The 72089-nt window shown below is 39.5% G+C and overlaps 1 long non-coding RNA gene and 1 other non-coding gene across 2 annotated transcripts; both read left to right on the forward strand.

Annotated features, from left to right (window-relative positions):
- Nucleotides 1–24430: 24430 nt before the first annotated feature.
- On the forward strand, nt 24431–24537 carry LOC133833400 (small nucleolar RNA R71). The gene has a single exon (XR_009892781.1). It is a non-coding gene; the product is annotated as a small nucleolar RNA R71 (small nucleolar RNA).
- An 11742-nt stretch (nt 24538–36279) lies between these two features.
- LOC133828852 (uncharacterized) lies at nt 36280–37210 on the forward strand. Its single transcript, XR_009891346.1, has 2 exons — nt 36280–36854; nt 36957–37210. It is a non-coding gene; the product is annotated as an uncharacterized LOC133828852 (long non-coding RNA).
- Nucleotides 37211–72089: the final 34879 nt, after the last annotated feature.

The following is a 72089-nucleotide window of genomic DNA, read 5'->3' on the forward strand; positions in this document are numbered from 1 at the left end:
TTAATCTAATATTATATTATATGAAATAATATAACAACTATTACAACTGTCACTCTTCTATTTGGGCTAAAACCCTTGGATGATTATTATGATCATTGGTTGATGTGTTATACTCAACAGTGCGTGAACTCATTTTCCTGCTTGATTAGGGCTATATCTGCTAGGCGTGTACCTTATGATTCGATGACATGTTATTACTGTTCATGAGCATATGAAGTGTTCTTGCTGGGCTTCAGCTCACGGGTGCTATGTGGTGCAGGTAAAGGCAAAAGAAAGCTGGACCATCCTTGAGTTGGAGAGCTTAGGTGATGATGTGTACATATGCAGCTGCTCGACCACCACGGCCGAGGTTTGAAGAGGAACTAGGGTTAAACCCTGTTTTGCTGCCTAGATTGGTTGGTTGTAAATATTTTCATGTAATAGACCTCTAAATTATATTTTTGGGATACCAATATATATAATAAACGTTCTAATGAAACGTTATATCTTAACCAAAAATTTTAATCCATAAATCGCTAATCATACTTAGTTACACGATTTTGGCCAAATGACTCGATTAGTGAGTTTAGCACTGTTTACAAGGCACACCGTAATGGTCCCTGGAGTTTAGGGCGTTACATACACAATATTCAAAATCAGAAGATAAGGATTCTCTTTGATTATATCATAATCTCATTGGATAGATTACACCTTCATCTCAACCATCAGATTTACTTTTTCAAATCTTATCACACTTACACAGTATTCAAAATCAGAAGGTAAGGATTCTCTTTGATTATATCATAATCTCATTGGATAGATTACACCATCATCTCAACCATCAGATTTACTTTTTCAAATCTTATCACACTTACATTGTATTTAAAATCAGAAGATAAGGATTTTCTCTGATTATATCATAACCATTGGATGGATTACACCCTCATCTCAACCATCAGATTTACTTTTTCAAATCTTATCACACTTACACAATATTCAAAATCAGAAGATAAGAATTCTCTCTGATTATATCATAACCATTGGATGGATTACACCCTCATCTCAACCATCAAATTTACTTTTTCAAATCTTATCACACTTACACAATATTCAAAATCAAAAGATAATGATTCTCTCTGATTATATCATAACCATTGGATGGATTACACCCTAATCTCAGCCATCGAATTCACCTTTTCAAATCTTATCACACTTACACAATATTCAAAATTAGAAGATAAGGATTCTCTCTGATTATATCATAACCATTGGATGGATTACACCATCATCTCACCCATCAAATTTACTTTTTCAAATCTTATCACACTTACACAATATCATAACCATTGGATGGATTTTATCTCTATCTTAACCATTGAATAAGGTTTTTTCCTTCTATAAATACCATAGAAAACTCACTCAAATCTCATCAACCATTTGTGTTAGACAAATGGCTGGAAACATAGAAGTACTTCATACACACATGCAGAAGATTTGCACCTATGTCATGTATATCTCGATATTTCCCAAAACCCTATTGTAGGCATAAATCAATCTTGAGAAATTTTTTGGTTGCAAGTTGAACATGATTACAATAACTCTAAACCCGAGTTTGTCACTCAAGATCGACCCAAAAAATCTTTGCAATGTCGAATGCAACTTATTCTAGCTGCAGTTGGCAAACTGAGGGGATGTGTTCGACAAATTGAATATCAAAACCCAAGCGGTGCTTCCCAACAAGATATTGTAAGTATATATTAGATGTTTCTTGTTTTTATCTTATATTTATTAAATGTATAGCATTAATTTTCCTTCTATATTGTAGCTAGCTTGAGCTAAGGTGTTATTAGTATTATATAAGAATTACAAAAAATGGTTTAATTCGATCATGTTTGGCCTGTCCTTAAAGATATTGAAAATTTTGGAGATGATCACAACAATGCGACACTATATGTTCAAAGACAAAGTAGTCACTTCGTGTCATCACAATCAGAATCTCCCACTACAGAGTCTCCAACATCAGCATCTCCTGGACTATCATTATTTTCTCTTAATATAAATGATGAGAATGTTGGTGGTTGTTCTACTCAACGATCGATTGGAGTAAAGAAAGAAAAAGGAAAAAGGATAAATGAAGAGCAAACTTCAATTATTGTTGACACTATAAAGGAAGAACAACGAAAAGTTATTGAAATTCTCAAAAAAGGCAATGCAGATAGGCAACAAAATTATCAAATTCAAATGCTACGAGCCCAAAATGAGAAAAGAAAATTAGATATGGCTCCATATCTAGCAAAAAATAAAATTTTAGGTAAAGTTTTAAATTTGATTAGCGATACAATCCTACGTGAATAGATCAAGATTTTGCAGAGAAGATCTCAACAAGGCCAAGCATCTCAACATACTTCTAATAGTATGGGTCATTATTTTAATGATATTGGAGGATCTAATAGTGATCTTCCATATTATTAAGTGATGATCCTAGTTTATATTGGTAGTAGAACTATTTTGTTGTTATTGTTTTTTTTTTATAAAAAAAAAAACTGTTGTCATTGTTGTTTAATTATGTTTAATTTCATTTCGTATTTTAAATTTTGTAAGTTATTGGTTTTTAATTCTTGTTATTTATTCATGTTCATTTATTTAATTTATTAGTATAATATAAATCTTAAACTAAAATATAATTATAAAATAAATAATTAAACATATAATATATATAAAATGATATAAATGTAATTAAATAGAATTGTTAGAGGCATGTATATGTTGGAGTGGGAATTTTGTAGTTTTTTTATCTTTAAAATAAAGAAAGGGTGTTTTGAAGGCATAGGTTGGAGATGGCCTAAGCCCATACCTTTTCGATTCCTCTAAGCCATAAAGAAAGAGCAAAGAAGTTCAAAAAAATGAATTTCAAATGGTGGCAATAAAATATGTTTTTTTATCCGATAACATTGAATCTTGGAAAATGAGAGTCCAATTTAGCATTTTAGAGAATTCAAGGAGATGGTAGCCACTTTTTATAATCAAGTTGAAATATTAGATTTTGTGCGATTAAAGTTTAATTTCTTTCTCCTTGAAGGTTATATGCTTTAAGACCGAAGTTTATTTGAATATAGAATGAGATGATAAAATCATTCTTCCAAAAAAAATTCCCTAGCCATTAGATCAATGGTATAAAATTACAAATTTTCACATTTTTTTTAAGGAGACAATGAAATGCTCTATCAAGTTTAGGAAATGAATAGATATTTGTTAAATAAGTGCCCCCATCATGGCTATGAAAGTTGGCGTCTTCTCAATTATTTCTAGGAAGGCATAACAATACATGAACACCAATTTGTAGAAATGTATACAATTGTGAATTTCTCCAAAAGGAACTAGAGGAAGCCCTTTAGTATATCAATACACACTTATTGATATACTCAAGACTTCTTCTAGTTCATTTTGGAGACATTCATCATTGTATAACATCTCTACAAATTGGTGTTCACGTATTGTTAAGCCTTCCAAGAAATAATTGACCAGACAGTAGCTTATATAGTCATGATGGGGACACTGATTTAACATATATCTAAACATTTTCTAGACTTAATAAAATGTTTCATTGTCTTCTTGGAAAATGTGGAAATCTGTAATTTTAGACTATTAGTTTTATGGCTAGGGAAATTTTTTTGAAAAAATGATTTTGTTATCTCATTCCATATTTGAACAAACCTTGGTCTTAAAGCATATAACCTATGAAAAGTAAGAAATAAAACTATAATAGCACGAAATCTTAGATTTCAGTTTAGTTATAAAAAATGGTTACCACCTCTAAAAGTAACATGGTACTTTTTTAACCATAAAGTAACATAAAACAATTACAAGTATAATAAAGATAATAATAAAAAGTAACCTGGTACTAAATAACCTAGTATTTTTTTAACACAATAAAAGTAACATGTTAGTTACAAGTATTATAAGGACAATAATAAAATGTAATTTGGTACTTTGTAATCTCTAAAAGTAACTTGACATTTTTTTAACACTGAATAAGTAACTTGGAACACAACAACAAAAAGTATTATAATACTCGCAAATTGATGGAGTGATCCCTAAATTATGTGTTTTAGAAAATAAGCTTTTAGATTTAATTTAATTAGCAATTAATTATGACTTTTTTTTTTTAATTTAAGTATACTTAAGGTTGATGAATTTTGAGATTGTGAATTTTGATGGTGACCTGTATAATTGTTAACAAAATCAATAAATTTGACACCTCATTTTGGGTTCATATGTATTATATCTCATATCAATAAATCATAATGCTTTCAATGAGATGCTAATATATGATACGTCAGACAACTAAATTAAATGTCGTGTGATAATACATTTGGCATAATTATACTTGTACTCAAACTAATTTTGAGTTTCTAATGTCATTTTTTAATATTTAATATTGATTATTATCTCATTATTTAAAAGCAAATGATCATGATTTTGTTAAATAAACTCTCTTAACTTTATTAGGAAGTAATGCAACAAAAATAAATAAATAATACTAATTAAAGAAAAATCCATATTATCCTGCAAGTTAGTTAATGAACTCCAACTATATAAATTAAAAAAAAATTATTCTTCCAAATTTTAATTTTACACATGTTATATATATATAAAAGGACATGTTATGTTATATATCTATATATACACATATTGAGTAGACAAAAAAATAATAATGAAATGATTTCTTTTTGTAAAAAATGATAAAAGAAAAAGAAATGATATTTAAAAAAAGTAGATACATAATTAAAAAAAATCCTTTTAATGAATGAGATGTAATGACAAAAAAAATATTCAAAATAATAACACAGTTCTCTAAGGCACTAAACTAATAAATAAAATATAGTTTTATTTTTAAAAAACTTTAAAATATAGAAATATTTTCTCACACAATTAACTTAAGTTAGCAAAGAGTCATAGATTAAGGAAAATCTTAAAATGTTCTATATTTATGAAAAGAAAGTAAAAAAAGTCATACCTCACATAATTTCTACTTTTAAAAATAGAAAGTCTAGTATTATATTACATCAATTCTTTATAAAATTGTACAAAAAAATAACAAATTATGTGTACGACAATATGTGGTAAGATATAGGTCCAGTTTAGCTGAGAAAAAGAAAATGATAGAATAGAAAGGAATTCATTTTATTTGTTGTTAAAAATGTTATCCCCAAAATTTCAGTTTGATGATGTGGCAATCAGAAGTGACAAGTGACAATGCATGGTTAATAAATGGCACATTAATAGTCAATAAATGTGTTGGCTCTTCGGAGTTGTGATAAAGTGATCTGACCGACCTGATAGAATTTATGTCTGATCGGTAAAGATTTTTGACTGACCAGTTAGAAGTTTGCCCGACCAGTCAGTCGTTTTGACCGACCAGTCATCTGTTTTGGCTGACCAGTCAGTCGTTTTGACCGACTAGTCATCTGTTTTGGCCGACCAGTCATCCGTTTTGGCCGACCAATCATTTATTTTGGCCAGCCAGTCATTTGTTTTGCCCGACCAGTAAAGTGTCATGCTAGACCAGAGATGTGCTAGAGGAGTGCTTTGCCTATACCAACTAGAGGTGTGCTTTGCCGACGAGAGGTGCTTGCCTATGTCCTCAGTAACAGCTTCAACCCGAATCATTCTCAACTGCCGCGCGAATCTCTCAGATATCTCGGAATAATAGCTATATTATTGTAATTTAAATTCATTTATATTTTATTAATTAAAGTCTGTTGGAAGAACCAAGGACCTGGTCAAAGGAATAGATCTGATGTACGATCCATGAGCCTATAAATAAATGGCTCATGGCATCATTTAAGGGGATCTGATATTTTTAGACTGAGAAAAACTCTCTAGCTTTGAAACTTTGTGATTGTTACTTGGGGCATTCTTGGGACATTTTCTGAGAGCTTAGTGTATTTTCTAGAGAGAGAAATCTTGTATTTTCTTGCATTTACATTTAAGAAACTCAGTTGACACCACTTCATCTGATCTTGAGTGTGGATCTATATATCACAACTCCAAGTGGATTATGCTATTACCAATAAATTAGGGCTGAACCACTATAAAATTATCAATGTCGTATTTTTCTCTTAAAGGTTTATTGTAGTTTTGACATCTACTCGTCGTTGGCCAAAATCGTGGTCAACATTTTGGTGCTTTCATTGAGAGCCTGAATAGAAGAAACACACAACTATCATATCAAGATGGCGCCCAAGAATACCAATATGGCATCCAAAAAGTCAAGCACGTCAAAAGAGCCTGCTAGATCAGAAGGTCCTAGACCGCAGAACCCAGAGACTGAGCCAGGGTAAATTTCGAGGACGGAATTTCTGTAAGGAGGGGATAGTTGTAATGCCCCAAATTTCCTAATAGGGTTTAGGACCTTGATTAGGAGGCCGGGAGGGCCATAATTGATTTATTATGATATTCAATGATTATATGCATGTTTATGTGAATTATATTATTATATGATGGTAAATGCATGCATATGGGTTCAATTTTAATTATAAGGGCATTTTGGTAATTTGGCCCATTGAGGGCGTGATTGTGTATTTTCATGCATGTGGGTGAATTATAAATAATACCACGTTATATGTGGATTGATTCGAGCCATTCGGCATGAGACGATCATGGAATGCAAGTTTTCGGTCTAGTCATAACGAGTTTAAGTTCGGGGCTCGGAGTGAGTCTCGGGGTAATTTGGTGATTAGAACGTTGCCGGGAATTAAAGGGTAACGGGATATGAATTATTGGTATTTGAGAATATTGAGAGTAGTGGGAATTAGAGGGTGTTAATTATAATTAACGAGATAGACGGGAAAGGACGATTATACCCTTGGGAGTCTTTAGAAGCCTTTATTTAACCTAGGGGAAAAATGGTCTTTTCACCCCTAAGATTTACGTCAACTCAAGGCTGTAGAAACCTTCAGACCAAAACAGAGCATCATCATCCTCATCTCTTTCTCTCCCGTACATTTCCTTCTCTTCTTTTCCTTTTCTGATTTTTGACCTCAAACTGAAGAACCAAGCTAGGAAATCAAAGGTGGGAGCTTAGGAACTTAGTTCGTCCATTGGAGAGGACCCAAAACCAGCTTGAGGTAAGATTTCATCCTTGAATATAAGCAATACTCTGTTTTTCCTTAGGGTTTTCAGTTGAGAATTTGAGGTGTTAGTGGTGGGAATTTATGGAAGTTTTTGTGTAAGTTTGAGTGTGTTTTGATGAGGGTGTGATATAGATGATGATTTAAGGGTTGAATTGGATGTGTTGGGTGATGTTTGGGATTGATTTGGAGGGTTGGTTTTAAGAGAAATCGCAAGGAAAAAGAACTAGAAAGTTTCTGGTCTGTAATTGGCGCAGCAGCGCCATTCAGGGCGCAGCAGCACTAGGCAGGGTAGAGAGCAGGGCTCTCTAACTTGGAAATAGCGCAGCAGCGCCATTTAATAGGGCTGCAGCGCTGGTCCATTTTTCAGCAAGCCTATTTTAGGGCTCGGAATGACTTTTAAGGATTGGGGTTTGGTTCCTTTGCCCCGTTTGATTATATTAAGATTCCCGAGAGTGCGGGATGGATCCCGGGAGTGTGGTTTTAGATTATAAACCTTTTTATGATTTATTTTATTGATGAGATTCCATATTTGGTTATGACTAGGTGACCGCTAAAGGATCAAAGGGTTGATCGTTCTCAAGGGTCGTTCTTTTACTAATTCTTGCTCAAACCCAAGGTAAGAAAACTGCACCATATGTATATGTGACATGCATGGCTATTATTGGTGCATGTTGGATTTTTAAATATAATGCATATGATTCACGAGAAACATATGATTAGGACATGCTTTACATATTGAGTATGATATTGTTTAGAGCTTGAGCCTCTGTGTTCGTGCATAGTCCTAATTGTACTAGTACATGTTAAGTAAGCATGTTGAATACCTTGTTTATGGATATTGGATATGTGATATATGTTTGGTGGCATGGCTTACTTGTGTGTGGCACTGACTTATTAGCCAAAATCGGCAATGGTGTTAGATCCATGTGTGAAGCTGTGATTTACTAGTCAAGTTCACAATGGGTTGAACACTGGTTGTGTTTTACTGACCTAAGAGTCAAAAATGGCATAGCGTCATGAACGCCGAGCCAAATGAAGATTAGATCTAATCGATATCAACAATGAATGACTCATATGGGGTATTAATGCTGGACCGACCCTAAGGTCAATGAACTTATAAGCGCTTGGCTAGTCTGAGACTAGTTATTTAGAGCCAGGGCATATGGCCCGGTGACTGTTTGTCACATGGCTAGGGAACGCTGTTCCAAGGTTATGACTGTAAGTCATGGGGAAGGTTATGTTGGTGACTATTCATCATGCACCTATCCTATTCAAACTTATGAAGGTTCTCTTATCAGTTAAGCCCGAGTGACCCTAACGTCACATGGCTAGAGAGGGATGTACCCACTTTTGTGACTGTTGCGACTGTCACCTATTTGTTTGGACTGAGATTCCTAGATGATTATTACGATCATTGCTGATATTATACCGTGCTTTATTGTGTTTTCTTGCTGGGCTTCGGCTCATGGGTGCTATGTGGTGCAGGTAAAGGCAAAAGAAAGCTGGACCATCCTTGAGTTGGAGAGCTTAGGTGATGAGGTGTACATATGCAGCTGCTCGTCCACCACGGCCGAGGTTGAGAAGGAACTAGGGTTAAACCCTGTTTTGTCGCATAGAACGACCTGCTGTAAATATTTTCTTGTAGTAGACTCTGAAATTATAATTTTGGCATCCCAACATATATATATATATATATATATATTAAACGTTCTAATGAAACATTACATCTTAACCAAGATTTTTAATCCCTAAACCACTAATCATACTTAGTACACAATTTTGGCCAAATGACTCGATTAGCGAGTTTAGCACTGTTTATAAGGCACACTGTAACGGTCCCTGGAGTTTAGGGCGTTACATGACCAATCCTTTCTAGGATCTCAAATGGACTTACAAATCTAGGGCTCAGCTTGGCTTTCTTCCTAAACCTTCTCACCCATTTCCATGTATGTATGTATGTATGTATGTATGTATGTATGTATGTATGTATGTATGTATGTATGTATGTATGTATGTATGTATGTATGTATGTATGTATGTATGTATGTATGTATGTGTATGTTTTATGTTGTATTCGCTTGGGAAATATGGTTGCTTAGATAGCAAATAAGCAAATCCCACGATTTTTATCATTATCGTAGACTATAGTTATGTTTAAACCTACCTCTAATTAGTAGCAAGATGACCTAGATGGTTTATCATATATTATATTTGTGTTTAAACCTACCTCTAAATAGTAGCAAGAAGACCTAGATGGTTTATCATATATTATATTTGTGTTTAAACCTACCTCTAAATAGTAGCAAGAAGACCTAGATGGTTTCTATCACATACTACGGTAATGAGTTAATGGTCATTAATTTGTAGTCTTATGTTTTATGAATTACGTTTTTACGTCAAACATTTTATGATTTATGTTTTTACATTTTATGATTTATGATATGCTTTAGAAGTTTTTCCTTACTAGGCATTAGGCTAATTCTTTTTTATTTAGATGGTGCAAGAAAATGAACATGGAAGGCGGGACAGATTCTAGGTGGCTTTGGCATGTGTATTGGGAGAGGACCGAAGGAATAGACTGATGGAACGATCGAGGATGACGTTTATGTTTTGAGTCTTTTTAATTATGTATTTATGACTTTTATGCATTTAGTATTTGAACGATTAAAGTAAAGATTTAAGTTTTCTTGATGTTTTTATGTAATAACAATGGGATCCCGTATTTTGGATTTTCTAATAAAGTTTTATAATTTTATGTATGTATTAAAAAATGATAGTTATGTTTTAGTAGTTTTAATGGTTCGAGGTCTTTGAGTAAGTTAGGTCATTACAGCATCGTTAAAATACTCATTTATCAAGCGGTCACTGGTCAGATGCTCTTCCAACTTTGCCTGTGATGGTCCATAATTGAAATTCAACCCTGTCACCATAGCATACTCTCCCATGCTAAATCTACAGGCCTTTGAGCTAAAAAAGAAATGCACCTCCTCTTATCTTTTACTTGCTATTGTCCTCAATAATAGTTTATGCACCAAAACTCTAGAGAAATTCAATTTCAGAGCCAGGAAGAACTGTTTGAAAGGGGATTCATTCACCCTTTCTATCAGCTCGAGCCTCACAAACCTTTTCTTACTTGTATCCAAATGAGTATTGAGATTGGTTAAATACATGGTTAAATTGTTTAGGCACGAAGATGTGCTAAAATAATAATGATTTCACAAAAGTCAACATATGAAAGTTGACTTTTGGTATAGGCATTTATAAATCAACTTTTTGGGTCCAAAATGTTTATTTGGAGTATATAAGAGTACCCAATAAGGTTGGGAACATTTGGAGGTGTTTTTAGACAAGTCTTTGAGTGCCAAAATAGAGGCGTCGACGATGTGTCACCCCTAGGAGGTGACGCGTCGCCTATGCTTTGAAACCCTAGACAAATCAAACCAGGCAATACATTGCCTGGGCCGTTACAGAGTGTCCGTACAGTTACGTAATTTATCTCCAAAACTTAAATTTAAATGCTCTAATCTCATTGGTTGAGTCTAATACTATTTAAGGGGTTCATATGAGTTAATTGGTGAGTTGATCACTCACCTCTCTCTCTCTCTCTCTCTAAAAGAAGAACTCTATCTCTCTCTCTAGCTCCAAGATTACTAGTTTTCTCCAAGATCTTCATCAATAGAGCTTGGCTTGTACGTGTTGGGATTAGTGTCATTTAAAGTATATGTATTAAACAATGTTTTATGAAATTAATTTTTGCATATATTGATTGTTAATTATTATTGTTAGAATACTATTACATGAATATTAGAAAATTCTCAAGTTCGTTATTGTGACTACAATCTTGTATTGGTACGAGAGGATTAAGATTGTAGAGAACGAATTTAAATAGTTTGCAGTAAAAGAAAGTTATATGGAATCTTTGGAGTAAATACTGTAAGTACGATTCACTAGTATTATGAATACATGTAATCTAGATCCAGATTACTGATGTAGTAGGACATCTTAGTGGATGTACTTTGTATAAAATGGCTATACATGAACGGGACCCGATATGTTATTAATACTTAACAATATTGTTTACTTTGTAAGTTTTAATTAAATATATCAATTAGATGATCATATACAATTTGCTCTTAATCATGAAGTTATTATGAACTCATGTTTATGTCATATGAGTTATTTGATTCACTCGTTATGGTTTGTCAAAATGATCAAGTTGAAAACTTTTGTCTTGGGAACTCATTGATTGTTTAACGCCCAAATCATGGCAACCACTAAGCGGTGGTTGTAGTATAATCGGGTGGTCGATCCATAAGGAGGTAACCTAAAATCAAAAGATTAGTAGAAAATAACACAAAAAAGTTAGTAACAAGAAATAAATAAAAAATGGAAATGAAAAGAGATTTGAGATTTTGGTGTTGTCTTTTTGATGAAATGATAAAATGAGATAAGTGAAATAAAAGTAAAGTATAATCAAGAGTTTGAGAAATAGAAAGGTTTTAAGAATCATTCATATGCTTGTTTGGTTACTTAGTTACTTGATTTACAAAAATACACAAGTAAATAGTTCACATCCCAACATTTACTTGGAAAATCTAACATTAAAGTCCATATTCTTTTAAAAAAAAAGTTCATTTGAGCTATAAAGTTCTTTACTTTAGGAGCACAATGTTAATCTTATGAAAAATCTAAAAATGACAAAATACCCAAGGCCAATAATGCAATAGAAGATTGGACATAAAATTATGTATCAATATTAATTTTACTAATTAGAAGCACATAGAAAGAGCATGACTAATCCTATATACTATTAGTGCAAGCAAATAAAGATAACAAAATAGAGATGAGGATGAAAGAACATAAATAACTCAAATACATTCTATTAATAACATAGTAAATCAAAGTAGCAAAATAACATCACTAGTATATGGAATCATCCCTAACCTTCCTAGGAAGATTAGGCCATTATGCTCATGATTCTCACAAAATTCTAAGAAGAAAATATGAGAAGAAAGTGAGTAGAAATTTTGCTATAGTTTCTTTACTCTAAAAATTACATACCAAATGTGAAAGAAGAGTCCTTATTTATAAAAGGAGAAAATGACTAAAAAGAAATTAAATTACAAATGGGGTCTACAAAATAAATTTTAAATATTAATAATAAAATATGATTTTGAAAAATCAAATCTTATTATTAATATTAACCTAGCTATTTTAGTGAATGGTCATTTTGCCTTTTTTCTAAAACACCACAAAATACGAGCTTAAGAGCTCAAAATGGAAAGGTGCAAGACCTAAAACCCACAAAAATTGGGTTGAAAGGTAGCTGAAAGTGTTGACCAAGTGCAGCCAATAGAGACGCGCCACAAGTCTAGGTGGTGGCAGAAGTGGGTTTTGACTCATTCCCGACCAATGGGGAGGCGCCACGTGGCGCTGGCTGGGAGAGGAGAAGGGTCGGATGGGTGTTGGGTTTCGTTGGGCCGCTGGGTCTCTTTGGGGTTGCTGAGGAAGCTGGGCTCGCGGGTCAACTGCTGGAGGAAGCTTTGGATGGGCTGTTGGGCCTGCGTTGGGCCTTGGGAGTTCTGGGCCTGCTGGGATTGTTGAAGGGTGTGGACAAGTGGCTGGCTTCGCTCAACTCGGCTGGGGCGTGACAAATGGTAGGCATCAGGCGTCAGGCTTGGCTTGGCTCGGCATGGTAGATGGCTGGCTTTGGTGGGCTTGGGGGGGAGACAGGCCTGTGCTTCTCCTTCCAATTGGGCCACTTTCTATTCAAGAAAAATGCCACTATCTATTCTCTTTTTTCAGATTTAATTATTTTCTTTTCTCTTCATTTCAAAGTGCCAAAATACAACTTTAATTCCTACAAAATAACAATAAATTAAGTCATAATCAAATATTTTCATTTATAAAATAAATCATATTAATTCAATGAAAATATTAATGAAAACTTAATTTATTTTAACTATTAAAATCAATAAATGTGTATTTTTTTGCCACTAATCATTGATGCAAATGGCTGGGACATAATATACAAATATGGAATCTATATCTTTCCGAGAAGAAATGAATAATGGTTCTCTTAAGGGTTAGCTTTTGGAATTGAAATATTATTGAGCTCAAATTCATAAATCAGTTTATTAATTAACCTTCACTAGTAAAGTTAATGGTACTTAAGGAAACAAGATATAATAAAAGAGGTTAAACGATAATTAATTCTTGCTTTAATTATGAACCATTAATAGAGGATTGGGTTGTATGTAGTGATTAAATCGATGTATACTTTTTATATTTAAAAGTACTCAATAAATAAATGTCTATAATTACAAAAGTATAGTCTCATATTTTTAGTGTAATAATATTGAGATTAATAAATCAAGGTTATTATATTAAAGAGTTTTAATTAATAATCTAAATTTATTGGAGCTTGAAATTATAGGTGCATAGGTCTCTGAGATGGCTCTATCAACACTATTCAAGATAAGAGTTAAAATTGGTAAAAATTAGGGAAATGACATATTTGGAAGAAACTTGTTCTTCTGGGTCAAATAAGTAAATGAGACAAATTATCTAATTAATATATTAGTTTTCAAAATTAGTATTTTAATTAAAGGAATATTTTTAAGTTATTTTTTCAATAAAATGGCATTTTTCAAAAATGAGTATTTAAATAATTAAGATAATTAATTTTGAAATAATTAGTTTTATTTATTTAAATAATATGAAAAATATATATTTCTGATAATTCAAATTGGATTTGAGTTTGAAATGATATTTATTCTTTAATTAATCTGATAAGATAAGTTAAGAGGTTTAGATATTTTTGAATAAATAATTATTAAATAATAATTAAAAGAAAGTGGTTGAAACTCATCCCTGAAATCAGGGATGTGCTACACGCCAACTACAGTACTGGTACTGTAACGACCCAAAATCACTAATAAGGCTTAAGGGTCTTGATTAGTGTGTTGAAAGGGCATAATTGGATTATGTGTGATTTAAATGAGTAAAGACATGATTATGTGATAAGCATGCTTATATGATTATTTGGATATATGAGATGCATGACTATGAGTATTAGAATCCATGTAGGCCCTGATTAGGTTATAAGGGCATATTTGTAATTTTGGCCTGTTGAGGGCATAAATGTAAATATTTGTGATTAATTGTTGAGACCACATTATTATGTGGATATATTCGCAACTTGTGACTCGAGGCGATCCTAGTGAGCAGTTTAGCGGAAAAGTCACGGTGGGGATTTATACCTGGCTTGAGGGAGCTTGGGGGTATTTCTGGGAATCTGGGAAATATATTGGAGACTATTTGACATTGAGGAAAATAATTGGTGAGTAGGTAGGTGTCAGGGTTTAAGCGGTAATTATTAGGGATATTCGAGGAATTAGCAGGAATTGGGAGCAAATGACCAAAATGCCCTTGGTATGTTTATAGGCTTAGGTTTTATGTAGCGACCCAAATTTGCTAATAAGGATTAAGGCCTTGATTAGCGTGCATGGAGGACAATAAGTGATTTATTATTATAATATGTGAATTTGTATGAATATGTGATTAGAGATGCATGTTTAAGTGAATTAGATATGCATGTGGGCCCCGTTTGGTTTTAGGGGCATGTTTGTAATTTTGGCCTGTTGAGGGCATAAATGTGATAATTGTAATAATTGTGATATACCTGTGATATATCTGTGTTGCACGATCCGAGACAGTCCTAGGGAGCGGTTAGCTAGAAAGTCACAACGGGGTCGAAATCCCAACTCGGGGCGAGTCGAGGGGTATTTTGGGCGTTAGACGTTTTATGGGGTTATCGGGTTATGGAAATAAATAGTTGGAGATATATTTGAAGTTAGAATGTTTAGGAGGGAATAGTGGGAAAATTTACCATTTTGCCTTCGGGGACGTTTTTGGCACCTCGAGCTTTTGAGATAACCTTAGAACTTAAGTTAAATAAAACAAAAGGGAGGAAGTGTTCAGAACTTAAGGAAACCGGCCCTTTCTTTCTCTATCTCTCGGTTCCCTTTTCTTTCTTGGAAGCTTGGTGCATGTTGGTGGAATCTAACCAGAAACTAAGGATTTTGAGCTGGGATTTTGGGAGCTAGAAGCTTGGAGCTTAGGGAGCTAATCCAGGGATTCAACTCAGCTCAAGGTAAGCTCTTAACTTAGTGAATTATATTGGTTTCCTGCTGGTATTTCAGAAGTTTGCATGTGGGATAGGTGAAAGATCATTTTAGAAGTTTTAGATGGGATTTGGGGTTAACTCTTGTTAGGTTTTGTTGCGGAGATTGTGGTAGAACTTCTGTGATGATTAGTTTGAGATGTTGGATGGATTTTGGGTTAAATTGGATTGGTTTTTAAGGTAAAAATGGAGGATTTTCCTGGGTTCGAAGGGTCGGGCCGCGACATTGTTCTTCCTGAGCTGCGGCCCTCTAGAACAGGTTAGAGGCCAGGAAGAGGGGCGGACCGCGGCATGCCCTAGCTTGGGCCGCGACGCGCCTGCCCTATTTTGGGGTTGGAGGTCGGTTGAGGCAGGCCGTGGCATGGGCTCATGGGGCCTCGACACTTAGTGTGCTTTTGGGCTTTAAGGGGGGTTTAGGCCCGGGAATCCAATAGTTAAGACTCGAGATGGATTTTATCACCCGGATTGATAGAATTCAATGTCCCAGAGACTAGAATTATGACCCAAAGTTATTTAATGGATTAGAACTTGATGGATGGATATTGTTAATACGTTGTGACTAGGGTTCAGTGAGGCTCGGATTAGGGGACTGTGCTCGGGGCATCGGTGCTTGGGAAGCTCGGGCCACAAGTAAGAAAACCGATGTACATGTAAAGTAGGGCGAGGCCCTATATCTTGTGTTACAAGGCACAGCCCTATATGATTGTGTTGCAGGGCGTAGCCCCATTGATTGAGTTTATATGTGTTAAGTATTTGCTTAATTATGCTATGTGTGCATATATGTGAATGAACGGCAAGAGCCGGGAACGATGAAGGCCGAGAACGGAGAGGGTCGGGATCGGCGAAGGTCGAAAACGGCAAGGCCGAGTACGACAAGGGGCCGAGAGCAGCGTTTAGCACGCGGAGTGTGAGTTGCCAGGGCGAGACCCTAAAGGATACCTGGGATATCTTCACAGTGTGGACCGTGAACCCAGGGCCTAGTAAAGCGCCTAGGACGGCATGGCCGTATGTGTTTAGCCTGTAAGGGCAAAGGGAAAATTAACCAACCATGAGTACGGAGAGCGTGAAGCGGCGCGTACATGTTTGGCCTGCCTGGCTGCCATGGCCGGGGTTATTTTTGGGAGATGGTTGTACTAAACCTAGATTTTGTCGTTTAGCCGACTTTAGTTATATTTTTGAGTTGTAAATATTTCTAAACAGTGTTTTGGGATCCCAAATGTTAAATGCTTTATGATTTTTAATGAATGGAATTATTTTCAAAGTATAAGACTCTGTTTATGGTTTAATTACACTTTTGTCTTAAAACCTCAATTAGCGAGTTAATTGCACATTTTAAACTCACTTAGTAACTTCTCTAAGGAAGTAGGGTGTTACAACTTGGTATCAGAGCGAGCCAAGGTTTATGGTTTCTGGAGAATGATCGAACATGTACGCTCGCTGTCAGTGACAAGCTCGACTCAGGGTTGGTTGGTAATAATTGACTTATATGCTTGAATATGTGCTCAAATGCCCTGTTTGCCTGCTTACTTTATACAAAGCATGATGAATGATTTAACATATGCATGATGCCAGTGCATGGCTGATAGACCCAAAACGGGTATGTTTTAAATATTTATACTCGCAAGCGCACGAATCATATTTATAGAATAGTTTTCGTGTAAGCACGAGGTCGAACCCAAAGGAGTTGTCTAAAATCAAAAAGAAAACTATTGTAAATCAAAAGTAATAAATTATAACCTAGTTCCAAAGATTGATGAGTTTTAATATTATGAACATAAACTAAAAGATTGTAAAATAAAGCTATTTAAGGGAATAAAAATAAAGCAATAATGAGTTGACAATAAGTGTTAAAAGAAAAGATTATTAAGATACTAGAATCCACAAAATGTAAGTTTAATAATATTTATTAGTATATTGATTCCCAAGTTTTAGTGATAGTTAAAATAATTTAAACTATCCTTTTCCAAAAAGATTTATAATTTTAAACACAATTTTCTTATAAAAAGATAGGATTTTTCTTCACTTTTCAAAATTATAATTTCAAAGCATTTAGTGTAAATCATTCTAATGAAATAACAAATAAATCAATGAACATTATTTATAAGGCAAAACATAATATTTTTGTTCTAAGCATGGATGTGTACAATTTAATGACACATCTTACACAAAGAATATTATGTTTATGCACTAATGAAGAACAAAGTGTAAATATGTTCTAACAATCTAAAATACAAGATATTTAAGATGAAAGAAATATATGTAGAAGAAAAATCCATAAACTTTGTTGCATTACAAGGGAAATCAACATACAACATAAATATTACCTAGTTACAAGTTGCTTCATCATGATCTTAATAATCTTATGAAAAAGATTAGAAGCACATAACTAGAGTAGAAATTACAAAATAAATGACATACATACTTGCAAAATGCTCTTGAAAAACCCAAATGGAAGAGAGAATGGTAGAGAGAAAATGAGAGAAAAAGATGGTAACCAAAACATTAAGCACCCCCAAATGGTCTTCAAAAACCCCTATTTATAGCCAAAATGAGATTATTAAAATAATCAATTTAAATTAAGTAAATTGATTAAATTAATAATAATATGGTAAATAGGGGTAAATTTTAGGAGTGATGATGATTTTGGGGTAAAAAGTGTGTAGAAAAATGGGTAAAAATGTGGCATTTTAGACAAGGGGACAATGAGCAAATTTAAGGGCTCAAGGGGTGCTATATGGCAGCAAGAGGCGGCTGGGGCGAGCTGGGTATCTGGGCCGTACGGAGGGGCTGGCTGAAGGAGATGGCAGGCGTGGGCTTGTGAGATGGCTTGGGCCATGTGCTATGTTGTGGAGAGCTGGCCCAAATGGATTTGTTGCTGGGAGGAGATGCGGCAGGTGATTGATGAAGCAAGGAGGTAATGGAGGTAAAATGGGAGACAGGTGGCGTGGCTGGGCATTAGTGTATATATGCTGAAATGGTTGATGGCTGAAGCAAAGGGGAAGTGGGCCAGGCGTGGCCTTGGGCAGGTGCTGAAGGTAGAGGGAGTTGGGCCAGGCGTGGGCCTTAGAGGATATGGCTGCCACAATTTGTTATTTTCTCTTCATAAATGCCACTTTTGTTTTCTTTTCTCTTCTTTCTTTCAAGCATGCAATATAATTCCTACAAGATAAAAATAAATTAAATAATAATCAAATATTTTCAATTATAAATAAATCATATTAATTATTTGAAAATATTGATTATAATTTAATTTAATAAAGCATTTAAGTTCAAAAGAATTACATTTTTAACTTCTAACTTAACAATACAAATTTCATATAATTAAATTACAACATATTATAATAAAATATCTATAAAAACATATAAAAATCTATAAAACTACACTAAGACTAATAAATTAAAAATTACATAAAAACTTAATAAGTTAATTAAAAACTCAAGAACTAAGCAACAATTAGCATATAAAATATGGTAAAATAACTCTATTTTGTAGAGTTATCACACCCCCAAACTTAAAGTTTTGCTAGTCCTCAAGCAAAAGAAAAATTAAAATACACAAATATATATATATTTTTTTATTGGTGATATAAAAATGATTTTCTCAAAAATTGCACAATGAAAATAAATCTCAGAAATTATTATGAATAAAAGTTAAGCTTATGTAATTAATTAAATTGTCAATTTTGCTTTTAGAAAATAGGTTTTCAATAAAATTATTTTTCACTTAAACTTATAGGAAATAAGAGTGTTTATGAGAAATGTAATTTTTGTTACAAGCAAAATTGACCCTATAATTAAAAACAAAGCTTAACAATTATTCATATTTTTAAGAGAATTAATTTCAAACTCAATCAGAATTTTTATCATTGAAAATGAAAAATATCACCAAAATTTTTATTTATTTTTATTTATTTATTTATTTTTATTTTATTTTATTTATTTATTTTTTTTTATGAAAATGAACAAATAAAAAAGAAAAATTAACAAAACAACAACATATAGATAAATAATATTTTTTTTTTTCAAACATAAATAACATAAATAAAACACAAAGCATACACAATAAAACATAAATAACATAAATAAAACACAAACAAACACAATAAAACAAATAACATAAATAAAACACAAACATACACAATAAAACAAATAACATAAATAAAACACAAACATACACAATAAAACTCAATACCCCCAAACTTAATTTAAGCATTGTCCTCAATGTGTCAAAATATAAATATAAATTAAAATTGACAAGAGTGTAAGGTTTAGAATGGTCGTACCTCAATATTGTGCAATGCGAAGAGAGAACAAGATACAACTAACAAAAATTAAATCACACATAAAACAACAATACAAATAAAACACAAGTTATCAAGATCACATAGGAATTTAAAGAGCATGGTAAACAGGGTCCTCAAGGAGTATCTCATCCACTTCATCAGATTTTAATTCTAAAAATGGTTTTAATTTTTGTCCATTAACTTTAAATATATCACCATTTTTAGGATTTTCAATTTCAATAGCTCCATGTGGAAAAACAATACGAACAATGTAAGGACTGGACCACCTAGAGCGTAACTTTCCCGGGAATAAATGCAAACGAGAGTTGTATAAAAGGACTTTCTGACCTGGATAAAAATCTTTTCGCAAAATATTTTTATCATGGTAAAATTTCATGCGATCCTTATACTTTTTTGAATAGTCATATGCATCATTCCTAATTTCGTCTAGTTCATTTAGTTGAAGTTTTCGTTTCTCACCTGCCTTGTCTAAAGAAAAGTTTAACTGCTTAATTGCCCAAAAGGCTCTATGTTCTAACTCAACAGGTAAGTGGCACGCCTTCCCATACACAAGTCTGTAGGGTGACATGCCAATGGGTGTTTTGTACGCGGTACGATACGCCCATAATGCATCAGTGAGTCTTAAGGACCAATCTTTCCTAGTTGGATTCACAGTTTTTTCTAAGATGTGCTTAACTTCCCTATTAGACACTTCAACTTGATCACTAGTTTGTGGGTGATATGGTGTTGAGACTTTATGTGTAATGTCATATTGTTTCATCAAATGTTCAAATGGCCTGTTACAAAAGTGTGTACCATTATCACTAATTATAGCACGTGGTGAACCAAAACGGGAAAATATATTTTCTTTCAAAAAACGAAGCACAACTTTGTGGTCATTAGTGTGGCATGCAATAGCTTCAACCCATTTAGATACATAATCGACTCCAACAAGAATATAAAGATTACCAAAAGAGTTAGGAAATGGTCCCATAAAATCAATGCCCCAAACATCAAATATGTCAATAATAAGAATAGGATTTAAAGGCATCATGTTTCTTTTAGTTAAACTTCCTAACTTTTGGCAACGTTCACAAGCTTTACAATAAACATATGTATCATGAAAGATAGTAGGCCAATAAAAACCACATTGTAAAACTTTAGCAGCTGTTTTCTTACCACTAAAATGTCCTCCACATGCATGATCATGACAAAAAGATATGATTTTAGACTGATCACAGTTTGGAATGCATCTTCTAATTATTTGATCAGGGCAGTATTTAAACAAGTAAGGATCATCCCAAATAAAGTTTTTCACCTCAGAATAAAATTTAGATTTATCATGCTTAGACCAATGAGATGGTATTTCTTTAGTGACCAAATAATTAACAATATCAGCATACCAAGGTAATGAAGAAATATGCATTAATTGTTCATCAGGAAAAGTTTCAGTGATAGGAGTGGAATCATGTATAGTTTCAACAACTAGTCTAGATAAATGATCAGCAACAACATTTTCAGATCCTTTTTTATCACGTATTTCTAAGTCGAATTCTTGTAAAAGCAGGATCCAACGGATCAAACGAGACTTAGCATCTTTTTTCGATAAGAGATATTTTAATGCAGCATGATCAGAATAGACAATAATTTTAGATCCTAACAAATAAGATCTAAATTTCTCCAATGCAAAAACAACAGCAAGCAATTCTTTTTCGGTTGTGGAATAATTTAATTGAGCATCATTTAAAGTTTTGCTAGCATAGTAAATTACATGAGGTATTTTTTCAAGTCTTTGTCCTAAGACAGCACCTATAGCATAATCAGAAGCATCACACATTATTTCAAAAGGTATTTTCCAATCAGGAGGTCGAATAATGGGTGCAGTAGTCAACAAATTTTTCAATTTTTCAAAGGCAACATGGCAATTATTATCAAAGACAAAAGCATTTTCTTTTCCAAGTAAATGGCATAAAGGCCGAGAAATTTTGCTAAAGTCTTTTATAAATCTTCTATAAAAACCGGCATGGCCTAAGAATGATCTAATTTCTTTCACAGTTTTAGGTGGGGGAAGTTTTGAAATAAGATCAACTTTAGCTTTATCAACTTCTATGCCGTCAGATGAGATTACATGACCTAAAACAATTCCTTTTTTAACCATAAAATGACATTTTTCCCAGTTAAGCACAAGGTTTTTCTCTTTGCAACGAATTAAAACAAGTGAAAGATGATGCAGACATTCATCAAAGGAAGAACCAAACACAGAAAAATCATCCATAAATACTTCAAGAAATCTTTCAACCATGTCAGAAAAAATCGAAATCATACACCTTTGAAAAGTCGCAGGTGCATTACATAATCCAAAAGGCATGCGACGATAGGCAAAAGTTCCAAAAGGGCATGTAAAAGTAGTCTTTTCTTGATCTTCTGGGGCGATGGGGATTTGGTTATACCCCGAATACCCATCAAGAAAACAATAATATGCATGGCCAGCTAATCGTTCAAGCATTTGATCAATAAAAGGTAATGGAAAATGATCTTTTCTAGTAACATTATTCAATTTTCTATAATCTATGCACACTCTCCACCCCGTTTGTACTCTAGTAGGGATTAATTCATTTTTCTCATTTTCAACAACTGTGATCCCAGACTTCTTAGGCACAACTTGAACTGGACTAACCCATTGACTATCAGAAATAGGGTAAATGATACCTACGTCTAACAATTTTATGACCTCTTCTCTAACTACTTCTTTCATATTTGGATTTAGCCTTCTTTGACATTCCCGAGAGGTTTTAGCATTCTCTTCTAGATGGATTCTATGCATACATATGGATGGGCTAATTCCTTTAATGTCTCCAATGGTCCAACCTATGGCTTCTTTATGTTTTCTAAGGACATCTAACAATTTACCTTCTTGTTCTTTATCTAGAGCGGATGCTATGATAACAGGTAAGGTTTCAGACTCTCCTAGAAAAGCATATTTTAAATTTTCTGGCAAAGGTTTAAGGTCTAACTTTGGAGACTCAGAAATTGATTGAACATGACCTAAGGGTGAAAAATGTTCAACTTTGGTTTCATTTAAGGGTATAGGCTCTACCAAAGAATTCACATCATCATTAGAGTCATCAACATGCAAGTTCATACCAAAGTATTTTTCACAAAAATCAAATAAGTCATTTCCATCATTTTCACAAATACTATCTATCATGTTAACTTCATGCACTTCTTCACACTCAACAGATTTAACCACATTAAAAACATTCAATTCAACAGTCATATTTCCAAAAGATAATTTCAAAACACCATTACGACAATTTATGATTGCATTAGATGTAGCTAAGAATGGTCTACCTAAAATGATAGGAATTTGAGCATGCATATTTTCCACAGGTTGAGTATCAAGAACAATGAAGTCAACAGGAAAATAAAATTTATCAACTTTTATCAAAACATCCTCTATAATGCCTCTAGGAATTTTCACAGAACGATCGGCTAATTGAAGAGTTATAGAGGTAGGTTTTAGCTCACCAAGACCAAGTTGCTTATAAACAGAATAAGGCAATAAATTCACACTAGCACCCAAATCAAGTAAAGCTTTGTTAATAAAATGATCACCAATAATGCATGAAATTGTGGGACACCCAGGATCTTTATATTTAACAAGACTCTTATATTGAATAATGGAACTAGCTTGTTCAGTTAAAAATGCCTTTTTAGGAACATTAGTGTTTCTTTTAACAGTACAAAGATCCTTCAAAAATTTAGAGTAGGCAGGAATTTGTTTAATGGCATCTAAGAAAGGGATATTGATACTAACTTGTTTAAAAACTTCTAAGATGTCATTATATTGGCTGCCTTTTTTAATTGGAAGTAATCTTTTTGGGAATGGGGCTTTTGGAATGAAAGGATGGATTGGAGTTTCTTTGTTTGATGAGTCATTGAGATTAGAACTAGAAGGCTGACTCTTTTCTTTTTCTTTTTCGTTTTCAACCTCGGGTATGTAATCGGGTTTGACAATTTTCTTTCCAGACCTAAGAGTTGAAATTGATTTGACTTCTCCATTATGACTAGACTTTCCTATCTCATATTGACCTTTTGGATTAAGGATAGGTTGACTAGGGAATGTTCCTTTCTCTCTATCAGCTAAAGCAGTGGCGAGTTGTCCTACTTGTGTCTCGAGTTTGGTAATAGATTGAGATTGATTTTGTAGGATTTGTTGGGTGGATTGCATAAATTGTTGTAAAGTATCTTCTAAGGAATGTTTTCTTTGTTGCGGATATGGTTGATTTTGTGGGGCATGAGCTTGTTTTTGTGTGTTGTATTGGTGCCCTTGATTCATTTGGGGTTGGTTTTGTCTCCATGAAAAGTTCGGATGGTTTCTCCAATTTGGATTGTAGGTGGACGAAAATGGGCTATCATTTGGTTTCCCATAAGAATGAAGAGCATTGGCCTCCTCAGAAAAGGCTTCTTGGTAGGAAGGGCATGATTGGGCATTATGGCAAGGACTAGAACATATAGAACAAACATCTTTTCTAGGTTGAATTGGAGAGTTTATAGTTTGGCTTATGGCTAAAGCTTCTACTTTTCTCGCTAATTTGTCTAAGGATGTTCTTAAGTCTAATTCTTCTTTTACTTCATACCTTCCTCCTCTTTTTGGTGAATTAGTTGACCTAGACCTAGGATCAAAATAATTCCATTGTTGTGAATTGACAGATAAATCTTCAAGGGCGTCCCACGCCTCTTGTCCTTGAAATTTTAAAAATTTTCCAATATGCATAGATTGAATCATTTGACGATTAGAGGGAGTCAAACCATCATAAAAATATTTTACAAGTCTCCATTTTTCAAAACCATGATGAGGACATTTTAATAATAAATCTTTAAATCTTTCCCAACATTCATAAAACTCTTCATTATCTTTTTGAAAAAACTCGGAGATTTCTCTCCTTAGACTATCAGTTTTAGACATAGGAAAAAATTTCAGTAAGAATTTATTATAAAGTTGATCCCATGTAGTTATAGACCCCGTGGGAAGGGAATTTAACTAGGCTTTTGATTTGTCTTTTAATGAAAAAGGGAACAATCTTAGTTTGACCGACTCATCAGAAATTTTTTGAAATTTAAATGTTGAGCAAATTTCTAAGAAATCTTTGACATGCATGTAAGGATCCTCTCTATCTAACCCATAAAAAGATGGCAATAATTGAATGATTGCGGGTTTAAGCTCAAAATGAGTAGCAGAAGTAGTAGGTAAAACAATGCATGAAGGAGCATTAGATGAAATAGGTGCAAAATATTCAAGCAAAGTTTTTTCAGGCACAACAGTTTCATCAACAATATTAGCAATAGGTTCCATGATGCTCAAATTTTTACTAACACTTTCAATTTCAAATAGAGATAAACGTCTTTTTACTAATCCTTTTTTCGAGTTACGCTCCCAATGATGCATACAATTTTCACAAACAAGGCAACAATGATAATCTCAAACAAGCAATTTTCTGATGTGGAAGATCAGTTAAAACCGCAACCACAGAGCATACTTAGAGTTTTTAGAGATTTCACAACAATAATTCTTATGGTTTACTTGTCCCCAGGCCTATTTGATTCCACTTACTCGCGTACTACTAACAACTCCCCGAGGTTAATTAGTAGAGGCGGATTGGGAATTTTGTTCAAATTTCCTTTAAGCAAAAATTGCTTATGGTGAAAGGACAAGATTTAGGTTTCTCTTTTTTTTTTTCTTTTTCAAGTATTTTTCACAATGTTACACTAAAATATTAAAGAAGACAAAGAAAAATAAGGCAAAAATTAAATAAGACTAAAATTTAGGCAAGAGTAGGGAGGCATAGCATGCCATCAACCATAACAAAATTAAGGTAAAAATTAGGAGGCACAAGTGCCATCAACTAAAACATAAGATAGAAGACTAGGAGGCAAAAATTGCCATCAACTAGCTAGGAGGCAAAATTGCCATCAACTAGTAATTTGCGGAAATTAAATAAAATAAAAATTACAACAATATAAATAAAGAAAATTACAACAAATGTTAAGAGGCACAAGTGCCGTCAATTAACAAAGATATACAAGAAATAAAATTACAACAAAATTATAACAAAACTAGGAGGCACAAGTGCCATCGACTATATAAAAAAACAATAAATATAGAAATATAAGTATATTTTTTTTTATGGGTGGTTGAATCGTCCCAAATTTCTTTTTATCTCTTTTTTTTTATAGATATATATTTTTTAGTTTTTTTTTTTTTTTTGTTTAAGTGCAAAAAATTAAAATAACTAGTAGAAGAATTTACTAACCTTGAGATAATTTTCGTTTCTTTTCTTTTGCAACTCCCCGGCAACGGCGCCAAAAACTTGATAGACCCAAAACGGGTATGTTTTAAATATTTATACTCGCAAGCGCACGAATCATATTTATAGAATAGTTTTCGTGTAAGCACGAGGTCGAACCCAAAGGAGTTGTCTAAAATCAAAAAGAAAACTATTGTAAATCAAAAGTAATAAATTATAACCTAGTTCCAAAGATTGATGAGTTTTAATATTATGAACATAAACTAAAAGATTGTAAAATAAAGCTATTTAAGGGAATAAAAATAAAGCAATAATGAGTTGACAATAAGTGTTAAAAGAAAAGATTATTAAGATACTAGAATCCACAAAATGTAAGTTTAATAATATTTATTAGTATATTGATTCCCAAGTTTTAGTGATAGTTAAAATAATTTAAACTATCCTTTTCCAAAAAGATTTATAATTTTAAACACAATTTTCTTATAAAAAGATAGGATTTTTCTTCACTTTTCAAAATTATAATTTCAAAGCATTTAGTGTAAATCAATCTAATGAAATAACAAATAAATCAATGAACATTATTTATAAGGCAAAACATAATATTTTTGTTCTAAGCATGGATGTGTACAATTTAATGACACATCTTACACAAAGAATATTATGTTTATGCACTAATGAAGAACAAAGTGTAAATATGTTCTAACAATCTAAAATACAAGATATTTAAGATGAAAGAAATATATGTAGAAGAAAAATCCATAAACTTTGTTGCATTACAAGGGAAATCAACATACAACATAAATATTACCTAGTTACAAGTTTCTTCATCATGATCTTAATAATCTTATGAAAAAGATTAGAAGCACATAACTAGAGTAGAAATTACAAAATAAATGACATACATACTTGCAAAATGCTCTTGAAAAACCCAAATGGAAGAGAGAATGGTAGAGAGAAAATGAGAGAAAAAGATGGTAACCAAAACATTAAGCACCCCCAAATGGTCTTCAAAAACCCCTATTTATAGCCAAAATGAGATTATTAAAATAATCAATTTAAATTAAGTAAATTGATTAAATTAATAATAATATGGTAAATAGGGGTAAATTTTAGGAGTGATGATGATTTTGGGGTAAAAAGTGTGTAGAAAAATGGGTAAAAATGTGGCATTTTAGACAAGGGGACAATGAGCAAATTTAAGGGCTCAAGGGGTGCTATATGGCAGCAAGAGGCGGCTGGGGCGAGCTGGGTATCTGGGCCGTACGGAGGGGCTGGCTGAAGGAGATGGCAGGCGTGGGCTTGTGAGATGGCTCGGGCCATGTGCTATGTTGTGGAGAGCTGGCCCAAATGGATTTGTTGCTGGGAGGAGATGCGGCAGGTGATTGATGAAGCAAGGAGGTAATGGAGGTAAAATGGGAGACAGGTGGCGTGGCTGGGCATTAGTGTATATATGCTGAAATGGTTGATGGCTGAAGCAAAGGGGAAGTGGGCCAAGCGTGGCCTTGGGCAGGTGCTGAAGGTAGAGGGAGTTGGGCCAGGCGTGGGCCTTGGAGGATATGGCTGCCACAATTTGTTATTTTCTCTTCATAAATGCCACTTTTGTTTTCTTTTCTCTTCTTTCTTTCAAGCATGCAATATAATTCCTACAAGATAAAAATAAATTAAATAATAATCAAATATTTTCAATTATAAATAAATCATATTAATTATTTGAAAATATTGATTATAATTTAATTTAATAAAGCATTTAAGTTCAAAAGAATTACATTTTTAACTTCTAACTTAACAATACAAATTTCATATAATTAAATTACAACATATTATAATAAAATATCTATAAAAACATATAAAAATCTATAAAACTACACTAAGACTAATAAATTAAAAATTACATAAAAACTTAATAAGTTAATTAAAAACTCAAGAACTAAGCAACAATTAGCATATAAAATATGGTAAAATAACTCTATTTTGTAGAGTTATCAATGGCCCGTTGAGTGTTATATGCTATCTGTATGTTATGTGGATTGTTGTTTATGGTTGACTGATATGATTTGGGAGGTGGTTTTGGATGTTGTTATCTTGCCTGATGAGCGGCGTCGTTGATTGCATGCATATTGTTGTGATGCCTCAACAATCATCTAGACTCCGCGACAGTAAGGCCGAGGATGACAACTAGGGCCAGGACCCTCCACCTTCCCCACAAATTGGCAACAGATGTTTGCCGAAATGGAAGCAAGACTGCAGCGAACAGAGGAAGAACTTCGACAGCTGAGGCAGCAGGCCCCTCCTCAGGTCACTGGATTACCAGTTCAGCAGGCTGTGGCGCTAGTGCCGGTTCATCCTGTTATGGAGAACAGGTGGGAACCTTTGTATGAGAGGTTCAGGAAGCAGCATCCTCCCACCTTTGAGGGTGGACCAGACCCACTACGGGCAGAGCAGTGGATGAATATGATTTCCTCCATCTTGGATTTTATGAGGGTGGAAGGGAACGAGAGGGTAGCTTGTGCCAGCTACATGTTCAGAGAGGATGCCCGCATCTGGTGGGATGTAGTAGCTCAATGGAGGAATGTGGCAGTTATGACTTGGGAAGAATTCAGGAACATCTTTAACGAGAAATACTATAGTGTAGTAGTTCGAGCTGCAAAAGTTGATTAGTTCATCAACCTGACTCAGAACCGATTGACCGTTACAGAGTACGCCTTGAAATTTGACCGGTTGGCGAAGTTCGCGCCGGATTTTGTGCTGACTAATGCGGCAAGAAGAGATAGATTTGTACGGGGGTTGAATGTTATGATCGCCCGTGATGTGAAAATTACTTTAGATCCAGAGACTACTACTTATGCTCAGGTCGTGGACAAGGCCCTTACAGCTGAGGGGGCCGAGGATCAGATTTGGAGAGAGAGCGCTGTTAGGTGCGATGCCAGGAGGACGGTGCCTCCTTTTATTGGATCCAGTCGGGGTAGTGGCTCCAGTGAGTAGAAGAGAAAGGCCCCAGATTCTTTTGTTTCTCCTAGCTCGGATAGGAGGGCATGGGGTGCTTTTAGTGGCCGTCAGTGCGGAGGTGAAAACTGGAGGAGTTTTCCAGTATGTCCTCGGTGCAGACGATGACATCAGGGGGAGTGCAGGATCAGGGCTTGCTTTATCTATGGGAGTGCCAATCATCTGAAGAAGGATTGCCCAGAAGCCAAGAAAGAGGAGACGAAGCAGGGTGACAGTCTCGCTCCTGCCAGAGTGTTCACCTTGACTCAGACTGAGGCGGAGGCTAGCCCCTCGGCTGTGACAAGTCAGATTTTTAGTGTCGGGTTTTCTTATTCTGCATTGTTTGATTCGGGAGATACTCATTCTATTGTGTCTGCTAGAGGGATAGATCAACTGTGTAGACCTAGTGTTTTGTATGCTAGGGGTTTTCAGACTTTGTTGCCAATTGGGGAACTGGTAGTCTCTAGGAGATGGATTAGAGCTTTACTAGTAAAGGTAGATGGTAGGGAGTTGTCTGTTGATCTGATTGGGCTTGCGATGGATGACTTTGATATGATCCTAGGGATCGGTTATCGAAGTATGGGGCAACGATTGACTGCAAGCGCAGTATGGTGACTTTTGAACCAGAAGGGGAGGTACCCTTTGTATTTGTGGGGACAGTTTGTGGACCGCGGATACCTATGATTTCATAGAGACCTGATGCAGGAAGGTTGCATAGGATTCTTAACGAATGTTGTGGATACCTCTAGGATTGTGCTGGTTGGACTGGGTGAGACCAGATTGGTATGTGAGTTTCCAGATTTATTTCCAGCAGATCTTCCAGGGTTGCCGCCGCAACGGGAGATTGAGTTTATTATAGAGTTGGCATCAGGGGCGGAGCCAGTATCTAGGACACCTTACAGAATGGCTCCGGCGAAGCTGAAGGAGTTAAAGATTCAGTTGCAGGAGTTATTGGATTTAGGGTTCATCAGACCGAGTTTCTCGCCATGGGGTGCTCCAGTGTTGTGTTGCCAAGAAGAAGGATGGATCTCTTAGGATGTGTATTGATTACAGGGAGCTGAACAAGTTAACCATTAAGAATAAGTATCCACTGCCTAGGATCGACGATTTATTTGACCAGTTATGTAACATCCCCAATTTGCTAATAAGGTTTAGGACCTTGATTAGCGTGCCTGGAGGGCAATAAATGAATTAACATGTTAATATATGAGTTTTAATAAATATGTGATTAGAATGCATGTTTAGGTGAAATAAATATGCATGTGGGCCCCATTTGTTTGTTAGGGGTAAATTGGTAATTTTATCCCGTTGAGGGCATAAATGTAATAATTGTGTAATATGATTAGTACCACGTGTGAGTGGTGATATTATTGTGATGCACGTGTCGAGACGGTTCTAGGGAGCCAATTAGTTTAAAAGTCACAACGGGATTAAATACCCGGCTCGGGAGCAGCCTAGGGGTATTTTGGGAATTTTATAACTTGAGTTTGTGAGTTAATGGTTAATGGTAATTGAGTAACTTGTGTGATCACTGGTAACCATTAAGAGTAACAAATTTGGATGAGAAAAGTGGTAGATTTGTAAGGAAGGTGAAATGTCAAAAATGCCCTTGAGGTTTAGTTAGGAAAGGAATTGCATTGAGGGGTGAAATAGTCTTTTGGAAGGGATATAGATACCTTCAGCTGAGGGAAAAGATGATTCACGTTCTAACACTTAGTCATATTTTGCTCCTGCTGAAATTGGAAGAGAAACTAGAAGGAAAGGAAAAGAAGAAGAGAGCTGAAATTGGGAGACCCAGGAGGAGAATCAAGGTGGTTTAAGGCAATTTAGTTGATCATAAACCAAGATTGTTCAAAGGTAAGGAGTTGTCTCTGTTTTGTTTAAGTTTTAAGCTTGGTTTCTGGAAAGTAAGTATGAAAATTGAAAGATAGTTGTGGCTGGTTTGCATGGGATTTCAGCTTGGTAGTCAAGAGGGATTGATTTGAAGCTGGAATTGGAGAGGGTTCAAAGTCGAATTCTTGATTGAGGTAAGGGTTCTAAGCATCTTTGAATTTTTGTTTCTGGTGGGGTTTAAGAATATTGAGGCATGGTTTACATTTTTCAAGCCTTGGTTTAAGTTTTAAGAGCTAAGGTTTAAGTTTCTGAAGTCTAAAACCAAAGTGTGGATTTTGGGTGTGATTGTGTGTTTGACCTTGTTGTTGGTGTTTATAGGTTGTTAAATGGTTCATTTGGGGTTTTAAATTGGTTTTGGGGTTTAGGTATGTGTTTGGGTTGAATTGGAGGTGTTTTGGCTCAAGGAAAATGCTGGAGAAAACCTAGAATTCTGGGTTCGCGTAGGGGCGCCACGGCCCTGTTCTTTGGTGCCGCGGCGCAAGGCTGCATCAGGAGCAGAGGACATTCTGGGCGCCGCGGCCCTCAAAGGGTAGTGCCACGGCGCTAGGCTATTTTCAAGACAGTGAAATTTTGCAATTTTGGGCATTTGCCCCGGGGGCTCGGGGAACGTTTCCGTTGCATCGTTTTGGGAAATTGGAGGTCCCGAGAGTACGGGATTGGTCCCGGGAAGTGGTTTTGGATTGGTTAGTATTAAATAGTGTTTTATATGTGTTGTGACTAGGTTTTCGGAGAGGCTCGGGTTAGAGGACCGTGCTCGTGACCTTGGTGCATTGAGAAGCTCGGGATACAGGTAAGAAAATTGTAGTACCCGTAGAGCAGGGCTTGGGCCCATAGTGTTGTTGCAGGGCACAGCCCTAGATTGAATTACATGTTAGGGCGTAGCCTTGATTGAACTATTATATGCTTGAATATTGTTTGAGTTATGCTATATGTGATTATGGTTGAATGAACAGCAAAGAGTCGGAAACGGCAAGGAGCCAATTACGGCGAAGGCCGAGAACGGCAGTGGGGCCAAGAGTAACCTTTGGCATGCGGAGTGCATGAAATTAGGGTGAGACCCCAATGGATACATGTGATATCCTTACGGTGAGGACCGAGATCCCAGACTTTGGTAATGCTTCTGGGACGGCATGGCCGTGTATGTTTAGTCTGATGAACTATCTGTTTATCTGTGGATTGTCTGATATAATGGTTGTATAATATGCATATGTTATGTGCTGTATGGGTTTTCTTGCTGGGCTTCGGCTCACGGGTGCTCTGTGTTGCAGGTAAGGGCAAAGAAAAAGCCAACCAGCCATGAGTACGGAGAGCGTGAGGCGGTGCGTACATGTTTGGCCAGCCCGACTGCTTTGGTTGGGAGCATTTTGAGGAATGGTTGTATTAAACTGTGATTTTGATAGTTAATTATCTGTAAACCCATTTTGAGCTGTAGATGTTTTATAAACCTTATTTTGGGATCCCAAATGAAAGACACTTGAAATTTTCAATGAAATAGAGTATTTTCCAAGATTACAGCCTTGACTTTTGTTTAATCACATTTTTGTTCTAAAAACCTCATTTAGCGAGTTAATTGCACATTTCAAACTCACTTAGTAACGACTCTAAGGTAGTAGGGCGTTACAAGCTACAGGGAAGGACAGTGTTTTCCAAGATTGATCTTCGATCAGGTTACCACCAGTTGAGGATCAAAGAAGAGGATATACCAAAGACTGTTTTCCGCACGAGGTATGGACACTATGAATTCCTGGTTATGTCCTTTGGATTAACCTATGCCCCAGTAGCTTTTATGGACATGATGAATATGGTTTTCAAGGACTATTTGCATATGTTTGTGATCATGTTTATCGATGAAATTTTGGTGTACTCTCAGTCAGAGACAGAGCATGAGCAACACCTACATCTGGTATTGCAGCGGTTGAGAGAGCATAGGTTATATGCTAAGTTCAGCAAGTGCGAGTTTTGGTTACCGCAAGTCACATTTCTGGGCCATATCGTCAGTAAGGAGGGGATTCTGGTTGACCCAAGTAAGATTGAGGCAGTGAGAGATTGGCCTAGACCGAGCAGTGCTCCTGAAGTGAGGAGTTTTCTAGGAATGGTAGGGTATTATCAGCGGTTTGTTGAGGGGTTCTCCAGGATAGCTACGTCGTTGACAGAATTGACAAAGAAGAAGACAAAGTATGTTTGGGCAGACAGATGTGAGAACAGTTTTAAAGAGTTGAAGTGGCGACTGATCACCACGCCAGTGTTGAGTCTGCCGACAGATAATGAGAAGTTTGTGGTTTATTGTGATGCTTCCAGACAGGGTTTAGGGTGTGTGCTGATGCAAGCCAGAAAAGTGATAGCCTACGCATCGAGACAGCTAAAGTAGTATGAGAAGAGATATCCCACGCATGATCTGGAGTTGGCAGCGATAGTATTCGCACTTATGGTCATTTGATTTAAAAAGGGATAAGGTTATTCTGCCTTTATGGACTTAGTGGGATTTGTAGAAAGTAATAGAAGCTGAAAGAAAAGAGAAAAAGAGGGAAAAGAAGAGAAAACAGAACACTTGAGCTTATCACCTTCCCCTCCACTCGGTTTTCCATTTTTCACCATTTCCTAAGGATTTCTAAAGCTGTAACTCAGAGGAAGTTTAGGCTGGAGCTTGGGGCTAGGATCCTTGGTAAAGCTAGAGGAATTAGCAGGAGTTAGTCACCCAATTAAGGTAAAGTTTAAAGATTGTTCTTAAGTTTCTGAATTTTGTTGGAATAGATTTCTAAACTTGAACTTTGGATGGAATTAAGAGAATTGAGCTTTTGGGAGTTGAGGAGCTAAAGGCTGGAAGGGCACTAAGGGCAACCTAGAGTAGAATTCTACATTAGAGGTAACAATTATGGACTTCATCATCTGAGTTGCTGGGTTATCTCTGGTTTTTCTGATGATTTTTGAGTTCTAAGTTCAATTCTTGTTTTGCTATGTTTGATGGTGCATGTGGCCAACTTTGATGTTGATGGGCCATGTGGGGTGAGATGTAGTGGATGGTAGGCTTATTTTGAAGTGTGGTTAAAGTTTGGAGGAGTTTTCAGGAGGTTTGGCTCGAGGAAATTCGAAGGAGAAACTCAGAGTGCTGAAGGTGTTGTATGTAGCGTTGTAGCGCTAGCTTTAGGGCGCTACAGCGCTAGGCTTGGGTTTTCTGGGGGATTTTTCTTCTGTTTGTAGTGCTGTAGCGCCCACCTTGTGGCGTTGTAGCGCTACCCTGCCTTCAGAAATGGATTTTTGGGTATTTTCTTAGCGTTTTTGCCTGGGGACTCAGGGTTTTAGTCCACCACCCCGTTTGGTGGAATTAGGGCTTCCCAAGGGCTCAGGATTGGTCTCGAGCTTAGGTTACGGGATTGAATGTTAATGAGGGTTTCATGTTGTATTTGTGACTAGGTGAACGCTAGGGCTCGGTCGGGATCGTGCTCGAGGATCGTTTCAATTAATTAAAGCGTTCGGAATCAAAGGTAAGAAACTGCACCCGGTTATGTGTTTATGTTGGGACTAAGAATTCCCTATATTTATATGTGATGTCATAAGATGGTATTATGCCATGGGACATGTGATAAATGACCTAAGAGTGCCGGAATAAATATTTGTGCACAGGGCGCGGCTCGACCACTGGTAGCTGAGGTTAAATACACAATCACTGAACTCGGCCTAAACAAGCTGTAGTCAATGGGATAATTAGAGGGTGCGGCCTAAGGGCGCTGACCTTGGATTTTGGCGTGATATGTTTAATGTTGGTCAAATTGATGATTGTGACGAGTTTGTTATCTAAATAACTGATTATTGGCTTGTAGTTTGATATCACTGTTTATGTGAGCTGTATGACTTGTTGTATATCTAATTGGTGATTTATGAGATATCTAACTATCGTTTATTGTTTATACTCTGTATTATGGATTTCTTGTTGGGCCTTAGCTCACGTGTGCTACGTGGTGCAGGTAAAGGCAAGAGCAAGGTAGATCAGTCCTGAGTTGGAGAGCTTTGAGGCTGAATGTGCATAGTCAGCTGATCGGCTGCCACGGTCGAGGAGTGGTACAAGACAGGAGAAGCCTAAATGTCTGTTTTGCCTTAGAGTGGCCAGTACTTGTTTACAACCTGGAATTTTTTGTAAATAGTCTTTTAAACTCTATTTCTTTTGGGATCCCATGTACAAAATGTTTAATTAAATGAAATGTATCTTTTGTGACCCAAAACCTTTTAACCCTAATTCAATTATAGTTGCAGTAACACGTTTCTAACTAAATGACTTGATTAGCAAGTCTTGCACCTTTATAAACACACAATGTAACAGTCTTGGCTACCCAGGGCATTACAGGTTGTAACGACCCAAATTCACTAATAAGGCTTAAGGGCCTTGATCAGTGTGCCAGGAGGGCATTACTGGAATAATTGTGATTTAATGAGTAATTATATGTTTAATGACGCTTATATGATAATTGATTATATTATGTGGTAATATGATATGTGATATATGCGAGAACCACATTATGATGTGGATAAAGCTGCAGCCGGCGACTCGAGGCGATCCTAGGGCTAGATAGCGGGAAAAGTCACAACGGGGTATTATAATTGACTTTGGGAAAGTCAGGGGTATCTTAGGTATCAGGTAGTGATTTAGACTATCGGGTGATGAAAATAAATAATTTGAGATATATTTGAGGTTAGGGTGTCTAGGCGGGAATATTGGAGGATTTTACCATTTTGGCCTCGGGGACGGTTCCGGTACCCCGAGCCTCGGGATTAACTTAATGGATAAGTTAGACTTAAGGAAGCCTTTAGAAGAAAAACACAAACCGACTAAGCATTTTCTCTCAGCTCACTTACACGCTCAAAGGAAACCAAGGAGAGAAAAACACAGAAAACTTAAGGGAGAAGCAAGTTGGAATTCTGAGATTTGTAGAGTGGATTTGGGAGTCTAGCTCAGGGGTTTAATCAAGGAACTGGAGCAAGATTTAAGTGCTGAAGCAAGTTTAGTTGTGATGTTCTAAGGCAGAATTAAGAAGGGAACTTGGGGACCTAGCTTGGCCACAGCTTGGTGAAGTGATTCTACAGCAAAGGTGAGTTCTAACTCCAAGTTTAAAGGTTCTAGATTGTGTTTGAGTGGCTGGTTTGGGTGTTTGTAGCACTTGGGTTTCAGAAATGGAAAGGAGAGGATTAGAGTGTGATAGACTGTGTTTTCTTGGAAATTATGTTTCTTAGATCATGTTAAAGAAGTTGGGAGTTAATTGGTTTTGAGTTGGGGGCTTTGGGATATCTTAAGGTGAGGTTTAGAGATTGAAAATGGTGGTTTTTTCTGGGTTCGAAGGGTCGGGCCGCAGCATGGTTCTTGGTGAGTCGCGGCCCTTCAAGGTTGTTGCATGCTGAGGAAGGAGGGCGGGTCGCGGCATGGTCCAAGAAATATCGCGGCCCTTACCTGTTTTTGTGCCTTGGATGGCTCTGTTTGGGGGCCATGTCGCGGCATGGGTGGCCTATGCCGCGGCGCTTAAGGGATTTTGGGATTTTAAGATTTTAGACTTGGGAATTTAACCTAGGGTGCTCGGGGTTGAGTCTTTTACCATATTTGGTGAAGTTCAATGTTCCGAGTACTAGAACTTGGCTTGGAAGCTCATTTAAGGTTGTTAATGGTGTCTTTCTTCATGGTTGTGACTAGGTGTTAAGCTAGGGCTCGAGGATCGGATCGCGCTCAAGGAGTATCGCCCGTAACTAACTCATCTGAAAGCTAAAGGTAAGAAAACTGCACCTGGTTGATTATATGAGACGGGACTAAGGGCTCCCTATTGTAAAAGCTTGAAAGGATGGTATTATGCCATGCAAGCCATTTAGTGAACCAACGGCCTAAGGGTGCCAAGGGTCTCACTAGCGCACAGGGCACGGCTTGGCCACTGGTAGCCGAGGACAGCTTATTATGCACTGAGCTTGGTTTAAGCGGGCCAGAGTCAGTGGGTTAAACAGAGGGCGCGGCCTAAGTCGTCGGCCCTGATTATTATGTGATATGAGCAGAATATGTGGTAGAATGTATCTTGTATTGGATTGTATATGCTGATTATCTGTTGTGGACTATCTAGTGAGTATACATGCATACTGAGCTATTTGTCTGTTATTATTGTTTGAGTTATCTGTGATGTTTTCTTGTTGGGCCTTGGCTCACGGGTGCTACGTGGTGCAGGTAAAGGCAAGGGCAAGTTAGATCAGCCCTGACTGGAGAGCTCGGCGAGCGGAATGTACATTGCCAGGTGCTCGGCCGCCACGGTTGAGGTCTAGGCAAGGACATGGAACCTAAAGACTGTCTGTTTTGCCTTAGTATGGCTAGTGGATCCTTATGTACTTTTGGAAGTCTGTAAACTTATTTTAACTTTGTGTTTATGGGATCCCTTGTTTATTACAGTTTAAATATATGAAATGAGTCTTTTGAGACCGAAACCTTTTTAACCATAGATCTTACTTGTCTAGTGACACGTTTTCAAATTAATGACTTGACTAGCGAGTCCTGCACCTTTATAAGTACACAGTGTAGCGGTCTTGGCTATCCAGGGCGTTACACAGGTACTGTAGTTGGCATGTATCAGATCTTGATATTTCTTTTATTTATTTATTTATTTAATAATTTATTTATAATTTGAATTTTGAATTTAATTAATTATTTTGTAAATCTATTTGATAGAAATTAATTCACACACAATAGAAGTCAAGAATATTCTAAAGAGAAAATTCTAAGCTTTACACACACAGAGAAAAATACATCGTAATATTTTCCTAACCCTAAAACTGTCTCAGACCTGATATTCCAAGATCTCATTAGTTGAATACATCTTGTGAATTAGAAATTGTCTCACCAATAGTCTACATGCTCACACACGTCTTGAGGTGTAGAGATACATCTTAGAAGATCTTGGTCTGAGTATTCAAAAGGCTGCTTTGAATTGGATGTTCGTTGGAGGTACTAAAAGATAGTGATTATTATTGATTGTTCTACAACTGGTAAATCATTATCTTTTTATTTCTCTTTGATTAATGTTTGCATATTAATGTATATGTTAGTTAAAGATTATTTAAATAAAAAAAATTGAAATCTCTGGGCCCACCACCCTCTGTTTTTTGCTGCGCATATGGTGAACCGGTTATTAGCAATATGAAGGATCAAGGCTTGTGTATCTCAATCTCATTCCATTGTTGTACCTTCAAGTATTTCCATAGAGAAGGCTAGGAATAAATATTTTTGGACAACAAATCTTCATTTGTGTCAAGCCTTGCAACTTTTGTGTTTCACATAAAATCATAGCTTGTGATTTTATGTTCCTAGGGTTTGTTCTTCAAGGAAGGTCCACTCTAACTCTTATCTCATTTTTTTTATGTAATTTGTGTTTAACTATTGTCAAAGGTTGATTTACTTGTATATTTTGTCTTGAGTTGTATCACAAACCAAAGGTTACCTATAGCCTAATCCACAACAATAAAAAATATCTATCTCTAAACCTTTGTTTTGTGTCAAAGTTTGTATATTTCTAAAGGTTTTTGAGCTAGTTAAAGTCATGGAAGAAAGTTCTTCAATCTCAGCCCTCAAGTTCTTGTCTCAAGATCTAGTTAAACTAGATAAGTTTAATGGCTCAAACTTTGTAAGATGGCAAGACAAGATCAAGTTTCTCCTCACAACATTGAAAGTCCACTATACTACATTCTTGACAAAGATTTAAAGACTTTGGAGTCTCCAAAGGATGGTGATTCTCAAGAAGTGATCAACAAAATTAAGAAAAGGGAAGAAGATGAACTCATTTGTATGGGCCACATACTTAATGCTTTGTCGGATTGCCTCTATGATCTCTATACAAACACTACATCGACAAAGGGGATATAGGAAGCTCTTGAGAAGAAATACAAAACCGAAGAAGAAGGTACCAAGAAATTCCTTATCACTCAATACATGGAATTTTAATTCTTTGATGCTAAACCCTTACTTCCCCAAGTACATGAGCTTCAAGTTATTGTGAATAATTTGTCTACTCTTAAGATAACATTGCCAAAATCCTTTGTTGTGGGAGGGATTATAGCGAAACTACCTCCATCTGGTAGAGGCTATAGGAAGAAGATTCTCCATAAGAATAAAGAGATATCTTTGGAAGAAATAATAGAACACCTAAGGATTGAAGAGGAGTCTCGGTCTAGAGACAAGAGTATATAATAGTCCAATGTTGGGATATCCAAGACTAATGCCATAGAGAAACTCGCTCAATCCAAAGGGAAGACTCACAAGAAACCCCAATCAAAGAAAGATACTCATCTAGCCCCAAGGAAGAATGAAGGGAAATTCAAGGGAGTGAGAGGTCCTTGTTTTATTTCTAGCAAGAGTGATCACATGGCTAGAGAATGCAAGTATCGAAATCCCCATAACAATGGATCCAAAGTCAACACAACTCAAGAGGAGTTGGTTGTAACTTTTAGTGAGGTGAATGTCATCCAAGGAAAGGTGCAAGGGTGGTGGTATGACACTTGTGACACCATTCATGTAGCCTATGATAGAGAGGTCTTCAAGACCTTTGAGGAATTAAAGGATCGGCATGAGATTCAAATGGGGATGAGCAAAGGTCCAAGATGTTGGGCAATGGGAATGTTGATCTTTACTTCACATTGGTTTTTCTTGACCAATGTGTAGTATTTTCCGGATATGAGTAGGAACCGTGAGTGGGCATTTGTTGAGCAAATTGGGCATCAAAGCGGTGTTTGAGACCGATAAGCTATTTTTATCCAAAGAGAATTACTTTGTGGGAAATGGGTATATTTGTGATAGGATGATTAAATTGTGTACCAAAGATAATGGTTTTGATTCTATTACTTTGTGGCATAATAGGCTTGCTCGTATAGGATTTAGTACAATTAAAAGGGTTATCAAATGTGGTTTAATTGCATGCAATGATGTTGAGCATGATAAATGTGAATTATGTGTTAAATACAAGATGGTTGTAACATCCCAAAATTACCTAATAAGACTTAAGGCCTTGATAAGGGGGTCAAGATGACAATATATGGAATTATATGTTTATTTGATATATTTGATTGTGATTATGTGAGTTCATATAACTAGTTATGCATGTTTAGGGATATTAAATATGCATGTGGGCCCGTTCTTATTAGAAGGGCCACTTTTGTAATTTGGCTCGTTCTCGTTATGGGCATAATTGTATATATGTGCATATATGTGATATATGTGAGAGACCACATTATTATGTGGGTTAGCAAGATTAGGAGGGAATACTGGGGATTTTGACAAAGCCACAACGGGATCCAATACCCGACTCGGGGTGAGTCAAGGGGTATTTTAGGTATTTGGAATTAAATCAGGTTATCGAGTAATGAGAATGAATAACCGAGGACATATTTGGAGTTAGCAAGATTAGGAGGGAATACTGGGAATTTTGACCATTTTTCCCTAGGGGACGTTTTTGGTACCCCAGGCCTTGGGATTAGCTTAAGTCGTTTAAGCCTCAAGGAAACAAAAGCATAAACACTTAAACACCTCACTGAACTGACTCTCTATCTATCTCTCTCTCTCTCTCTCTCTCTCTCTCTCTCTCTCTCTCTTTCTCTCTCAGCTTCCCTAAGTAACTTCTTGAAGAACTAAGTAGATTTTGGCTGGAAACTAAGGAATTGAAGGCTGGGGATTAGAATTTGGATAGCTTGTGGCTAGGGGATCACCATTGATAGCTAAGGTAATACCTTAATCCTTGTTTCAGATTGATTTCTGCCCTGTTTTGCTTAAAGTTTGAGGTGTTCTTGAGCTTGTGGCTCAAGTATGAGAGTTTGATTTTTGGTGGGTTTTTAATCTAGATTTTAGTTGGGTTTTGTTACTGGAAAGATATTAAAACTGTTATGATGATTGAATTATTGTTTTAGGGTGGAATTGGGATGGTTTTGGTTAAATTTGGTTGATGAAAAATGGAGGAAATCTGGGTTCGCAAGGCCAAGTAGCGGCCCTGTCTTAAGCGGTCGCGACCCAACCGAACCCAGGGCCCTTGGGGGCTTCTGTCTGGGAGGCGCGCCGCGACCCTCAAGGGCAGGTCACAGACCACCTGGGCTGTTTTGGCCATGGTGAGTTTTTAGTGACAGGAATATTTTCCTTAGGGCTCGGGATCGATACTACTACCCGGTTTAGTAGAATTCGAGGTCCCGGAGGCTAGGACTCGGTCTGGAAGCCTTTATGTGCTCGTTATTGATGGAATCATACATTATGGTTATGACTAGGCTATCACTAGGGGCTCAGAACCGGGATCGTACTCGAGTGTCGTTCTTATTTTACGCTATACTCGGACCTGAGGTAAGAAAACTACACCCAATACGTTATATGCCATTAGGGCTTGGGCCCCTGAGAATGATTATGATTAAGTTATCGTTCCGTTTATTGATTAAACATACTTGAATATTCTATACCTGCTTAAGTGGTTCATGACTGTTCGTATGGTTTGCGTGGCTAGGGCTTGGCCTCGTTAAATAAGCATGATTATTACTATGATTATGGTTACTTGATGATGTTATGTGATTAATATGTATGCATTTTTGTCTTGTTGAGGTATGCCTATCCATATCTGTTTCTATATCGATATTCGAATACCTGGTTCAAGGCTTGACTTATTAGTCAAGGACGGCAATAGCGCATTGCGTGCTGGTCGAAAGGCTTAGGCCAAAATCAGCAACATACTATTACATTAGTCGACCCAATGGTCATTGGAAAACCAAAAGTGTTTGGCTAGCTCTATGGCTAGTTACCCAGAGCTAAGGGCGAGGGCCCCAGGTGACTCTATGGTCTCATAGCTAGGGCATAGAGCCCAGGGGTTGACTCTATGGTCAACTACTCAGGGCAGCAGCCCTAGAATGGTCCAATGACCATTTATTTGTAATTGTATTTCTGTATGAGTAGGATACTACTACTGGACATGCCAGATAAGTATCTACAGATTTATACTTTATGTTCATGCACATGTTTAAGTTTTCTTGTTGAGCCTTGGCTCACGGGTGCTTTGTGGTGCAGGTAAGGGAAAAGGAAAGCTTGACCAACCATGAGTTGGAGAGCTTTAGTGGCGGCGTGTACATATGCGGCTGCTCGTCCACCACGACCGAGGATTTCTCAGAGGAACTAGGGTTGTAGCCCTGATTTTGCCACTTAGGTCGGTCGGCTGTAACTTTTGATGGATATACAACTTTTAAACGTTTGTTTGTAATATTTTGGGATTCCATGTATGTATAAACTTTTTAAATAAAAGTCAACAGTTCCTTTGACCAAAAATTTTAACCCTAACCATTGACGTTAACCTTAGTTACACGTTTATAACCAAATGACTTGATTAGCAAGTCTGACACAATTTAAAGTACACGGTGTCGGTCCTTGATTAGGAGGGCCTTACAATGGTAAAGAAACATTTTCGTAGTGTTGAAAGGAAAACTAACTTGTTAGATTTGATATATAGTGATTTGTGTGAATTGAATGGAATAATTACTAGAGGTGGATATAGGTATTTTGTTACCTTTATTGATAATTGTTCTAGATTCACATATGTATACTTGCTTAAGAATTAGGATGTTGTCTTAAGCATGTTTAAAATCTATAAATTCGAAGTTGAAAATCATTTGGAAAAGAAAATAAAAGTGATTAAAAGTGATAGGGGCGGTGAATATTTTTCCAAAGAGTTTAATGTGTTTTGTGAGATGCATGGTATAATACATGAATGCACAACCCATTATTGATTAAGGGTCAAAAATCCACATTTATTGATTTTAATTGTCAAAATAAATTAAGTTTTAATTAATATTTTTATGGAATTAATGTGATATATTTATAAATGAAAATATTTAATTTGTTTTCTTTTGTAGGAAAATGATACATTTTTGGTTGAATAAAATAAAGCAAAAAGAAAAGGAAGTAAAAGTGGAAGAAAATGAAGAAGTCATTTTGAAGAAGTCAACCCCAATCCAATTCATGAAGATGTCATGTCACCAATCCATGCAATTTCTTATCCACCAATAAGAGATGTCAATTACAACTCATTCCAACAAAAAATGGTAATCCATGTGCTTCATTTTCAACCAATAGAAGTGTCTTCTTTTCAACAAAAATTAACAATCCATGTGCTTCCCTCTCAACCAATGGTAGCTTGCCACATGTAATTTCCACCATAGTTTATTTGTATTCTACACCTATAAATAGGATGAAGTTTTTATTTGTAAAACACACCTTTTATACACACTTCTCTCCCTACCATCTTTTCTCTCTATTTCCTCTTCTCCATTTTATCTCTAAGCCTAGTCTTCTCACATTTTCAATGGAAAATGTGAGAATGACTTTTAACTTAGGCTAGAGTTTTCTTTTGGTGAGGATAGGGGTGAAGCTTTGTATTTTGTAATATTTTTATTTTGAATTCATTAAAGTGTTTTAATGTTTGTTGATGTCATTTTTCGTCAACTTAGATATGAAGAACACTAAACAATATTGCAGAAAAAACAGAAGAAATCACCAGCCTTTTATGGGGTTCAGCAGTTAAAATCTGCCTAGTCCACTAGTCAATTTTATTTATCTTAATACTCTCTCAAAGCTTTTTCAAAAAGAAATTTGGCAGAGTATTCTCGGTACAATTTGTGCGTGAGTACAAATGAAATTCTCCAGGCTATTTATAGACCTGATTGATAGAATATCTTCTCCTTTCGGGAAATTACAATCATTCATTCAAATTTGAAATAAATACAAATAAATGCATTAATTATATAATATCCCATGATAATAGGGATTTAATTATCTGATAACAACAAATCCCTTAGGAATAGGGATTTCCTGACAGTTTTTGCATGCAAAACGCATCGCTGAGCTCGATTGTAAGGCTGGTGCGATTTTCAAGACCGGTCCAAACTTTGAGCCTGTCATTCTAGTCAACCTCCTCCTCATCTAGCGACTTTTCTGACCTCATTCTTCGGATAAGACCAGTGCCTTCGGGCCTACAACAAGGTCACCCATGCTCGAGTGTTAATAACTAGCCAGACTTGGAATCATGTTAATTTATACAAGTGTACAACCAACACTTGTTATTTTCGAGCTTACTCTTTTTTAGCCTACATTTCGATGTTATTTATTCATTCTTGAAATTTGGGTGTAACATTTTGCCCCCTCAAAAGAGTTGGTTCAAATCCACTGAGAAGGAAACTTTTGAACTTCACTTTCGAAAAACGTGGCCACCTACCACACTCGAGTGTGGACACATGTCATTAGGGGATTGCATACCGAGAGTACTCGAGTACCTCCCTATTTTGCACACATCCTTTCCTATAACCTTTTTTCCACCAGTTTCTATAATTAAACGTGATCCTTTGGATCCTCTTTTAACTCAAACCAAGGGCTCAGATTCATTTGACCCTTGTCATTCTCTCTGGCGTATATATATATATATGTCCCTGTCTTCCACCTTCTTTTTCACTTTAGCATTTTTATCCTTCAGAAAACACGAACCAGAGAAAAAAAAAACCATAGTTTTTTTTTTCTTTTTCTTTGCATGTTATCTAAACCCAAAAAAAAAAGTAATCTCTCAATCTTCGGCTCAGTGGGATCATTTCTACTTCCTCTTCTACAATTGACGATATTCTCTTTTCCAAGATCATCTTCGTGTAAGTTTCTGATCCTTATACGTATATATATATATATTTACGAGTTTCCTTTGTGCGTAAGAAAAAGCTTTTCTGGTTCCTACCAGATTTTTAAAACCTCTCTTGCACTAGATAAGTTTTGGTTGTGTAGGGCTATAATGAAAAAAAACATGATTTAGGCCAACTTTTTTTGGTAGAAACAGATAAAAATGGAACCTTTTTAGGTTATGGGGTATATAGGTCACGATTTTCTTGTAGCTTAAGAAATAGGGTTTTGGATTAGGGTTTTAATGCACATATCCCGATAACAAAGCCTTTCCGAGTAACTGCCCAGTTTTTCCCTAGAAATTCAAGATACTTTTAAACTGATAATAACCGTCCCACTCCCGCGTGGGAACATTCTCGATGCCTCGAACTTAATAACAGCTCGGTGTTGGCATTTGAGTTAATCTCACAATTCGAGCCTTCAGGCTTGATTAATGCAATCTCGTTATCTCAAGCTTACGAGCTCAAGTTATCAAGATCTTAACCCTTTCCTCTTCTCTTTTTATTTTTTATAACGGACCCTCACCTTTTTCTTCCTTGTTAGATGTCGCAGTCTTCTGAGAATCGGTGGGGGCCTAAGCTTTCCATCCCTTACCATTCGTCATCTTCTGGACCTGAATCACCTTTTACGCTCCCATTTTCAACACAATCTTATGGGGCGAGCACGAGGAGCAGTGCAAGCAAGAAGATATACAAGCCTATTTTCGACGCCAGATCGACAAGGTCGAAGAGAGGAAAAAAAAGAAGCTCTGAGTTGCGGTGTATCCCGATCCAAACCCCAAGATCTGGCCAATTCTGCTAGACCCCAAACTCAAAGTCACCATAACCTATTCTCCTGGTGAACTCATATTCAGCCTCATGGAGGGTTCATTTAACCAGCCATCCACAACCCCCAAATCTCTTTCCATCCCGGTCTCGGAGAGTTCTTTTTTTAAGGCCGAACACTACCAAAGCTCCACAACTTTGACTCGAAAGATTTTTGAGCTTCTTTCCTGCCATGGGTTGAAGCTTTCCGACCAGTTAGAGTGTCGTCACACCAACTCCGACGAGAGGAGTTGCTTTGCCCCTGGCAATGGCGACCCCGAGAGGAAGGTTAAGCTCGCGGCCTGAAGTCACGAGCACTTGCGAGCATGGGCTTTACTGTCTCTAAAGGACTACTTTAAGAGCTTTCTGGATTACGTTGGCATCACCCCATTCCAACTCCAGACTAACTTTTATAGGGTCCTGACCGCTTTGAGATCGCTGTACCAGGAGATGAAGTGGGAGGAACCCACGACACATGAGATCCTTTATCTCTTTTGCCTCAAAAGCACCCTTCCCAAGCTCATGGCGGAGACAGGTTCTACTACCTTTCGAGCTATCCCAAGGAGAAACGGCTATTCGAGGATATCCGCAATCATCATCCTAATTTCAAGACCGCCTTTTTTTGGACGGACGGTCTCGCTCCCTCTCGCTTCTACTCCTTCCAACGAATTCGTAAGTATTTTTCTATGGTCCTTTTTTATTTGATTTTCCCTTTCTTTTTGGAGCTTGATTGACTCACTCAAATCTTGCATACAGCCAATTATCACCGTCCCCAGCCTATAGACACCATGAAGTAACATAGGGAAGCTATCCTCAAGCTCTTCTACGATCGGCGATCCCTCACCTACCTTCTTCACGAAGAAAAGCTCCAGCTTTGCAAGCTTCTTGGAGAGGGTGAGTCCACTGACGACTTGGGCAATCGTAAATATGCAAGGTGGGAAGTCGTCCCAGTGCCCACTACCAAGCTACCCGTGAGAGGCAAACACGTGGGCTCGAGCTCACGTATCCCTATACCTCGCCCAATCGAACCCTCAGGCTCGGGCAATGAGTCACAGGAGGAAGCCTCGGCGAGCTCGTAGGAGGAGGTAAAGTTGTGCTCGATCCATCTATGTGGTCTCCAACTAGTCTTAAATATGAACTTGATGTAATGGGTCTTTTTAAGAACCCCAGGAATAACTTCCTGGCCTGGTCGAGGGTAGACCTTAGATTCCAAAGGTTCAATAGTTGGGTAGGAAAATACCAAACAATGTATAGTTTAAACGAGGTTTGGGATGGGGTATGTAACTCCCTGGTTACTCCAAGACCGTTACTGTGAGCTTTGAACCGTGCTTAACTTGCTAATCGAGTTCTTTGGTTATAAACGTGCATCTAGGTGTTATTAATAGGTTAAGGTGAAAAACTAATAAAAAAGGAAAGGATATATTTTATTTAAAACATAAAACTGTTCATGGGCCCATAAAAGCATTTACAAGTTATTTACAATCCAAAATGTTCATTACAGTGTAAAAATTATAACCCCCCGACCTAAGCAGCAAAAATAGGATTAACCCCCTAGTTCCTCCGAGAAACTCCTTGGCCGTGGTGGTCAAGCAGCCGCATATGTACACATCGCCACCTAAGCACTCCACTCATGGTTGGGTGAGCTTTTCTTTCCCTTTACCTGCACCACATAGCACCCGTGAGACAAGGCTCAGAAAGAAAACTCATTACTGCATGTATATATTATCAAACGATAATCATGATAATCATCCAGGACTTATAGCCCTAAACAGATGAGTGACAGATGTGTAAGTCACTAATGAGGGTTCCGTACCCTTAGTAAATGAGTGACCAGAGAGTCACTAACTTCAACCAGATGAGTGACTGATGAGCAAATCACTAATGTAAATCAGATGAGTGACCATGGAGTCACTAGTGTGGGTACTGTACCCTTAGCCATGTGACGGTGCAGTCACCTGGGCCTTCTAGCCCTAGTTCTAAGTGACTAGTCATGGAACTAGACAAGCGCTTTTAGTTTTCATCAAACCTGGGGTCGGTCCGGCATTAATGCCCATGATGAGTCATTCAATGCTGATGTCGATTAGATCTAATCTTTATCGACTTGCGTTAAACACGCTAAAACCATTCTTGACTCTTAAGCCAATACCATATGACCAGTGCTCAGTACTACTGCCGAACTTGACTAGTAAGTCACAGCTTCACAGTTACTACTGACACCATTGCCGATTCTGACTAATAATTCAGTTCCATTCACAAGTAAGCAAGATTTGTTAAGCATTTGATATGCAATCAATGTCCACATTTAAACACTCAACATGCCTCATGAATAACCACGCATGTCACATATGGGGTGCAGTTTTCTTACCTATGATTCGAGCATGAATAATAAAAGAACGATTAGTCCTTTGATCCCTTAGCGATTACCTAGTCATAACCAAGCATGGAATTCCATCAATAAATTGAGTAATAAAAGGTTCCCGGACCAAGATCTAGCCTCCGGGACATCGAATCCTACTAAACCGGGTAGTAGGAACGATCCCGATGCCTAAGGTTTGAGTTCCCCTGATCAAAACACTACTTTGGCCACAAATGCCCTCAAGCGCCGCGACCCCACCTCACTAAGTCGCGGCCCCCAGCCATGACAGAGGCGCCAGCCTCAAGCACCTTCCTCAAGCACCGTGACCAACCTCCCCAAGCGTCGCGGCCCCAGGCCCTTCAGCATCACTACTCACCTGTACCAAGCTCGAGCCGTGGTGCCCAAGAACAGGGCCGCGACCCCACCTGGAAACTTAGCCATAACCTCGTTTTTCCACTTATAAATCCTTCCAAAAACCTACTCAAACATCTACAAATCCAAAAATCAAAGTTCCCAAACATCCCAATGATCCAAAATCATCAAATCCCGAGGCTTAAACAAATCAAAAACTCATCAACACATAAAATCCAAATCAGAGCTTAGAAACTCAAAAACTCAAAACTTAAAGCTTGGATTACCTTTGATTATGTTGTTTCTTGCTAAATCCTTCGGTTGAAAAGCTTCTAATCTTTCCTAGAATTGCTATGCCTCGATCCTTGCTTGATTCTGAATCCTAAAACTCAAGTTTCCTTCGAAAATGCGACGAACAGTCAAAAGATATAACAGGAGAAAGAGATCAGGTGTTTGAACGTAGTTTTCCTTCTGACAGGTTACTTCAAGCTTAAGTAATCTCAAGTAAATCCTAATGCTCGGGGTCCCAAAAACGTCCCTGGGGGAAAAATAGTCAAAACTCCCAGAATTTTCTCTTGATCTCACTAACTCCCAATATATTATCAAATAAGCATTCTCATTATCCAATATCTCAATAATCGAATCGTTATGACAAAACCGCTAACTTGCATCCTAAGATCGTCTCATGCCGAATAGCTCGAACATATCCACATAATAATGGGATCTCATCCATAAATCACAAACATGCACCAACATATACAAATATGCCCTCAACGGGCCATGTTACCAAAATGCCCTTATGATTAAATGTGGACCCACATGCATGCATTTAACATCATATAATAATATAACTCACATAATCATGCACATAATCATTTAATGTCATAGTAAATCAATTATGGCCATCCCGGCCTACTAACCCAACCATTAAATCTCATTAGGGATTTTGGGGCATTACAGGGTAGCTGCACAATATGGTACAAATGACTGTAGGGACCTTTCGAGGAAGTCCCCTACTTTCAGGGAGGGGACTCCAGTAGCCTCGTCAAAAGATAGGAGAATTTCTTGGTCCCCGAGTTCGAGCTCAAATAAGTCATTTTTAATATTGAAATGTGTATAATTTTTCTTTTCTTGGTTTAACTGATCTTCTTTATTCTTTTCAAGCAAGATGGATTTCGACCTGGAAAACATTTTGGGGCAGCCTCCTAAGGCTCGAGGCAGTAAGCGGGGACGTGCCACCTCGAAGAAGGGCGGTCCTCCTTCAAAAGTCGCGAAGGTGGCCGAGGATCCTTTCCTGGTGACCTCGAAGGCCGCCTCCAATGAGCTCAAGGTCCAAACTCCCGACGCTACGGGTATGATCGAGGACACCACTCTCGCGACCTCGAAAGCCATCACAAATGAGCCTCCGACCACTATGTCATCTCCTCAGAGAAAGAAGACTCATCCTCCTACTCCTTGCATAGTCCCCACTGGGGATAAAGGCAAAAAGGTTGCGAACCCTTCGGCTCCCAAGCCAGTGGGCGCCTTGACCGTGGTCCGACAGTTTGTGGCCGCACCCCACATGCGAGAATATCCCCTGGAAAACATGGCTGGGAGCTTAGGGGCTGATCTATGCTTAGACCTTCTGTCCCGGGCAGGTCAATCGTGCAGGAACCTTGACGCCAACGTGTCGCGATTCCTGGGAGGGATAACCCCACACGCCTCATCTATCAGACTATGGAGCTTGGAGTTTCAGTAAGCTTGTTTCATTTGATTTTTACTTTCTTGGTTACTCGTTATGCCTTTTCTAACTATTGTAACCTTATGTTTCAGACCCTTATTGGTATCTTACGCCAAAGCTCGCTGTTTTCCTTGAAAATGTTTGTCGCCGAGATCTTGGTCTATGACACAAACCAAGCTCGAATCTATGTCGAGGAAAACCTAAATGAGGCCAAGGGAGCTCAGGCCAAAGTCGAGAACCTGTTACTGTGATGCAACCTAGACTGCTAAGATGAATGAGTTTATGAATCTCATTCCGGGCAATGCAACAGTAATCGAGTATGTTAACAAATTTGATTGGTTGTCCAAGTTTTCTTTTGACATGGTACCCACAGATGTAGCTCAGAAAGAAAGGTTTATCCATGGATTGAATTCCAAGATAGCTCAAGGCATTAGAGCTGCCCTAGTGCGTGAAATCTCTACCTACGCTAAGGTGGTAGGGAAGGCTCTTGCTGTTGAGAGCACAGGAAATTAGATTGAGAAGGAGAGTGCTGGAGAGCACGGAGCTCAAGCAGGGATGCCTCCATTTATTGGAGCAAGCAAGAATGAAAACTAGAAGACTTATCCAATATGTGCTCGGTGTAAGAGGTGTCATTTGGGAGAATGTCGAGCAAGGGCATGTTTCTTATGTAAAATGGTTGGGCATTTCAAGAAGGATTGCCCAAGGCTAACGAAGGATGAGCAAAAAGGGATGGAGAGCTCGACTCCAGCTCGAGTGTTCGTTCCGATGCAGTCAGAGTTTGAGACTGAGACTGAGACTAGTTCCTTAGGGTGGCAGGTCAACTTTCTAGTTCTAATTTTTGTATTATGCTAACTGGTTTTAGTGCCATGTTGTTTCTTTGTTTGTTGCATATAGAGAAGCATAGAGATGATATGTTGATCACATGGTTATGTTGTGATGGGAATGTAATATTGTATTGGTGATTTAAGAGATGAGTTAGGTTATGATGAAAATGGCTCATCAGTGGTTTTGATAAGGTTGGTTATGATTGATTTCGAGATGATCCTGGATTTGGATTGATTAGTCAAGTGTGAGGCAATGCTAAATTGCAAGGAAAGGATAGTAACTCTTGAGCTTGATAGTGGGAAGCCTTGTGGTAGTTGGCACTGTGCATGGATTTTGTATGCTTATGACATTTGCATCTAGAGCTAGAGATCTATTGCAGGAGGGTGCATATAACTCTTAGCTAGTGTGGTGGATACCAATTAGGTTGTGCCAGTGGATTAGGACATACTGGATTAGTCTGTGAAGTTCTGGATGGATTTCCAGGGGTTTTTCAGGATTACTTTCATAAAAAGGATAGAATGATGTGTGGATTGGAACCAAGGATGGAATCAAGTCTAGGGCACTGTTTTAAACGGCTCAGCAGAGTTGTAATAACTAAAGGACTCAGTTATTGGATAAGGTGATATTCTCCAAGGTGGAACTTTGATCTGGTTAGTACCAGTTAGAGATCAGGGAGAAGGATATGTAGGAGATTGCTTTTGTATTAGATAAGGGCACTGGGAGTGCTGAGTATATTTTGAGGATTTGGTTAACACTAAGTTATGTCTGGATGGATTAGATGATTAGAGTGTTCAAAGGATTATCTAAATTGGATTTGTGATCATCTTGAGCGACGATATTGTGATATATTTTCAGTTGGAGATTTGTCAAGGTCAAGGAACGCCATAAGGGCAGAAGCTTCCTTGGATGGGCGGGATGTTATATACGTGCTCTGGGAAAGAGTTATGAGTCTTCTTGTAGATCAGAATCAGTTTGCAGATTTTTGTGACACCTCAGTGGCATGGAAAAAAAAATATTGCCCATGCATCATGTTAGTTAGAGGATCTGACCAGAACTAGAGTAGAGTTTCTCGTGGGCCAGGTGGCCAGTTTTATGCTTGAGATTACTATTTCAGAGAGGAACAAAATGAAAACAATTAAGTGAACCACAGATAGGAAAATTGAGGAGAATGTCTTAGCAAGATTAGCTAAGGGTTTTGCAGTGTCAGGTATGCGCTTATTGTGGTATAAGGATCAGACTTGGGATCCGATGGACACTAGGATTAATTGGGAGATTTTGGATGAATCTCATACTACTATCTTATTCTCTTCATTCGGGCATCATGACAGTGTACCAGAGTTTGAAAGCTTTATATTAATGGAATGGGGATAGAGAGGGACATAATGGTATATGTGGCAAAGTTCTTAACCTATTAGCAGGTCAAGACAGAGTATCAGAAACCAGTAAGGCTATTGTAGCCTTTGAGTATTTTATAATGGAAATAATAAAGCATCGTGATGGGTTTCGCGGTGGGATTGCCTAGGTTAGTGGAACAGCGTGAATTGATTTGGGTCATTATGGACCAGTATTTAAAGTGAGCCATTTCTGTAACGCCCCAACTCGAGGGACCATTACGATGTGCCTTGTAAACAGTGCTAAACTCGCTAATCGAGTCATTTGGCCAAAATCGTGAACTAAGTATGATTAGCGGTTTAGGGATTAAAAATTTTGGTTAAGATGTAACGTTTCACTAGAACGTCTAATATATATACATTGGGATCCCGAAAATATAATTTTAGAGTCTATTACAAAAAAGATATTTACAACAGGCCGTTCTATGCGGAAAAACAAGGTTTAACCCTAGTTCCACTTTAAACCTCGGCCGTGGTGGACGAGTAGCTGCATATGTACACGTCATAACCTAAGCTCTCCAACTCAAGGATGGTCCAGCTTTCTCTTGCCTTTACCTGCACCACATAGCACCCGTGAGCCGAAGCCCAGCAAGAAAACACAATAAAGCATGATATAATATCAACAATGATCATAATAATCATTCACGACTATCAGTCCAAAACAGGTAGGTGACAGTAGCCAAAGTCACAAAAGTGGGTACACCTCCCTTTAGCCATGTGACGATAGGGTCACCAGGGCTTAACTTATAAGTTATCCTCTCATAAGTTCAATCGGGATAGGTGTATGGTGAATGGTCACCAACATAACCTTCCTCATGACCATAGAGTCATAACCTAGGGACAACACCCTTTAGCCATGTGACGATAGGATCACCAGGGCTTAATAAGTAAGTGAGCATCTCACTAGCTTTAGCAGGACAGGTGCATGGTGATTGGTCACCAACATAACCTTCCTCCCGACTCTAGAGTCGTAACCGTGGAACAGCGTTCCCTAGCCATGTGACAAACAGTCACCGGGGCCCTATGCCCTGGCTCTGAACATCTGGTCTTAGACCAGGCAAGCGCTTACAAGTTCATCGACTTTAGGGTCGGTCCAGCATTAATGTCATGGAGCCATTCAATGCTGATATCGATTAGATCTAATCTTCATTCGGCCCTGCGTCCTCGACGCTTATGCCGTTTCTGACCCTCAGGCCAGTGAAACACGACCAGTGCTCAACCCGTTGTGAGCTTAACTAATAAGTCACAGCCTCACAGACGGATCCAACACCATTGCTGATTCTGACTAATAAGTCAGTTCCATACACAAGTAAGTCATGCCACCAAACACATATATCACATGTCCAATATCCATAAACAAGGTATTCAACATGCTTACTTAACAGGTACTAGTACAATTAGGACCATGCACAAACCCAGAGGCACAAGCTCTGAACAATATCATACTCAGTACTCAAAGCATGTCCTAATCACATGTTTCTCATGCATCACATGCATTATGCTTAACAATCCAACATGCACCAACCATAGCCATGCATGTCATGTTTAATAACCAACCAACATGCATCAAGAATAGTCATGCATGTCACATGTACACAGGGTGCAGTTTTCTTACCTCAGATTCGAGCTAGAATGATTAAAAGAACGACCCTTGAGAACGATCCACTTTTAGTCCTTTAGCGGTCACCTATTCATAACCAAATATAGGATACCATCAATAAAAAAATGATCAACATAGGTTCCCAAACCAATATCTAGCCTCCGGGACATCAATCCACACTTAACCGGGTAGTAGGATCAATCCCGAGGCCTATGGCTAGCATCCCAAAGTCAAAAACCTATTTCTGGCCAAAACTGCCCTGATGGGCCGCGGCTCACCATAGCCATGCCATGGCTCACCCTCAGACAGAAGCATAATTCTTCCCAGAAACACACTCAGGCCGCAGCACACCATAGCCAGGCCGCGTCACATTACGCAAACCAGCAAGCCACCAGCTTGCTTCCCCTGCATTTCTCCTCGAAACCAAAACTTTAAACCAGTCCCAAACCTCAACCTAACATCCAATTCAACCACTAAACATTATCAACAACTCACCCACATCAAAACCCAAGTAAAACATCAACTAAACTTCCATTAATTCCAACTATTTACCAAGAAATCACAAGCTGAAAGTTTAAAGCCAAAACAGAGTATACCATGAAACTAATGGCTGGAACTTACCTTAAACTTGATTTTGAATCCCCTTTAATGGCTGAATCAAGTTCCTAAGCTCCCACCTTTGATCTCCTAGCTTAACTCCTCAATTTGAGCTCTCAAAATTCAAAGAAAAACAAAGGGAAAAACATGTACGGGAGAGAAGAAGAAGATGAGGATGAGACTCTATTTTTGGTTCTGTTTTTCTACAGCCTTAAAGTCATATACATCCAACCCAAATGACCTAAATGCCCCTAGGTCATTTAAGGTTCCTAAAGCCACCCCAAGGGCAAAACCGTCCTTTCCCGCCTATCTCGTTAATTATAATTAATGCTCTCCAATTCCCACTATTCTAAATAATCTCGAATACCAATAAATCATATCCCATTACCCTTTTATTCCCGGTAATGTTCTAGTCATCAAAATGACCCCGAGACTCACCCCGAGCCCCGAACTTAAACCTATTATGACTAGACCGAACACTTACATCTCATGATCGTCTCATGCCGAATAGCTCGAACCAATCCACCTTATAATGTGTCTATATTAATTAATCACAACCATGCACCCAAAATACACAATTACGCCCACAGCGGCCAAATTACCAAAGTGCCCTCATAACTATAAATACTCCCATATGCATGCATTTACCATCATATAATAATATAATTCACATGAATATGCATATGATCATTAAATAGCATAATAAATCAATTATGGCCCTCCCGGCCTCCTAACCAAGGTCCTAAATCAATTATGTCAGATCTATGTCACACCTCGAGCTTGATGTAGCTCCAGCTAGTGATATCCATACTGTTGACCCCCTGCCTTCGAGTATACTTGCTAACTCTTTGATTAGCTCGGGCTAAAGAGGTGGAGACTCATAACAGTAGCTCCGGGTAAAAGGTTTCCACACGGCGGATTGAATTATGCCCTTTTCCAGCTCCCTAATAACTCGTGGGTATTTAGGGCGTACATTTTCCCCCCAAGCCCCTGCTCGTGACACGTGACGTCATTTGTGGCCACAGTGGGGGCTTTTAGGCTTCTTTTCCGGCTCTTCATGTCCCGCCCATTGCGCTGGTACCAGACACGGGGAGCATCGTGGTTGGCAACGGTCCGGCTTTCGAGAATCGCATTAAATGGCCTAGCCTATCTTCGGCCGTCGTTTCTTCTTTCGAGTTTCGACCCTTGTATCTCGCATTAAGGCGATCAAACGGTCCTCGCTCATTTTCCTTTTACGTATATATAAGGCTGGCCACCTTTCACATGAGCCACCCTTTATTTGAAAAAATTTCCTCATCTTCTCTCTTCTTAGCCTCAGAAGCCTTTTTCCTTCCGGTTATCGTTCCAGACACAAGGGTTTCTTCGTGACTCCAGCTCTAAAGGCTCTACCAGGACTACTCCTACGCTTTTTGCGATTTTCACACAGCAAAAACTCTGTAAGTCCTCTGCCTGTTGTACGTTTAGATGTTTCTATTTCTCTTGTTTAGGTAAACTTCTTTCTTAGTCGAACACTGTAGGTTGTTTTTTCTTTTTGGCTGGTGTTTTGTGCGTAGGTTTTTATCCTAGGGGTATCGATCATATGAGAATATGCTTAGGAATATGACACATAGGACAAGATAATTCTGGGGTGACTTTTCTGGGTAACTTTTTGGAATGCATGTTTGGAGAGGGGAAGGTTGTAGGTTTCTGGGGTGCAAAACCGGGTAGCTTAGGGGTCACGCTTCCCAGGCGGTTTTGCTTTTTGAAACTTTCCCTCCAAGGCAAGCATTATTCTGACCCTCCTGACACACGGATCCCAAGCAATCGGGGACCCGTTGAGAACACAAGCGCGTGTTCATAGAACCGCGTGGCCTCACGCACCGCGGGCTGAGATTACCTCAGCCCGTGTAAGGAAAATCATTTCTCGCGCTAGATTCCCTTTCCTATTTTTAGGTCGCCTTTCTAAACTTTCTTCATCTTTGTTCGTTAGGCAACCAGATGGGACCCAGGAAGAATATGCCCAAAAAGAGCATCGCCAGCTCGTCATCCCAGCAGGCTAGCAAGGGGAAGGAGGTGGTAGAGGAGTCCCCTATCCCCCACTTCGGTCCCACCGTGGAGAAAGAGGTCGGGGTGGGACCTGACGCCTTCTTCGAGGCTGAGAGGATTGTCTCGAAGGTTACAACTCAAGGGAAGGTCAACAAGATCCTGCTATCCGACAACATCGAAATAGGGACAGGCGCTCTTCTTGCCCGACCTCCCCTCGAGGGCGAGCGAAACTGCACACCGCTCGACGAGGAGTTCGCGGCCTGGAGTGACAAACACCTCAAGCCCAGGGCCTTTCTTCCTCTGGACCAGTACTTCGCGGACTTCCTGAACTTCATGAAGCTGGCCCCCTTTCAACTCCCCCCTAACTCCTACCGCCTATTAGCGGGGCTGAGGTATCTGTTCCTGAAGCAGGAATGGGAGGTCCCTACACCAGCAGACATTCTCTATTTCTTTTGCCTTAAAGCCAGCCTGGATCAACGGGGGCGAGGTGATGGGTTCTATTACTTGACCTGTTTTCCCAACTATGCCGCAGTCATCGAGCTGCCCAGCCACCCCAACAACTTAAAGGACCAGTTCTTTATGTCGACGGGGTTTCGCAACTGCGAACACTACTACTTCAACTGTCCTCGTAAGTTCTTTCTATCCTCAGCTCGCAAAATCGTCGCTGAGTTGTTTCTTTCCATGCGTATTGACTTGAATACCATCGTGCAGCTATTTTTGCGAGGACGGCTAAATCGGTGACCCTCGGGGGTCAATATGAAACTTTGGCGGGCTCCCTCCAAACGAAAAAGACTACTGCCAGCTCGTGTCTGATGCGACGATGCTGGCGTGTAAGTTAATTTCTCTGGGCCAGACCCTGGTCTTGAGGAGGCCGCGGACCGTCCCAGCAGCTCGCGAAATGGCGCCCATCCCCGAGGGGGTGCTGCGGATGATGACGAGCAGGACAAGGTGCCGCTCGTGCATCGGAAGCGGGCTCTTGAGATTACCCAGGGGATCGACGCGAAGCGAATCCAGTCCGGGGCAGCAGCCGGCCCCTCAGGCCAAGGTAACCCATACTTGTTTAAGGACTTAGACAGGGCTGCCGCAGACCTACGGCTTGCTAGGTTTAACCCCAGCCAACTCGTACATCGTCATCAAAATGACCCAGGCCAAGGTAACACAACTCTACTCCAATGCGTTGATCAACTAGTGTTGCGCCATGACATGGGCCGCCCTAGGGGCACTGTAGTAGTAGACAATACCCTGGCTTTTAGGTCAGCCCTTTTTTAGGAGTATGGGACCAACCTTAGGTCGTGGCCCTCCCTTCTGGAGGGTGTAGTAGCTTCGGGGCTTAGGCAGTATGCAGAGTAGTCCAGTCCTGAGGCGGATCCGGACCCAGAGCCCCCTCTCATTCATGAAGTTATAATCTTAGACTCCCCCGTAGAAGCTCCGCGGCCGGAGGTCGTGGCAATAGATTCCTCCTCTAGCTCGGAGGGTAGGACCTTTTCAATACATTCTTTAGATTCTTTAGATTTTTTTATCAAGTATTTTTACATGCATACTAAAGCTTCCTTGTCTTTGTTTCAAGCGAGGAGATGTCACAGCCCGGGGACAACGTCCTGCGATCCATTTTCCAGGGGGGGAATCCTCCCTTAGGGTCGTCTGGACCAATGGTAAAGAAGCCCCGGCTGACCAAGAAAACTCCCCCTCCCAGGACCATCTCCAAGTCTCCCACCAAGGGGAAGGGCTAGGATCCTCCCGCCACAGAGAAGATGCCCCCACCTCCCCCGCGACCTCCGGTCTCTAACTGGGAACTGGAGGTACCAACTGGGACCTTGCCAGCTCTGACTCCCACTGTGCGCATCCCGGTCAACTCTCAGGCCCTGGAGAAAATCCCTGAGGCCTTTCAAGGGACAGTTTATGAAACCGCGACCTATATGGTGGATCATTGCTACAATGTCACCCGGAGGGACTTGCGGGAGATTGAGACGAGGAGCCCCGAGAACGTTATGGAGTCTTCACTGGGGATGACCCTCACGATAAGTTTGTTTAATCAATGGTTCTCTTTGCTTTTTCTAAAGCACATGCCTTATCATCTTTTGACCTTGCAGGCGGCTTTGGCTCTACACCGAAGCATAGCTCGGTCCAGGGCCAGGTTTTACGAGGTTAGGGGCGAGTCCCAGACTGCTCAGGCAGCTCTTGCATCTGCTCAACAACAAGAGCAAGATGTCAAGGCTTCCCTGACGACTGCCAGGGAAAGCGAGAAGGTCACATAGGTCACCTTGGTTGTCGCGCAGGCGGATCTAGAGGCAAACCGGGCTAAGCTACTGGAGGCCGAGGCTACACAGGTCGCCTTGGACGCTGTGAAGGTCGAGCTTGAGGAGGCCAAGGTCGCCCTTATGGCAGAGAGGGCATCTTCTAGCTCCTCCATGGAGGTCATGCTTTATCATTGCTGGGCCTTCAACCAGGATGGTGATTTTTCCTTCATGGCACCGGAGGTGTGGGAGCCCTTCCTCGAGAAGTTTAAGGCTCGACTTCAACAGGAGGCGCCCTCTGAGATTGGGGAGACTTCCACTGCAGCTGAGCAGGATGCCAAAGGGGTGACTTCGTCGGAGCGGCCTGAAGGGGCCTAGGACTTTTGATCATTTTCTCTTTTTTATTTTTTATTTGTAATCTTCTACCACGAGGTTTTTTCTCCTCGAGAGAATTGGTTTCCCCAAATTTCACTTTAATCTGTTTTTACCTTTATTGTTACTCATTTCCAACGCATTTGGTAAGAACTTAGTTTCTGTTAGTGTTTTTATTGATATCTCGTGCTCTCTTTTTTTTTTAGAAAAATATCGGTCAATCAATTTAAACTTAACATCTAAGTTCTAGGACCTGGTCGTATCTAGGACATTAACTTTAAAAACTTAGTTCGCGTTAATCCTTTATTGATATCTCGTGCTTTTTAAGAAAAACATCGATTAATCAATTTGAATCAACTTCTAAGTTTTAGGACCTGGTCGTATCCAGGACATTAACTTTAAAAACTTAGTTCACGTTAATCCTTTACTGATATCTCGTGCTTTTTAAGAAAAACATCGATTAATCAATTTGAATCAACTTCTAAGTTTTAGGACCTAGTCGTATCCAGGACATTAACTTTAAAAACTTAGTTCGCGTTAATTCTTTATTGATATCTCGTGCTTTTTAAGGAAAACATCGATTAATCAATTTGATTCAACTTCTAAGTTTTAGGACTTGGTTGTATCCAGGACATTAACTTTTAAAACTTAGTTCGCGTTAATCCTTTACTGATATCTCGTGTTTTTTAAGAAAAACATCGATTAATCAATTTGAATCAACTTCTAAGTTTTGGACCTAGTTGTATCCAGGACATTAACTTTAAAAAATTAGTTCGCGTTAATCCTTTACTGATATCTCGTGCTTTTTAAGAAAAACATCGATTAATCAATTTGAATCAACTTCTAAGTTTTAGGACCTGGTTGTATCCAGGACATTAACTTTAAAAACTTAGTTCGCGTTAATCCTTTATTGATATCTCGTGCTTTTTAAGAAAAACATCGATTAATCAATTTGAATCAACTTCTAAGTTTTGGACCTGGTTGTATCCAGGATATATGCCCCCCCAAGTAATCAGGAAAGGACCTTTCGTGGTTACTTGAAACGTACCCCCATTTTTTTTTTAACATTACATCCACAAACATATACGACAACACGAAAAGGTTGTCTCTCATTACTTAATAAACAAAGGGTGGCTTTTCTAATTAAGCCTTACAAAAGTATTACTGATAATATTTCTTCGGGTGTATTGCGTTCCAAGTCCGTGGGACTGCTTCTCCATTAAGACGAGCTAGCTTAAAGGTTCCTTCTTTCACGACCTCTGTTATTTGATAGGGCCCTTCCCAGTTTGGTCCCAACACTCCGTCCTTGGGATCCTTACCGGCTAAGAAGACTCTTCTGAGTACCAGGTCGCCTACGCTAAAGATGTGTTTCTTGACCTTTGAGTTGAAATAACGAGTGATGTTCTGTTGATAATGCGCGAGCTGCAGCTGTGAAGCTTCTCGTTTTTCGTCAATTAGGTCGAGGGACGCGCAGAGCAATTTGTCGTTCCGGTCTTGGTCAAATGTCTGGACTCTATGCGAGGCTACCTTTACCTCGACAGGAAGGACGGCCTCACTCCCGAAAGCCAGGGAGAAAGGAGTGTGACCCGTCGAAGTTCGGTGCGAGGTCCGGTATGCCCACAGTACCTGGGGGAGCTGTTCGGGCCAAACTCCCTTGGCTTCATCCAGTCTCTTCTTAAGGCTTGCTTTTAGCGTCTTGTTGACAGCCTCGACCTGCCCATTGGCCTGGGGATAGGCCACGAAGGAGAAGCTTTTAACTATGACGTGCCTCTCAAAGAATTCGATGAAGAGATCGTTATCGAACTGCGTTCCGTTATCCGACATGATCTTCTTTGGCAGCCCGAATCGACAAACAATATTCTTGACCATGAAGTCGAGGACCCTCTTTGAAGTGATCGCCAAGGACTCTGCTTCTGCACATTTTGTGAAGTAATCGATAGCCACCACCGCGTAGCGAACTCCTCCTTTTCCAGTGAGGAGGGCACCAACCAGGTCAATCCCCCAGACCACGAACGGCCATGGGGACGAGATCATCTTTAGCTTGACCGGAGGAGCCCGGGAAATTGTGGCGAATCACTGGCACTTGTTACATTTTTGGACGTAGGAAATCGAGTCCATTGACAGAGTGGGCCAATAATACCCTTGCCTCAATATCTTCAATGCCAGGTTTTGCCCCCCAGCATGATCTCCGCAAAAGCCCTCGTGTACCTCCTGCAAAATGGTCTTCGCCTCGCTTGGCAGAACACACCGTAGAAGAGGTAAAGAGAGGCCACGCCGGTACAATATCCCGTCTATCACTATATACCTCGGAGCTTGGTAAAGTACCCTCATTGCGTCGTTTCGCTCCTCGGGTAAGTTCACCGTTGTGAGATACTCGAGTATGGGAGTCATCTAAGTCGGTATGGTGTCGATCATCTCGACCTCCGCCCCGATTTCCTCTATGCTTGGTCTTTCCAAGAACTCTATCGGCACCAGCCCCAAAGTCTCTGCCTCCCCGGAGGTGGCGAGCTTTGCCAGGGCGTCAGCGTTGGCATTCTGCTCCCGAGGTATCTGCTCGATTAAGCCGTGCTCAAATGCGGATAGCTCTTTCTTTACCTTGGTCAGGTAAGCAGCCATCTTGGTTCCCCGTGCTTAGTATTCTCCTAACACTTGGTTTACCACGAGCTGGGAATCACTGTAACACTAGACGGAGTTGGCCCTCAGCTCCTGGGCCACCCTTAGCTCAGCCAATAAGGCTTCGTATTCGGCCTCGTTGTTGGACGCTTTGAATCTGAATCGTAACACCGAGTGGAATCAATGTCCCTCTGGGGATATCAATATGATTCCAGCCCCGGAGCCGTTCTCATTAGACGAGCCATCTACGAAGACTTTCCATGAGGCTTGAGCTGATTCTTCCACCTGGTCTTCTCGGAATCCTGTGCATTCTGCCAAAAAATCAACCAGGGCTTGGATTTTTATAGTAGTTCGCGGCACGTACAGTATCTCAAATTGGCTGAGCTCGATAGCCCACTTCAACAGACGTCCCGATGCTTCAGGTTTCTGCAAAACCTGCCTTAAAGGCTGATCAGTTATGACGAGTATTGAGTGGGACTAGAAATACGGTCTGAGCTTTCGGGAGGCCGTAATAAGGCAGAAGGCCATCTTTTCCATTAACGGATATCAGGATTCAGCTCCGAGAAGCCTCTTGTTGATGTAATAGACTAGCTTTTGAGATCAGTCTTCTTCCCGGACTAGTATGGCACTAGCCGCATCTTCCGTGATAGCTAGGTAAAGGAAAAGAGGTTCTCCTGCTGTTGGTTTGGATAATACGGGCGGCTCGGCTAAATGTGCTTTCAGGTCGAGGAAGGCACGTTCGCATTCTTCGGTCCACTCGAATTTTTTATTTCCCCGGAGCAGGTTGTAGAATGGCAAACACTTGTCGGTAGATTTGGAAATAAACCGATTAAGGGCTGCCACCCTTCCTGTCAGACCTTGAACGTCTTTTCGCGACTGGGGTGAGGGCATCTCGAGTAGCGACCTGATCTTATCGGGGTTCGCCTCTATTCCTCTGGTATTGACAATGAAACCCAGGAATTTTCGTGACGCAACCCCGAAAGTACACTTTTGGGGGTTGAGCCTCATGTCGTATTCTCTCAAAATCTTAAAGCATTCCTCCAGATCGGAGACATGGTTATCGGCAGTTTTTTACTTGACCAACAAGTCGTCAACGTACACTTCCATATTTTTCCCAATCTGATTGGTAAACATCCTATTTACCAACCTCTGGTACGTAGCTCCTGCATTTTTCAGCCCGAAAGGCATGACCTTGTAACAATAAATGTTAGTTGGGGTCATGAAGCTAGTGTGTTCCTGGTCTGCCGGATTCATGGCGATTTGGTTATAGCCTGAGTATGCATCCATAAAAGACATGAGCTCGTGCCCCGCCGTGGCATCTACCAATTGGTCAATCATTGGCAAAGGGAAGCAATCTTTGGGGCAGGCTTTGTTTAGATCGGAAAAGTCAATGCAGGTCCGCCATTTCCCGTTGGGCTTCGGGACCAACACAAGATTGGCGACCCAGATCGGGAACTTTACCTCGCGGATAAAGCCGCACTTTAAGAGCCGGGCTACTTCCACCTCTAGGGCCTCAGCTCGGGTCGTTCCTAGGCGCCTTTGTTTTTGGGACTTTGCAGGCACTTTTTTATCCAAGTGGAGGGTGTGCATGATGACGCTCGGGCTAATCCGTACCATGTCTCCATGAGACCAAGCGAACACATCTAGATTTTCTTGTAGAAACCTAATCAGCTCCGCCTTCCTTTCGCTACATAGGTTTTTCCCGAGCTTTACCACCTTCGAGGGGTCTTGTGGGTCGATATTCACCTCCTCGAGCTCTTCGATGGCCTGGAGCTCGGATCTATCGTCGCCTATTTTGGGGTCAATATCATTATTTAAGATGATACTCTCCCCTCTGGCATTCTGAGGTTTTTCTATCTCAGGAATAGGTACAATTTCCTGAGATTCCTCACTCCCGCCCTAGATGGTCATCGTCTGCTGCCCGAGTCTTGATTTTCCCTTCATGGAAATGCTATAGCATTCCCTGGCAGCGAGCTAATCACCTCGGACTGTGCATGTCCCTGAGGAAGAGGGGAATTTTAGTGCGAGGTGGCGGATGGAGGATATGGTTTCAAATGCAATCAATGTAGGTCGGCCCAGAATAGCATTGTATGCGGCAGGACAATCGATGACCACAAACTCGAGGAGTTTAGAGATAGTCCGGGGTCTCTCTCCCAAGGTAATTACCAGCTTGATTGTTCCTATTATTGTCGACCCTTCTCCAGAAAATCCATATAGCATCACGGAGGTGGCTTTCAACTCGGTGACAGATAAACCTATCTTTTCCAGCGTAGACCGGAACAGCAGGTTCACCGAACTCCCATTATCGACCAGTATCCTCCTAACTCTCCAGTTGGCGAGCTGGGCGGCTATGACCAGAGGGTCGTTATGGGGGAAATGGACGTGACTAGCATCTTCCTCGGTGAATATGATTGGTTGCCTCTCCAGTCGTTGCTGTTTGGGCAGATGCTGCTCTGGAATGAACTCCACTCCGTTATGAGCCTTCAACTCATTGACATATCTCTTCTGGGCGCCCCTGCTCGTGCCAGCCAAATGGGGGCCTCCGGAGATCGTGGATATCTCTCCTCCTATCATAGGAGGAGGGGTGTCCTGATTTATCCGGGGCCCGAGCTGACTTACCAGAGCTTCTGGAGCCGGTTGACCGGCGGGAACTCTATTCCGTGCATATTGAGCCAAGGGTCCGGCTCTAATGAGAGTCTCGATCTCGTCCTTCAAATGCCTACAACCATCAGTGTTGTGGCCAATGTCGTTGTGAAATCGACAAAACTTGGAAGGGTCCCGCTTGGCTTTCTAGTGCTTCAAAGGCTCCGACTTCTTCCAGGGAAGGCAGGTAGAGTTTGCTAGGAAAATGTTCTCCCTAGTGTTTGTGAGCTCGGTGTAAGTCGCGTAGACTGGCTTAAATTTTTTCATGGGCTTGTTCTTCTTTGGGCCGTGCTGGCCGCCTTCGCTGCTCCCTTTTCTCTTGCCTCCACCCAATTGGTTATTCTGTGTAACGGTTTGAGTCGTTTTCACGACACCCGTTCCCACTCCAGCAGGCTGATCAGGGGCTTGGCTGGTTCCCGCGACCGATGCTCGTGCCTCCTCCAGGTTTATCCATCCCTGGGCCTTATTTAGGAATTCGTCCACGGTGCTGACACCTTTCCTCTGTATCTCTTTCCAGAGTCCGCCTCCAACGAGGATCCCAGTCCTTAAGGCCATAAGCTTGGAACTATCATCTGCATCCCTGGTTCGAGCCGTGACGTTTGCGAATCTGCTCAGGTAAGCTTTCAAAGGTTCCTCGGGCTGCTGCTTTACATTTCCCAGGGTGTCGGCTTTGACGCGGGCAGCCTGAGAAGCTCGGAAGGCCCTCTTGAAATCAGCAGAAAAGGTTTTCCACGAGCTGATGGACTGCTTTTTATTCTGCTTGAACCATTGCCTGGCCGGCCCAGTCAAGGTGGAAGGAAATATCAAACACCTTAGCTCGGGACCGATGTTGTGGGCCATCATCAGGGTGTTGAACATACCCAAATGATCCGACGGGTCTCCGTCTCCATCGAATTTGGACAAGTGGGGCATACGGAAACCAGGTGGGTATGCCTTGGCTGCTATGCTGGGGGCGAAGAGCTCGAGTTCGTCCCGCGAGTCATACTCATCTTTTTCCTTTTCTGATAAGAGCTTCTTCATCAGCTCCTCCATCTGAGCTAGACGCTCTAGGGTTTGGTCCTTACTTCCTTGGTTGTTCTGGGGATGTTCAACAGCTCCAGTTCCATTGTAAGCGTTAGGCGGGTTATTGTCCCTCCAAGCTTGAGCTAGGTTAGGCGGGAAATTCCCACTGTCAAGTACTTCCGACAAACCCTCCCCTTGGTGAGCACGACTACCATTTCTAGCTGGATCTCCTCTCTGAGAGTTGAGGCGATCTCGAAGGTCGGCCCTCGGGGTGGCCCGAGGGCTTTGAGCCAAACTCAAACGATGACGCAGGTCTTCGCCGGACATGCCACTTCGATGAATCCCGATCCAGTAACTCCCGTTTGAAAAACTTGGAACCTGCCGCTGAGGGTGAGGATCCAGGATTTCCCCGTGCACTTGGCTGCGACAGGAAGGACCGGCGGAAGGAGGATTTCTCTTGCTGCTCCCATGAGCCGGAATGTCTCAGACTAGACGGGGAGGAGATGGGTATCTTATTGGTGACGGGGGATGCCTAACTAGTGACGCAATCCTAGTCCCGTCCGGGCGGATTAAGCTAGGTCGCGGCCGCTCTGCTCTACCATTCCCCGCGTCCTGCACTCGGCAGTCTGACCGTGGTGTAGGACGGCTGGCCGGGGCAGGCTGTCGTCGCGAGCCCTTCCCGGATCTCCTTCGCAAGCTACCTCAGGCCCTTCTAGGTGTGCTCGAGGGTGGAATCGAGCTAAGAGTTGAGGTCCGGATCGATCTGAATTGCTGATCGGCCTTAGGAAGTTCCTCAAATACAGTTTCCTGGCGGTGGTGCAACGTGGGAGTAGAAATTGGAGTCAAGGTTCTGACCGACCGGCTGGGCCTGGGCCGGTTATCCCGGCGGGACTTATGAGTCCCACTATGCCTCTTTCCGACGTTAGCGGTAAGAGGGGGTAACTGGGCCAAGACCTCTTCGATTTACTTGTTTGCTTTTGACAGCTGACTTCTCAACTGTGTGTTTTCCATCTCTATTGCCGTGTAGAAATCTGGGTTCAGATTTGGCAGTCAGGGAGCCGAACTTCCGGTGTCGCCCTGGCCCATTGGCTGCTTTCCCGGTCGCTGCTGAACCTCGGGTTTTTTTTCATCGGACATGGCGGCATGGTGGGCCTCCTGCCCATCACGTTGATCTGCTTCATTACCATGCCTCGAACAAGTAACCACCATGGCCAGGTTTCTGCAATAGCACCAATCTAAATCCTCTCAATGAAAGCACTAAACTGTTGACGCGGTTCTTCGCCAACAGATAATTATACAAATAAATGGGATGGATTAGTGCTGAATAGTGAACCGTAATATGTAAATATTTATATTCCAAACTGGCGAAATTAGTATGGTGGGAAGGTTATCACTCCTTTCCTTTTAGGTGGTTCGAAGGTTAAAATCCCTCTAGTCCACCAGTCTATATTATTGATATTTCTCGAGTATTCCTTACAGAGTGTTTCTTTACAATCAAAACGCCAACCCCTTGCAACGCCCAGGGTCTCCATATTTATAGGGAGAGGATTTCTGGGTGTTGGTAAAGGGGGTCATCCCGTGACCTTCTTACCCATCTTGTCATCTCTGTGACACTTATGATTAATTCCTAAAACCTGACAATGAAGTATTGTCTAATCAATAGGTAAGGGGGATAATGGGCCGCATGGCCCAAACCAGTCGTGGGGTGCCTGAACACGCACGTTTATGCTGTGTGTCCGAGAATTCAGGAAGGGAGTAGACACGTGATGTCTGATATGCGCACGTTTACATTGCGTTGTTGACTTCACAAATGGTCGGGGGTGTCAAATCTATGCCGCACCTCGAGCTTGATGTAGCTCCAGGTCATGATATCCATACTGCTGACCCGCTGCCTTCAAGTATACTTGCTAACTCTTTGATTAGCTCGGGCTAAAGAGGTGGAGACTCGTAACAGTAGCTCTGGGTAGACGGTTTCCATGCGGCGGATTGAATTATGCCCTTTTCCAGCTCGTTAATAACTCGTGGGTATTTAGGGCGTACAGTTGTAATGCCCCAAAATCCCTTATAATGTTTAGGACCTTGATTAGGAGCCCGGGAGGGTCATAATCTATTTATTATGCCATTAAATGATTATATGCTTGTTTATGTAAATTATATTATAATATGATGATAAATGCATGCATATGGGCCATTTTTAATTATAACGACATTTTGGTAATTTGGCTCATTGAGGGCGTAATTGTGTATTTTCATGCATGTTGGAGAATTATGAATAATACCACATTATATGTGGATTTGTTCGAGCCATTCGACATGAGACGATCTTTGAATGCAAGTTATTGGTCTGGTCATAACGCGGTTAGTTTCGGGGCTCGGGGTGAGTCTCGAGTTGATTTGGTGATTAGAACATTGTCGGGAATTAAAAGGTAATGGGATATGATTTATTAGCCTTTGAGAATATTGAGAATAACGAGAATTTGAGGGTGTTAATTATGATTAACGAGATAGGCAGGAAAGGACAAATTTGCCCTTGGAGGCTGTTAAGGGAATTTGAAATGACCTAAGGGTATTTTAGACTTTTCACCCTAAGGGATATATATTATCCATTAGATGGTTGTGGAAGTTAACCAAAACAGAGCACATCCTCCTTCTTCAACCGATCATCATTTCCTCTCCATTTCTCTTTGGATTTTGAAGCTTTTTTTGAGGAACCAAGCTAGGGAACCAAGCTTTGCTAATCTAGGGTTGTGTTCCGCCTTTGAAGAAGGTTCTAAGCTGAGATTGAGGTAAGGTTCTAGCCATTAAAACTCTGGTTTGCTCTGTTTTCTCTTTGGAATTCAGCTTGGATTTCTAGGTTGGTTAAAGGGAATTGATGGGAGTTTTGGCTAGGGTTTCTTGGGTTGTGATGCCTAGGACATTTGTAGATGGTATTTGGGTTCATTTAGGGGTTTAAATGAGGTTTGGGAGCTTTTGGTTCAGGTTGGAAATGGTGGAGTCGAAGGGGGAAAGATTCAAGGCAAATCTGGCTGGTTGAAGTGGGCGCTACAACGCTACTCAGGGGGGTTTCAATCTTCCTAGAGCGCTGGGGCGCTAAGGGGTAGCGCTACCCTATTTCTTCAGATTCCTGTTTTTGGAATTTTTGAGGGTTTTTGGCTTGGGGTTTCAATTCCTAAGGCTCAGGATCAAATCTACTCACCGTTTGGGTACAATTCGGGGTCCCGGGAGTGAGGTTTAGGTCAAGACCTTTTTATGGTTGATTTTCATTAATGGAGGTTATAATTGGTTATGACTAGGTGGCCGCTAAGGGATCAAAGGATCGATCGTTCTCAAGGGTCGTTCAATTGTTATTTCTCGCTCGAACCAAAGGTAAGAAAACTGCACCCAATATGTGATGCATGTGATGCATGAGAAACATGTGATTAGGGCATGCCATTAATGTTGAATATGAGATTGATCAGAGCTTGAGTCTCTGTATTTGTGCATGATCCTAATTATGCTAGCAATTGTTAAGTAAGCATGCTGAATGCCCTACATTTGGATATTTGACATATGATATATGCCTGGTTGCATTGCTTACTTGTGAATGGCACTGACTAACTAGTCAGAATTTGCAATGGTGTCAGTATTAACTGTGAAGTTGTGACTCACTTGTCAAGTTTTGCAGTAGTACTGAGCACTGGTCATATGGTATTGACTAATAAGTCAAGAACGGTCTTAGCGTGTTTAACGCAAGCCAATAAAGATTAGATCTAATCAACATCTGAATTGAATGACTCAAAATGAGCATTAATGCCGGACCGACCTCAAGTTCAATGAAAACTAAAAGCGCGTGTCTAGCCTATGGCTAGTCACTTAGAGCCAGGGCCAGAAGGCCCAGGTGACTGCTTCATCACATGGCTATGGGTGCTGAGCCCATAGTGACTACTCATCAGTCACTCACCTATTTAAGTTAGTGACTACCCATCAGTCACTCATCTATTTAAGTTAGTGACTACCCATCAGTCACTCATCTGATTAGAGCCAGGGCTAGAAGGCCCAAGTGACTGCGTCGTCACATGGCTGTGGGTGTCGAGCCCCGTAGTGACTTGCTCGTCAATCACTCATTATGGTTAATGGAACCTCAAAGTGTTAAATCGCTCATCTAATTAGGATTGACTTGATAGTTATCCATTTAGGAGGGCAAGATTCCTCATCATGAATCCCCCGTCATTATTTGAACTTGTTTACATGCATGATTAAGGCTATTATTGCTAGGCATGCACATTATGATTTGATGACATGTTATTACTGTTCATGAGCATATTGGGTTTTCTTGATGGGCTTCGGCTCACGAGTGCTATGTGGTGCAGGGAAAGTCAAAAGAAAGCTGGACCATCCTTGAGTTGGAGAGCATAGGTGACGATGTGTACATATGCAGCTACTCAACCGCCGCGGTCGAGGGTTGAAAGAGGAACTAGGGTTAAACCCTATTTTGCCGCTTAGGTCGGCTAATTGTAAATATTTTGTTGTAATTAACCTTTAAATTATATTTTTGGGATCCTAATGTATATAGTAAACGTTTTAGTGAAACGTTATATCCTAACCAAAAAAATTTAACCCTAAATCAAATCATACTTAGTTACACGATTATGGCCAAATAACTCGATTAGCGAGTTTAGCACTGTTTAAAATGCACACTGTAATGGTCCCTGGAGTTTAGGGTGTTACATACATGATGTGGTCTCTAAACCTCGAGATGGACACTTCATTCCTCCAGGATAAGGAAGAAGAGTTCATCTCCAGGTGGAAAGCTCGGTTGGCCAAGGAGGAAGTCACGGCCACCACCTTGGATGGCGGAGGCGAGGAGGAGAAAGGCGAGGAAGCCTAATAAAAAATTACTTGTTTTTTTTTTAAAAGGGTTGTGTCCCTTATTACTTTTTTTTTTTTTGTAATTAAGGATTTATTTTTATGCCCTTCGGGAAATGACAATTATAACTCAAGGTTTGAGTTTTTTCCATGGTAGTTTTTATTTTTATACTTATATTTCTTGCTCGAAAGATTTACGCATATCGTCTACCTTGGATGCTTTTTCCTTTATTACATGCTTACATTTCTTGCTTGAAATATTTACGCATATCGTGCATAAAGTGCTATATTTGTTTATCTATACAAATATTTGTTGGGCTTGAGCTCGAATTTTGACGTATTCATACGTAGTTCATTCGATTGCCCTTTTTTGACTTCGTTTTTGTCAAGGTCGAATATTACTTTGACCACATATATTTTTTAAAGTACTTAGTGACGTGTAACCTCGTTAGTCTAGTTATATTTTTCTCTTTCATAGTAACTTTTCCTCATCCTCAAGTATGGTCTCGAGGTTGCGAGATTGAAACTTATTTACAAAAATTTCCAGCCCTGTCTCGACTCATGATTTTTGTTGGTTTATCTAGAATTCCAACTTTTGATCGTGTCGATTAGGGTTTGTTGGTTTTTTCCAGACTTGTTTAATCCGTTTTTTGGTTAATAATCCATACACTGCTATTAGAGTTTATTTTTATTGTTGTTATATTTTTTCTAGCTCATGGTATGATTGTATACCACTTATGCCCCCTTAATATCCTATTATTGTGATCTTCGGTTATTGAATTTTGAGAGCTTGCAAAAAGTACAGCAATAAAAGTACAAAATTTGAATAAAATTCAGTGCTTTATTGTAAAAGCAAAAATTAGATACAAGCTGGGTTAAAATGAATAAACATCGTTCCTACATTACTGATAATAAGGTCGCAGATGTTCACCATTCTAAGCTCGCGGGACCAAATCTCCATTCAATCTCGCTAGTTTATAAACACCAGGTCGAATGATGGACTCGATTTGGTAAGGTCCTTCCCAATTAGGTCCGAGCACCCCTGTAGATGGGTCTCGTGTGGCTAAAAACACGTGCCTAAGCACCAACTCTCCCAATCCAAATTTCCTGTCTCAAACCCTCTTGTACAAATATCTTGTAGCCCTCTGCTGGTATGTAGCATTTCTTAGCTGGGCTTCGTCTCTTCTTTCTTCAATTAGGTCTAAACTTTCTTTGAGTCGGGATTGGTTCGAGGTCTGGTTCTACGCCTCGCGTCTGATTGTTGGGATTTCAACCTCAATAGGTAGCATAGCCCCGCAACCATAAGTCAGGGAGAAGGGGGTATGTCCCGTTGAGGTCTGTGCTGTTGTTTTGTATGCCCATAGGACTTGTGGTAGTTCCTCTGGCCATCTTCCTTTATCTTCTTCTAGCCTTTTCTTAATAGAACTCTTTAGAGTTTTATTTACTTCTTTGACCTGGCCATTTGCCTGTGGATGGGCCACAGAGAAAAACTTTTAATTATTCCATTCTTTTCACAGAAATATGTGAACAGATCACTGTCGAACTAGGTCTTGTTGTCTGATGTGATCTTCCTGGGCATCCCATACCTACAGATTATATTCTTCACAACAAAATCCATAACTTTTTTCGAGGTGATAGTAGCTAGAGGTTCAGCTTCGGTCCACTTTATGAAATAATCAACAACGACTACATCATATTTCCCTTTTTTCGGTTGGCAAGGAACCTATGAGGTTGATTCTCCATATAGGGAATGGACACAGAGAGCTCTTCATGGTAAGCTCGGTGGGTGGAGCTCGTGGTATCGAAGGAAATCGTTGACATTTGTCACAACGCTTAACGTATTCGAATGAGTCTGCTTTAATTGCAGGTCAGAAGTATCCTTGCTTAATTACCTTCTTCGACAGACTATGCCCCTCAGTGTGGTCTCCGCAAAATCCTTTGTGGAGTTCTTCTAAAAAAATTCTTGCCTCGGGCAGAGTTACACACCTTAGTAGTGGCATGGAATACCCTCTTCTGTACAACTTTCCTTCCAAGATGAACAAAGAATATATTTAATAATTCCCAATCTAAAAGATGAAATAAGAAATCCTTCTTCAATAGTTTATAAATAATCAGGAGCTCTTCAAGTGCTTTTTACAACGTATTATTTATGAATTCACATTGCATAGACAATCATACTTGTAATTTCAAATAATTATTCACCTACATGTCTTTAATCCAGACAAAGATCTTTATTGTATAATGCACGCGACTTTGAATTTA

The sequence above is a fragment of the Humulus lupulus genome, chromosome 4 (assembly GCF_963169125.1).
Source record: "Humulus lupulus chromosome 4, drHumLupu1.1, whole genome shotgun sequence".
NCBI lineage: Eukaryota > Viridiplantae > Streptophyta > Magnoliopsida > Rosales > Cannabaceae > Humulus > Humulus lupulus.